General features: G+C 37.3%; 3 protein-coding genes across 3 annotated transcripts in view; 2 read left to right on the top strand and 1 right to left on the bottom strand.

The window, feature by feature from the left end:
• The window catches only part of LOC132543492 (uncharacterized), a 172206-nt gene extending 167426 nt beyond the window's left edge, over positions 1-4780 (top strand). Inside the window, exons 9-10 of the mRNA XM_060206998.1 lie at positions 2432-2674; positions 4682-4780. Of these exons, the coding sequence (XP_060062981.1) occupies positions 2432-2674; positions 4682-4710 (272 nt within the window). The 3' untranslated portion in view covers positions 4711-4780. The remainder of the gene's footprint in view (positions 1-2431; positions 2675-4681) is intronic.
• Positions 4781-25283: 20503 nt separating this feature from the next.
• On the top strand, positions 25284-29727 carry LOC132543578 (protein starmaker-like). The gene is made up of 4 exons (XM_060207093.1): positions 25284-25368; positions 26821-26964; positions 27938-28180; positions 28787-29727. The coding sequence occupies exons 1-4, from the start codon at positions 25284-25286 to the stop codon at positions 29725-29727; spliced, it is 1413 nt and encodes a 470-aa protein (XP_060063076.1).
• A 14532-nt stretch (positions 29728-44259) lies between these two features.
• On the bottom strand, positions 44260-52236 carry LOC132543501 (calmodulin). Its single transcript, XM_060207009.1, has 5 exons — positions 52006-52236; positions 49819-49849; positions 48087-48230; positions 46331-46573; positions 44260-45097 (listed from the first exon to the last, which is right to left on the bottom strand). Exons 1-5 carry the CDS (start codon positions 52006-52008, stop codon positions 45069-45071), a joined length of 450 nt encoding a protein of 149 aa, XP_060062992.1. The 5' UTR covers positions 52009-52236; the 3' UTR covers positions 44260-45068.
• Between the last annotated feature and the right edge of the window lie 19853 nt (positions 52237-72089).

Here is a 72089-nt window from a genome sequence, read left to right as displayed (position 1 = left end):
ATGGGATGAAAACACTCGAAGTTTTTCAGGAGAAGAACTTTGAACTGTAGACTTGACTTTCGTTTCCTAAAATTCCGAAAAATCTGCGTTAGAATGTCTATTTTGTAGGAAATCCACGCAAAGGCAAAAGTGCAATTTGCATGGCAACGCGATAGGTGTTTTCTCGCCAAAATTTGCACTTTTGACACGGTGTATGATTAACAGTCACTAGAGATATACCAGTACCGTGACAGACAGTGAAAATCAAATTAGTTAAACGTTTCCTCGTGTTATTTTGAACATAAGAGATCCTCAGAGATATGTACGATGTTGAATTTGCAATAACGACGGCGTCATGGCGGGAAATGGGAAATTTGATTAGACTCGGTTTTGTTCTTTTTTAATATAAATTTACAGGTGGCGCCAAAGGACCAATTCGCACATTGTATGGTAGCAACGAGTTTGGTTCCTTCCACAGAAAATTTATTTTTGTATAAAAAATATGTTGGGTTTTTTCCCGACAAATTGTTTTTCCCTCAAAGAATTAATTGATAATGATCGTTGTGTTTAAATCGACATCCCTAAAATTGCATTACATACAATGTTTAACGTACCCAAGCATAGTTCTTCTTTATCTTATGACTAATTCTTGCTTGTTTTTTTTTTTTTTTTTTTTCATGTGTTTGTTTTCCAGTGCCTTCAGGTCAGCATATTTCAACCAAACTAAATAAAGAAACTGGTTTATTTTATAGTTTAACTAGTTTAGACATATGTATTGCCAAAAATTCGACAAAGGATTTGGCACAAGATATTGCAACTTATCAACTCCTTCTCACAATATACAATTAAATGACATTACAATCATGACAATACAAATATATAATTATTGTTACACATTGGTATCAAAATCTCTAGCTGGATTTAATATAGTTTTGCACAGATTTAAAATTGTTTACATTATGGTCCAATAAAAATTGAGAATTGCCAAACAAACAAAAAATCTATATCTAACGCAACGTTCCCATTATTTAATTTTTTGTACTAAAATGCGTCTTTTGTTCGAGAAACATTGACATTCAACAAAATAGTGAAAGACATTCTCACAAAGATGATCACATTCACAAGATGCATTCTCGACGAGGTTAACTCTAAAAAGGTCATAATTAAGGGAACTGCAATGGTGTCGGATCTTTGTATGCAATAGATTAAGTTTGCGATTTCCAATTTTGTAGTAAATTTGTGGACTTGACTGATTATTTGATGTTAAACAAGATTTGAATGAATTAATAGTGGGTTGGAATCGAACCGAATTTTCTGAGTTATTCCAACAATAAAGGGTAGAGGGTAGAAAAGAAGAATGAGTTAAAGACAGCCTGAAAGGAGGAATCCTATATTTATTATTGTTACGTAATTCGTAACGATTATGTTCGCCAGATTAAGGCGGCAAAAGATGATTGAGGTATTCAGGAGTTAATTTATCATGCATCTTATACATTAGTTGATGTTTCCTAACTTTTCTATGGTTAGATGGGGTTTCAAGATCCGTTTCATGGTATACAGTATTAATACAGAATATGAAGGCATTCCTAATATAATGCGAGCCGTTTCACGTTGGGCTTTTCCTAACTTTTCTGATTCAAACATACTGCAACCGTCCCACAACTCACAAGCATGTTCTAAAACAGGTAAAATAAAAGCCTTATACATTTTTAAAAGAGCATCCCTTGTTAATAAGCGTTTCAATTTCCTTTAGACACTGCCTTCGAATTAAAGGTAACACTTAAATGTTTATGATAGTACTTTCCCATCAGATTCTAAGTCTTCTTCGATATCAATGGAATTTGAAATAAATGATAATTCTGGGGTTTTTTCCAGGATTAAAATTAGCCAATCAAGTTTTTGACCAAGTATTTATAGTCGATTCAAAAATACCTGCTATGTCATTGATCAAAATAAGAAATAAAAGTGGCCCTAGAATAGAGCCTTGTGGAACCCCTGCCTCAATGAACCCTTCAGAAGAATATGAAATGTTTAAAAAAATACCTTTTGATATCTGGAAGATAGATAATTTTCTAACCAAATAAACTATTCGCCTGAAATTCCGCACGCTTTCAATTTCGCCAGACCCTATCAAAGGCTTTGGATATGTCGCACAATACAATACATACATTTTTTTTCTTCATGTGCAATACTTTATATCAGACCAATTTCCGACAAGTAATCATTTTCTTCGACACTTATGAAACGGTCAACATCTCATTTTATGAGTATTGCTTTCACGTGACGTAGAGTGGCTCTTTAATTAAACATGCATTAATTTGATCTCTTTGACATGCTATTTTATTGCATTGTGATCCAAACAATATTTCATATCATTATTTCATCAAATCAATGTCCGTCTTTATACCTCTTATTATACCAATCTTGGACACATGTTTTCTTTCCATTCCAGGAAATGGGACTATTGAATTTAATGAATTTTTAGTGATGATGTCGAAGCGACTGACATCAGACCTTGAGAAAAAAGAGTATGTCGACGCCTTCAAAGCCATGGACCAAAATGGTGACGGCGTGATAAGTGCAGCCGAACTCCGTCAGGTACTTAAGTCCATGGGCGAACGAATCAACGATAAGGACATAGACGATATGATGAAGGCCGCCGACTTGGACGGCGACGGACAAATCAACTACGTCGGTATGTAGATATCTATCACGTGATATATAAGTAGCAAGCTATCACGTGATATATAAGTAGCTATCTATCACGTGATATATCAGTAGCAAGCTATCACGTGATATATAAGTAGCAAGCTATCACGTGATACATAAGAAGCTATCTATCACGTGATAGATCAGTAGCAAGCTATCACGTGATATATAAGTAGCAAGCTATCACGTGATATATAAGTAGCTATCTATCACGTGATATATCAGTAGCAAGCTATCACGTGATACATAAGAAGCTATCTATCGCGTGATAGATCAGTAGCAAGCTATCACGTGATATATAAGTAGCAAGCTATCACGTGATATATAAGTAGCTATCTATCACGTGATATATAAGTAACAAGCTATCACGTGATATATAAGTAGCAAGCTATCACGTGATATACAAGTAGCTAGCTATTACGTGATATTAGCCAACCATTGAACCTATAAGCCAATCCTGATAAATATTTTTTAAAAATCTTAATCGTGAATGTTTAATTTTTGAACTGAAAGACAAAGTCAATGTTTGTAAATTAAAAAATAGGATGATTTTTTCTAATTATATATCTTTCTCTCATAAGAATTTTAAATGGTCAAATGAAAAAAAACCAGGCGAAAATATACAGTATGATATACAGGAATCCCCTTGTCTGCGGGGTAGACGCCGGTTGTTGGAATAATGTTTTTCATGCCATGCAACACTTTGGCACATCACATACAAAGACCACTCTGTGTTTCCATTCAGGACTGAAAGGTTATGATCAGTGACAAGATAAATTGAAATAGAAAAAAATAATATAATAGTAAAAACCTCCTTTTTATCAAACAAAATAATCTTTTTTAAAAAAAATTATGTTTAGTCTGTCATCTAAAATTTCACCTGATCGACATTTGTGATTCTGATTTTAAAAATTGATACAAATCTTCGAGTAAAAAAAGACGTTCAATTTGTCACCATCTGTGATGTGTTTCGTTCTCGAGAGAAGATCATTTGAATTTGGCATTATGATGGGCCGCCATTTCTGAGCTGGTAAACCATCTGGTTTTGAAACCTCAGATGATAATGTGAGGTTGGTGGTTTGATCTCTATGATCGGGTGTTTTATTTTTCTCAAGAAGTTAAAATTATCAATTGTCTTGCATGGTCGTCATTATTGTTTCCTTTGCCAAAACACTTTAGCCCGATTGCTTGGAATAGGATATGGGCGGGCCTGCCTCATGTTGTCCATTGCTATAGCCAAAATAAAGTAACCTCGCCTTTAAATGACATTGGTTGACAACATGACTATTAAAACCACACACACCACCCCTCAGATCTCACAATATAGTGCTTTATTTAAATCAATTCATAACTTTGTTATCATACTAATTTAATAAACGGCAGAAATGTGAATGTGTTTCTGGAACGAAGGTAGAGTATGGCACGTGCTGACCATGTGAATGCTTCTGTATCTTAACCAACCCAGAGTAAATTTAAACCTGACACATGAGTCAGTTTTGACATTGTTCCTATAAGCAGTGTATTCGTAAATGCTTTGAAACTGTAGGGTTTGAAAATTCTTCTTTGCCAGTATGAACGCGAATTCGTCATAACTACAGTGAACGCCCATATTGGAATGAGTTTTTCAGTGATATTTATTTATGTTATGTATATTGTTATATATCAATTTGTATATCAACATGTTTTAAAATTTCATTTTGTGCGAGGGCATCCCTGAGTTACAATTAAAAACGTAACGTAAATGTTCGCCACGTGCAAACATTTCAATCTAAATAGATGCGAAAAACGTCAGAATGAAAATAAATTATTAAAATCTTGTGGCTTAACCAATCAGCCAGTGAGGTAGTAAAATATTGATATATGATTAGAATATTATTATTCGCTGATAATCTATTTTCTTGAACACAACAACTTTAAGAAATCCTAAACAAACCCTGTGCAACTGAGTACTAGCAATGCGGAGAAATCTAAAGTCTTGTAATTTTACTTTCAGAATTCATCCAGATGATGAAAAATCGGTAACACATCAAGCTGCTGCTGGATAATGATGTCACGTGACCTTCTGTTTAACCTGGTCCCGAGATTTCAAAGACTTGTCATCATATTGTTTTTTATCCATCGTTCTTTCTCTCTTCAATTGAATTTCTTGTAGCTTTAAAATCGCACAAAACAGTTTAGATATCTCTCTGGAAACTATTTATTGTTTTTTCTTATAATTAGTAATTAATTAATTAATCTGATCCTACCGGATGCTATGCAATAAGATAAATTCGGGAAAAACGAGGACATTTTTTCACCTTTATATCTACTTCATTATTAGTGCCATTTAAAGGGAAGTAACTCTAAACACCTCTCGTCTGTGGAAGCGTCCACGTTGTTTTTCATTTTAGATTTTACTTACTGAACTTTTAAAATCATCTTCATTTCAGATATTTTCAGAATTTTCAATCAATTTAGGTCCTCATAAAACGGGCTTAATATTATTATGTTTTATTCCACTTACTGAGCATTAAAATGTATATCTTTAGAGATAGCCGTTTTAAAGAATTTCATTAATAGCGGTATGTTGCTACATTGTACAGCCATTATGGTTTTCTCCCGATAGGTGGCGACAGTTACATCATATTTCGGGATAAACAGTGCAAATCTACTTTGAAATGTCGAGTTTGTGAAATTCTGGACACGGGTGTGTATTAAGCTTGTTTATGATTGATTGAAGGATAAAAGTTGTGTTTTGAATCATCATTTATCGATTTTTATTTTAACCATGGTGTGTTTTGTCTTCCCCGTGAAATAATTGCCTCGAAGGAACAACACAAAAAACAGTATTATCTTTATATCATGCGATATAAATATAAATCATGTTTAAATTGTGAAGAACAGTATAGTTTTTATTTTATCAAAAAATAATGTGAAACTGATCTGAAATTTTTAGAGAAATATTGAAGGAATACATCTTTATTTTCTCCAAGCCAGACTATGAATAACTGCGATAAAAGAATCACATCTGAACACATTAAGATTATAAGATTATTTAAGGTATAACAAAACTTCCAAAACTATAGAACTTTTTATTTCCCATCAAAACACACAGCGACTGTAAACGAATTAACATTCCAAGGGAGATAACTTCTACAATAATTTATACGAATTATTCTGCCAAAACCGTAAACAATATCTTGTAATTCGCAAAATTTATGATTCATAAATGGGTACGTATATGCAGAAAATAATTATTATGTTCAACATTTTTTGGATTTTTTTGTGAAGACGGATGGAGGTTTATGCGATTCCGAGAAGGTTTCTCCGGAAAGGAGTGTCCCGAGATTTTGTACACTTCCGTAGACTACTTACCAATAAAATGGCATTCCAGTTACTCTGAAAGGCTTGTTTTTGTTGTATGTTGATAGGAAAAAGTCAACCAATTATTTTGCAGCATCATATTGCAGGAATAATAATTCTTAAACAATATTCACTACGTCACACAATAAAATAAAGGATAGTGGTTATACAATACAACAGATATACCCCATGGGAAACAGCGACAACTCATAACATTCTTTCCAACGACTTTAAAACAAATTTTTCTCAAATACGTATGGAACGGTTACGAGTTCATTTGAATATACATTTTCCAAATTTCGCTTAAGAATTGTCAACAACGACCGAAACAAGAAAATATTTCCATAAGCAAATTAATCTGACCAATATACAACAACGACAGATATATCACAACGACAAATATACCACAACGACAGATATACCACAACGACAAATATAACACAACGACAGATATACCACAACGACAGATATACCACAACGATCAATATACCACAACGACAGATATACCATAACGACAGATATACAACAACGACAGATATACCACAACGATCAATATACCACAACGACAGATATACCATAACGACAGATATACAATAACGACAGATATACCACAACGACAGATATACCACAACGACAACTATACAACAACGACAGATATAACACAACGACAGATTTACCACAACGATCAATATACCACAACGACAGATATACCACAACGACAGATATACCAAAACGACCGATATACCACAACGATTAATATACCATAACGACAGATATACAATAACGACAGATATACCACAACGACAAACATACCACAACGACAGATATACCACAACGATCAATATACCACAACGACAGATATACCACAACGATCAATATATCACAACGAAAAGTATACCACAATGACAAATATACCACAACGACAGATATACCACAACGACAAATATACCACAACGACAGATATACCACAACGACAAATATATCACAACGACAGATATACCACAACGACAGATATACCACAACGACAAATATACCACAACGACAAATATACCACAACGACAACTATACCAAGACGACAAATATAACACAACGACAGATAAACCACAACGATCAATATACCTAAACAACAGATATACCACAACGACAGATATAACACAACGACAGATATACCACAACGACAGATATAACACAACGACAGATATACCACAACGACAAATATATCACAACGACAGATATACCACAACGACAGATATAACACAACGACAGATATACCACAACGACAAATATATCACAACGACAGATATACCACAACGACAAATGTACCACAACGACATATGTACCACAACGACAGATATACCACAACGACAGATACCACAACAACAGATATACCACAACGACAAATATATCACAACGACAGATATACCACAACGACAAATGTACCACAACGACATATGTACCACAACGACAGATATACCACAACGACAGATACCACAACAACAGATATACCACAACGACAGATATACCATGTGTAACACAACGGTTAATATACCACAGCAAAACCACACATCACCATACATCGATTTTCATTGTTAATTTTTATATTCCTGTAGATAGAAAAATGATGATGAAGGCGATACGCAATAACGATAACTGAAAAAGTCAAATATTGAACTTACTTGTCCCACGTAACCCACATAACGGTGTATGCATCCTTGTTAGAACGATTGAACAAAAGACGCACAAGCGGATAACACTTTTTAGACATAGTAGAGTCAAACCAATACGTTTACTGCTTCATACAACTGTTTCGTTCAATGACATGAGCCTGAGAAAGCAAACACGAGAAGCACCCCTCATAGTCGCACGTTGTAATAGACCAGTCTGTGCTGTTGTGGTTTTGTGCTTGGGCAAGACACTTTACTCGTATTGCTCTGAATGATACGCGATGTGCCTCCCGTATGTTATTCAGTAAGGTAGTCACCATCTACTACAAGGGGACGCCAGGCACCAGCTACTACAAGGGGACACCAGGCACCAGCTACTACAAGGAGACACTATCTGAAAATGGCACTGGCTGTATATGGAACAAACAATCCAGCAATCAAACAAACAACAGTGTGTACAAAATCCAAATTTAAGGTGAAAATGATCTGAAGTGAGTGTAGATTTAAGTTTTAAATGTTAATCACTATAAACTTGATTTAAATAGACATCAGCTGGAGACTGTTCTATAGACATTTGAATAACGGATGGCGTACTTTATCCAATTACCAAGTGTTTGATTAATTACTTTATAATTGCATATCTATTACATCATCAATCAAGTCAATTACTTCAATTATTTCCATGAAAAATCGTTAGATACAGCCTACTTAACACATCTGTCCAACACGTCTAACTCCCGTTAGGACGTTATAGTAACACATTCCTGTAATATACTGTACCGTGGGAGGAGTCACTCCCATTGTCCAACACTACAATAAAGACGATTGTCCAGTTAACGGTTAAGTCTAGAGGCTTTATGTTCGTAAATATATATATTCCAATGCACAGCTCTTAGAAAATTAGAAAAGCATGGCACCTGTTTGTAGTTAGGAGTTTCAACATCAGAGTTAATCTGAAATGTAACCATCAATTGATTTTTATTTAATAAAAATAAGACGACGTAAGTCATCAGAAAGTAACAAACAAACAAACAACGACCTCAGTTGATGAGTTTTGTGTATCTAAGTTAGTTATGTTAGTTCAACGTGTTTCACTGCAGCAAATGGTTCATTGGGATTGGTCACTAATCAAACGATATTTCCTTATATGGTTTTAATACATGACGTGGATTTTAGTGTCGTTAATATTGTTAAAACAGTTTATTAGTGAACCGGTAAAGAAATCTTTATATTTCCACTCATAATTTTATGTTAGAAACATAGTTTGTACATCTCCAGGTAAACAATTAGGAACAATATCTCTTTTTTATATATTTTACATCAATTTCAATATCTAAATGTCAAAAAGTAACAGCAATAGTGCGAACCTTATTTTATTTACTTCCTCTGTTATCAGATTAGGATCGAGAAACTTAATCGACTTTGTTTATAAAGGCTTCTGCCCTAGTCGTACATCTCGGGGTAAGTGAGTAGTCTGTGGCTGCTACCACAACAAATCGCTTGGTGAAATCAAAATGACAACAGTGTTAAAACATTATTCGGTTCGCCACGGATACAGTTATAATCCTTTGTGGGTTATTAATGCACAATCTGCAAGTTATACCCGGCAGTTAGGACAGCTTGTCCTAACCCTAGCCCTAAAACCTTTATCTGGCTGCGGTACATGATAATGTGCACGGGAAATAAAATAGATAACATCATTGATAGGAAAAATCATGTCGAGTTCCAACAATATCAGATGGATGAAAACTAGTATAAGATTCTGTTTATCATTGCCTCAGTAGATAGTATTACATATGTATAATAATGATGTATATAATGGATGTTGTTATACTAAAAACATAAGGAAGTTACACCATAAATTAAATTCCAAACTAGTAATTATTTAGAACAGTGTGACTCAATGTTTATTGTACATGTGAATTTGGATATAAAAATGAAAGAGGTTAATTTGCACGTTTAACCACGACTGCATTTTTAAAAATTGAAACGTCATTTTTCAAAATATGGTATGCATATAAAGCATCGACATATGTGCACGTGATAGAAATAATCTTCAATTAAGAAGCGTTTAAAGAATAAATAGTTTAAAATTCCTCCTATTTTCAAAAGTGTCAGAAGCATAGAAATAACTGTTGATAGTTATCAATATTTTTATGCAACACACGATTTACGTGAGTGCAGCTGGAAAACATCTTTAACATTGCCGACACCGCATATAAGTGAGGGCTGCATCGCCAACACATCATCATCGACTCTTCACCACCAGGAGGTCGATTTCCGACAAGACTCCAACAGAGGAGAATGGAGTACGTATTGAGTCGGTGTCCATGCATTTGATTAGTCTACTGTTGCTGTTCAATGTGCGCCACTGTTACAATTTAGGTCTGTCATAAATTGACCATTTAGGTTTCTTACAGCCGATTCAGAATTGAAAATTCGATAGCACTTACTGTAAAAATATAAAGATATTTTTGGTTGTGTGTTGATAGATATGAAATATATGATTTACATATCTATTGATCGACGTGTTAATAAAATGATCGTTTCCTCGCCTAACAACACACCAGGTCTTACAATATATACATTTATTATCCTGAATCTGCTCAATATTTCCAAACTATTTAATTTTTTAACAAATTGTAGTAACTTTTTTTTTCAAATTGTTATATTCCAGTTGTAAAATACGTCTGACACCAAGATTGTTTCTCTCTTTTAAAATGTTTCATGTCCTTCTCCTCTCTGTACCAGGTGGAGAGATCCGATGTACCCAGACAAATTCGACGAGAACTTTGTCTCAGAAAGACTGATACCGATGTGTACCCAAAATCCATGTTATTACAAACTGTTTTGTTCCAATTCGGTAAGCCACTGTCACTTATTTCTGTATTAAACTAAAGACTGAATCATAAACATCTGTAACTCAGAACTTAAATTCGATCATAAAAAACTTAAAATTTTGCACTAAACATTCGAATTCATTTAAATAGAATACTCTGTTAAAATTTTGCACTAAACATCCGAATTCATTTAAACAGAATACTCTGTTAACTCGAGGCTTTCCAACGATCTCGCTGAATCCGAGATAATGAAGCTCGAATGTATTTTAATCGGATACCTAATGACTGTGAGGTAAGAAAACGGTTTTGTTTATACGTATCGTCTTCTGTTACTTATCATCTCAATTTTTTCACATATGTAGACCACACTTTCGGTGATGTGTACGAAAATGATAGGTTGTGATAATTTACAAATGGAAAGAAAATCCGTGCACGCAGACTTCGGAGGACTGTCTTTACATGGATATCTACACCCCGATCAGCTCCTGCCGGACTCACCCGAAGGCTGTTGTAGTGTATAACCACGGTGGTCAGTTTGTCCAGACACAGGTCTAGCACCTGCCCAACTTGGCGATACCCTGGCGCAACAAAGGGGACGTTGTCGTTGTAACATTTAATTACCGTTTAGGTAAACATTTCAAAATTATTCTCAATATAAATGAATTAATAAATCCTATCCCAATTAGCAAGTCTTGTATTCCGTCTGTCGTGCATTGTTCTGTTGAATTCCGCAAAATGATATCCTTTACTGTAATGGTGCCTTTGTGAATAGAACTGACCATGCTCCTACAGCACTTCACCTGGTGACTTCCTATCCTCTTTCTCTTGGAAAAAGCTCGTTTTTGGCACCCGAGAAGATATGGCTCAGATTTCGACTGATTTTAGCTTTGCGTGTCCCACAAGTAAGGTAGCGAAAATATAGACCTGAAAGGAGGGAAGACATGACTGTATTTCTTCGGTCAAGCTCTCTCGTCAGATGAATTGCTCACGAATTCACCACAGTGTGTCGGCAGGGTATGTCACAGGGTTGAATTACCATTCCTCTTTTTAACATCTCCGGATCGCTTCACCTTAATTACACACCAGCGGAAGGTAGTAAACTAGCTGAAAAGATGGTTGGCTATTTTTCCAATTTCGTCAAATATGGTAGTCCAAATTGCTGAAATGACGGCCTTCCAACATGGCGTAGATTTCTTTTCTAAAAATCATATGATATTCAGAGCAAATGATCAGATCCTATGTAAAAGCAGTGACATCATGGGACGCCAATGTCGGCTCTGGGGTAAGATCGGCTACTATGATTACACACCAGTACAGAAAAAGACAGTACCTTACACTGGAGGGTACGGACGGTAGAGAGGATCATTTACAACTTATATCTAAATAAATCATCTCTTACATCGAGTTCTAATTTATGATTGATATGTTGTTGACTCGTCGGTATTTTCTTGGCGGTTTTGCTCTACGTACAGCTATTTCACTTTAATAAAAAATAGATTTAGAGATAGATACATTAGAGCCAAACACTGAACTAACCGCATACGGCTGTTTCATTCTTCTAGGACTCGTCACTGATGCTACATCATACGGCTGTTTCATCCTTCTAGGACTCGTCACTGATGCTACATCATACGGCTGTTTCATCCTACTAGGACTCGTCAGTGATGTTACATCATACAGCTGTTTCATCCTTCTAGGACTCGTCACTGATGCTACATCATACGGCTGTTTCATCCTTCTAGGACTCGTCACTGATGCTACATCATACGGCTGTTTCATCCTACTAGGACTCGTCAGTGATGTTACATCATACAGCTGTTTCATCCTTCTAGGACTCGTCACTGATGTTACATCATACGGCTGTTTCATCCTTCTAGGACTCGTCATTGATGCTACATCATACGGCTGTTTCACTCTTCTAGGACTCGTCAGTGATGTTACATCATACAGCTGTTTCATCCTTCTAGGACTCGTCACTGATGCTACATCATACGGCTGTTTAATCCTTCTAGGACTCGTCACTGATGCTACATCATACGGCTGTTTCATCCTTCTAGGACTCGTCACTGATGCTACATCATACGGCTGTTTCATCCTTCTAGGACTCGTCACTGATGTTACATCATACGGCTGTTTCATCCTTCTAGGACTCGTCACTGATGCTACATCATACGGCTGTTTCATCCTTCTAGGACTCGTCACTGATGCTACATCATACGGCTGTTTCACTCTTCTAGGACTCGTCACTGATGCTACATCATACGGCTGTTGCTAAGGGTCTAAATTTGAAGCCTAGAAAATGACAGAAGGAAATCCAGGATCGAAGGAAAAGTTAAAATCTAGACATGGAGGTGCACTAACCCTATCATTCAATTAACAGAGCATGTGTTCAGTATCTACTGCACAAACAGCATTTCTCGTTTTAATCATTGATAAATTGTTTGTATTCTGATCGTTTGTACTCGATGTGATCTGAAACATGCCACAGAATTAATGTATCTATACATCCGGTACATATGTTTGTCACATCACCCATCAATATTTTCCACTGATTCAGTAAATAACGAAGAAATTGATTTTTTATCATGCTGCTGTGGCGATCTGTGTAGATATTTTTTAACTGTCACACGCTTCAGTTAATATCAACAGAGAAATAACGAGCTCGGCGACTTGGACTATGACCGTCACAGTCGAACGAACTCATTTACAGCAACAAACAGGATATGGTCAGTTTTCATAATTACAACATAGCAACACCGACATTATGTGTTAATGTTCATTATATCACATACCAATGTTTGTATATATAAATATGTTTTCTTTCGTGCATCTTCTTTATAATGTTTCACGGTGCATCGAATACTTCTTATAAGTTTGGTTTTCAAACGAATTAATTATTATGTAATTTTAACTTGGTGTATTATTAAATATTCAAAGAGGTCTCCATCACGACATGTCTAGACACACATATGCATACTTGGGTGGGGGGTAGTAGACCGTCATTAACCTCCTACCAACATACCTGTCTGTCATCATTAACATGTAAACGGAACATATAGTGAACGACGAACTGCAAATTAACTCTCTCATCCTAAACCCCTACCTCGACTTCCTACCCCTCCTCCCAACCCCCACTCACTACCTTCACCACCATCCCAACTCCATACTCCCACTCTTTACCCCCACCCCCTACCATCCCCTACCCAACTCCCTACCTCCATTCCCTACCTTATCTCCTTACCCTACTCCCTACCTCCATTCCCTACCTTATCTCCTTACCCTACGCCCTACCTCCATTCCCTACCTTATCTCCTTACTCTACTCCCTACCTCCATTCCCTATCTTATCTCCTACCCCTACCCCGACTCCCTACCATCTCACCCTACCCCTACTCCCTACCTCGGCTTCCTACTCTCTCACCGTACCTCCTACACCACTCCCTACCTCGACTCCCTACCATCTCACCCTTCCCCTACTCCCTACCTCGGCTTCCTACTCTCTCACCGTACCTCCTACACCACTCCCTACCTCGACTCCCTACCATCTCACCCTTCCCCTACTCCCTACCTCGGCTTCCTACTCTCTCACCGTCCTCCAATCTCGACTCCTTACCCCGACTTCCTACCCCTACTCCCTACTCCCTACCCCCACTCCCTACTCCTACTCCCTACCCATACTCCCTACTCCTACTCCCTACCTCCATTCCCTACCTTACCGCCTTCCCCCACTCTCTTAATCGACTCCCTTCCCTCTCACTCTCCCCCCTGCCCACACTCCCTACCTCGACTCCCTTCCCTCTCACTCTCCCCCCGGCCCACATTCCCTACACCGTTACCCAACTCCAGTGTAAACAACAACGGAACCAACAAGTATTTTAAGGATCACTAAACATGTCCAATTTCATATCGCATAAAGAAACCAAATATTTCCCAATGAGGTCATTGTGACGACCTAAAACATACACGTTATTTGCATTTGTCTGCATCTGTCAGTTGCAAAACAATCGCGATATTGAGAACGAGCCCATCAATATCGAATCAACGGCGTCAGGTAAAGACCCTAGGATAAGGAAGCAGGAAGGTTACCCTAAAGAAATGGAAATTTTACAATAAAGCCATTGAAATCATCGCGTTTATCATACAGCTTGGTAAGAAACTGTCACTGTTAATAACATTGTAGGAGAAATTGAGGTAAGCAGCTGTTGTGTCCTTCATTTCCAGTTCAGGTGGATGAAGATATAGTCATTTTTTTATTTTTTAAGACATGACCTCATTAATACTTTATATCTGAAAGTGAAATTGACGGACTTTGCAAGGTATTATTAAGATTTTCGATAAGTTCAGCATCCTATGACAATAAATACATGTCATCCAAAAGAGGGGCACTGTTATTTCACATTGGTACTCCAAACGTTTGCTGGAAGATCTTACCACCAAACATGATAATGTCAACCAGAAATTTGATCTTTTCCACAGGTCCTTCTTTCGTATAGTTCTTTGATTTGGACGTCCTTTTCAAAAAACGCTTCAGTATAATTCTCGACAGTAAATTTGTGTCACCGTTCACTTTTCTTTGAAAAGAAAGCTTTCATAAGAAGAGAACGAAGGCTTTCATTCAGTTTGGAATGGGGTAAGGTAGTGTACAGAGTGTGAAAAATCAAGTAAAGATAGTGTTCAAGATTTGTTAAAATTATTCTTTAAAATTCACATACCATCAACTCCACTTCGTGATAAAAACAGTGCTACAATTAAACTGTTATCCTGATTTGATAGTGCTAAAATTTTGATAAGAAGCTTTAATAGAGGTTTGGTAGAGCAACTAGACGAACCAACAAAAATCATTGTTTGTATCGATTCTTGTGAAGATTAGGAATCCGATATAAACAAGGGAGGTCCATATCTTGATCATTAATCGACAATATGAATTATTGTTATACCAATCCAATATAAACAAGGGAGGTCCATATCTTGATCATTAATCGACTATATGAATTATTGTGATACCGAAGAGTGATTTGCCTTTATTTATTACTTGGAAAGGTTGTATATCGTTTATATGTAGGTAGGGTTTCATCCGTTATCAAACAAGCCTATAGTTCTTTTCTATAAATGAAATGTAATAATGTTTGCAGACAAGGATCAAATTATTGGATTCTTTATCTGCACGCACAATAACATACCTATCATGTAAATCTTGGAGTGTGGATCGAGTGATATAGACTGGTTATTCGTTTCCGTTTTAAATTTAAAGTTTTTTATACTCTTTTCAGAATGATAGAGAACGTGGATTTAAGCCATCATGATAGTGTATCGAACGTGGCAAGTTTTCGTTTCACTCTCTTTCCTATTTTCCAATGGAACCATCAAAGTTTTGAAATTCACTTTCCAGTTTATGGAAGAGTTTTTTTTTACGATATTTCAGGTCCCGAAGAAAAGCTTGTACCTTATCGGTTTGAAAAATGCATGTTTAAGTCTCCAATTTTGTGTGCCCAGATAAAAAATAACTATATGGAGAGGTAGAACAAGACAATGTCAAAGGAAATGTTGTACTTAGATGATCTTCAATCAGCTGTTTATAATTATGAAATTTAAACACGATAGGTTTGGAAAATAACTGTAGGAAATGACGGGAGTATTTTTGCATTGTGTGTATTGGGATGTTAGCTCTGACAGGTTGCTGGTGTAAAATATTACTGATGTTAACAAACTTCCTTATTTACAAACTCTGCTTTCATAAATTGTTGAGTTATTGGAGAATAGCGGATGGAATTGGGTATGATAGTGTACCGTGAGAGGTAGTTTCTGAAGATCTGTTTTTAGAATGCTAATAAATTTACATATCGTTAACACTCATCTATGTGTACTTAGAAACAAGGATATTTTAATCTTATGAAACTAACTTATCGATCTAAGATTCAATATAAAATTTCAACTAAATTTAAAGTTTTTATTCATTAAAATATCGCCTTTTGATATTTGATATTTTTATCGTAACGATGAACGACATTTCTTATTGATTGATAATTCGATTAGCATTATGGGAAAGGTCGAACCATGGTTAATTCCAGCGAGTAGTTACGATTGATGTTGCTATGTTAGGATATATACGCTTTTTATCAAGGTACATCAACCGTAGTTTTCCTAGCATCCATCTGTGCACTCACATAGCAGCCCATAATTTCATAGCAATAAATATCGATATTGTATTTAATTAAAATACATACATTTCATCACAGATCGACTACAAAGCCAATCTATAGTCGACATTGCTATATTGTGCGTCATACACCAAAACCAATCCTTTTGACAGCTGTAATTAACAGAAAATTGAAAAAATCCAACATGATAATGGACACTCTGAAATTCCAGCTCGGTTCTGTAGAGCTCTGTTATATAGTTATAAAGCAATGTTTTCCGCTCTTTGAGGAACATGTCTGCGCTTTTTGACAAGCGTATGCCAAGACAACAGATGACTTAAATTTATATAATGCATGTATGTAGCACACAATTGTATCTTGAGCAATGGACCAGGACGAAACAATTGGCAGTAAAAAAGTTACCAGTGAATAATTCATATCTTTTCATATTCGACTATGTATCGTATGGAAACCGAACGCTTGACAACCATTATTCACTCTCTCCGGGACACCGTCGATTGAAGAATTCAGGGATCCTCGGATAGGTTGAAATCACAAATGGCAGATCGGGCTCGGATATTTAACTGACAGGCTGAAACAGCAAGGTAAACACTGACGGCCGCATCCCAATTAGAACAGCAATGGTTTGGAAAATCAAATAATAGTTCGTCAGAGGTTTGCTTAATAGCCTGTCATACTAGCAATAACAGGACATCGGTCAGGAACGGACACAGGACAACGACTACCGAATGTCGTGAGCGGATATAAACAGGAAGTGAAATATCTCGTAACCAAGGCAACGGATTTTTCAACGGACGTCATTATAAATGGTAAGATATTAATGTCGTTTTAGTATAAAAACAATCATATATAGTTAGAATGGATTTTTTTCTCTTTTTATTCAAATTAGATCCTTTTTTCTTTTTCAATAAAAAATTCACGTGTTTCTTTTCTCACGTGACCATTTCAATGTTTCTTGAAATTTCTAGATGAGCGTTCGACTATAATGCTAGTATCGATTCTCGGCCAAACACGCTAAATCTTTTTCTTATTCTTGTGTCTGTTATTGATACCCTTGTAAGTTTTAAACCGACAGAATTTAATCAATGCCAAAGGTAAACACCGACAGCTTTGATACATAGTAAACAAACATTAAAACTCGAGGAAGACAAACAGAGCCATTAAGGAGTGCTTGGACCATCAGACTTGGATTATTGATCATCACCGTAAGTTGAGTGGGGCTGATGTGGTCAAACTCCCGATAGCCATTGTAAACTTGTAAAACGTTTCCTTCATTAAATCTGTAGCATGATATAGCGTACTTCGTACTCCATCTAATGAAACGTTGAACAAACATCATTACCTCAAGGAATGGAACTCTATTCACAACACTCTCCAAAGGGTCATTCCATTAATAGGTTATCTAATGACATACACTGACAAGCACAATTAGTAATTCGTTTATAATAATGTTACAAAGTACATTTTGAAATAGTACTATTCATAGAAATATCATTGGTTTTCTATCTTTTTGACAAAAAAATATCCAGCAATTCGATTTGAAAATTTACGGTTTACGGTTTCATTTGGAGAGTAATATAGTCGTACTCGATAGCTACCTCACTGAACAACATACGAGAGGCACGTAACAGGCTATCGTAATCCATTCGGTAATGAGACTTTCTCAAGTACAGCCACAATTATCAGCAGAAGGAGGGTGGAACCAGACGTCACCAGTCTTTACCTGATCTTTCCATGGAAGTCCGAGGCTCTTCCGAATGAACTATTGCGGCCCCTGTTATAGAAATGTATAATCTTGAATATCCGATTCTCATTAAGATTTGGTGTTCATCTGTAATTCCGTATGATCACACTAATTTATGTTGAGAGATTGTAAGTGAACAATAAAAAGTTTGCATAAGATACAATCGGGCCAAATAGTGAATTAAAACTACACCCAACTGCTGTAGCATACTTCTAGTACTCGTATGTGATGCTCTGGGCCTACATTTTCGTGTCTAACAACAAGCAGGTTGCAAAAAGGTATCACTGCTTTGACCAGTACAATCTTGAAATTTAGTGTGCAATAAATAGCTAAATGGGTATCACTTTCAGTACGGACAAATACAATGTTCTCTTGAGTTACAGTTTTATCAGCTGAGATCCGCGTTTACCAGTAAAGTATATCAGTAACCGAGGTGGAAACTGGCAAAGTATTGGATGATTTTAATAAGCAAGCTGCACGATGTACTTAAAACGTTATCGTTAAACATTTGGCGTAAGGATCACACTATGTTAAGTTCGTCTGAGGAGTAAGGATCACACTATGCTAAGTTCGTCTGAGGAGTAAGGATCAGCTATGTTTTCTTATAATTTGCAGCCATAGCAAGATATGAAACGCATCATAGTTTTGAAGTACAGAGCAAGTACAATGAAGGCCCCTAGACACTATGGGATAACTACATATGGTAGCCATGGAATTTTATTGGTCTATATTTTCCGGAATTGTAAGTGCCCCTAAGGACCCAGTTCACGCCATAGTTGCATATACTGACGATATGAAAGTATATACGTCAAACGAATTTGACATTCCCTATCAGTTACACCTCTGGTCTATCTCGCTATTGCTATATGTGTTAAATATGCATGTGTATATAGATCTATCGATTTTTTCCGTGCCTTTATCCAAGCCTATAAAATATGTTACCGTAACGTTCGATCCTACGTGTCATGAATTATTAACAGAAAATATTGTCATTTGTTCTGGAATTCTATCTCATTTTCGAACACATACCACCGTCCGCCATTTTGTCGCTTTCGTGAAAGCTTTCACATGCGAGTCCGTATTGATTGGCGTTCTAGTAAAAGTCTAAATCATTTAGAAGCCTAAATTTTAACGCCCATTATCAAATTTGTGTTTAAAATACTAATATCCGTTGTTATTTCAGTCAATAAAGCTTTCTGATTCAACAATCAACAATATTGATATGTAAAAATGTTGACATTAATTTTTAAAATTCCGGAACCGGTTTCGTGCTTATGTTTAGACTTAACAAATATTGGATCCATCACAGAATGACAAAGCTATCTGTGATGACATATGATGCCACTCCCATCAACATACGTTGATCATGTACTTCATGATTCTGATCAGCGGTGCTGAGAGTAAATCAAACAAATAAATTCAATTTCATTGTTGAAATATAATAAGACCACTGGGAAATATTCTATCAACATTCAAATATTGGCTATCATCAGAAATCTGTCGTGTGAAACACGGTAAAAAAGACACGCAAGTGAATAGCACCTTTCGATACAAATTTATAAATAGATACAGTTTCACTAGATATTGAGTTAAAGTTCATCAAACAGTTGATTCGTCATTCCAAAACGCGACAGTGATCCTAAGGGATGTAATTTTGAAACCTAGAAGACGACTCAGAAAAATCTGAAATGGTCAAAAAAATGTCAAAATCTAGATGAGCGAATATCAATTTGATACTGAGAGCATTCCATTCTAGTAAAGGATGGGGTGACGAAGGGAGGGGGAGGTGACGAAGGGGGAGGGCGGACGAAGGGGAGGGGGTGACGAAGGAGGGGCGGGTAAACGATATCATTACTATACATTTTATTGATTTCGTCAGAAACCAGATGACGTCATGAATTCTTTTTACTGAAACTAAGCATCTAAATATGAAATGAAATATAACATTTCGCTGTGGAGTAAGTTTCATTCTCATTGTCTACAAACAAAAACCAAATACGATATTTCCATCGGACTTAATTTCAGTCGTGTTGTGAGAGGGTGGGGGAGGGGCTCGAATTGACATCTATATAGATGAGTTCTGTATTTGGAATAGGAATCTTGTTTTATCAGTTGTCAATGTTCGATCCTGTAATCAGACATGGGGTATAGAGTTATCTGCTCGACTATGTGAACTTTTCCCAAGAATTTCAGGTTTTCTCTTTTTTAACTAATGAAGTTTCATTTTAAAGATTTCAGTAGCAAACCAATTAGTTTGGCCTTAACTTTTTAATCCTTTCATATTCAAACGAACTTCTTCTGGTGATTAAAATTCTATAAGAATTAACAAAACCCCGTCCAACAGTTTTTCAAAGATCTTAGGCTTTTAGAAGTACATTTTAACATAATGGCATTTTAAAACTTTTTGGTTTTGACGTCTTTCAGAACAAAAGTTTGAATCCATAATTGTCATCTCTGTTTAATATTAAAAGAAATGAAGAAATTAGGGGCTTAAGGGATATGACAAGATTCTAAATTCTCAAGACTTAAAATATTTAAACATTTCCCAAAGAAAATTCATGAAGTCACTCTCGAGCCATAATTTCTGTCAGAGAAAGTGCCGTGTTCATAATGTATACGCTGTTCGATTCGGCGGAAACACCAAAGTGCAGGTGTGCATTACATCTCAGACTACAACACAGCCAACTGGAATCGAGGCAGAAGTTGGGCTATAGCTATTTAATAAAAACTTAATGAAGTAGAGACATATCGAAATGTAATTGAACCGTTAGTTTCGGAAACTAATCGGGTGAACTAACGTATGACATTTTTTGTAGTTTTGCTGAAATTACAATATCAATCGAATGATCAGTGGCTTCATCCCTAACCATCTAAGTTTTACACAACGTATGATATTGTACTGTCTGGAATTACTCAAACGTCATAGCTTAATTTGTGACGTCATCCCGCCGACGTCATTCCTCAATAGTCCTCACACGATCTCATTTACGTCATCCTTCGGTAGTTCTCACAAAATGTTTACACAGACGTCATCACCCAATTGTCCTCAAACGTCATATCTCTCAAGGCCATCACACATCGATTTCACTGACATCAATCCTCAGCATTTCTCACAAAACGTTTACACTGACGTCATCTGTCAGTGGTTCTCCATACAATGTTCATACCGACGTCATCATCCAGTTGTTCTCACACAACGTTTACACTGACGTCATCTGTCAGTGGTTCTCCATACAATGTTCATACCGACGTCATCATCCAGTTGTTCTCACAAAACGTTTACACTGACGTCATCTGTCAGTGGTTCTCCATACAATGTTCATACCGACGTCATCATCCAGTTGTTCTCACACAACGTTTACACTGACGTCATCTGTCAGTGGTTCTCCATACAATGTTCATACCGACGTCATCATCCAGTTGTTCTCACAAAACGTTTACACTGACGTCATCTGTCAGTGGTTCTCCATACAATGTTCATACCGACGTCATCATCCAGTTGTTCTCACACAACGTTTACACTGACGTCATCTGTCAGTGGTTCTCCATACAATGTTCATACCGACGTCATCATCCAGTTGTTCTCACACAACGTTTACACTGACGTCATCTGTCAGTGGTTCTCCATACAATGTTCATACCGACGTCATCATCCAGTTGTTCTCACACAACGTTTACACTGACATCATCTGTCAGTGGTTCTCCATACAATGTTCATACCGACGTCATCATCCAGTTGTTCTCACACAACGTTTACACTGACGTCTTTCCTCTCAAGGCCATTACAGATCCATTACACTGACATCAATACTCACTGTTTCTCATATAACTTTACACTGATTTTAATCGTCATTAGCCCAACGAAAATGTTTACTCTGAGGTAATTCCGAAGTGACTCTCACAAAACATTTGCTCTCACGTCATCCAAAAAATGTTTTTGCGTTGTTGCTTTTAATCAAGTAATGAATGTTCAGTCCATTTCGTTGCAACGTTTGGATCGTTTCACTCACGCTCTTGAATATTATTCCGAATGCTTCCGGACTTCGCCGATTTGTATTTATCGCCAAGGGATTTATGATTTCAGGTACATTCTCATTGTATGATGCTCATTAAGCCACAACACAAAACTTATTGCTTTTCTGTGACGTGATATAAATCCGTATCTGTTGTCAGATTCAATAATGTTACGTAATTATTTCACAGCAATCCTCAGAAATGAAATAAACATTATATGCACCGTTTTCTTTTTTAATTATTATTTTCATTGAGTGTGAACCATTGGATCAATAATTACGTTATTCTCAATGGGTTTGAATGAAGCGATATTTCCATCAAATGCTGTGATAAAATCCAAATTACGATTTTTAATCTGATATATACTGCTGAGTTATCTTGTCAGTCTTATGTTTTGCTAATTTTGCATGCTAGTCTGCTTTCTGTGATATATGTCTCTAATTCTTATGTCCCCTTTGTTCACTTGTTATGTTCTGTTTTTTATGTTGTTTGTCGCAGAAATAGCGCTACAGCGCTAATGTTGTCTCTGTTATATATATGCGACACTAAATAAAGTTTCTTGAATCTTGAAAATATATATATGTGTGTGTGTGTGTGTGTGTGTGTGTGTGTGTGTGTGTGTGTGTGTGTGTGTGTGTGTGTGTGTGTGTGTGTGTGTGTGTGTGTGTGTGTGTGTGTGTGTGTGTGTGTGTGTGTGTGTGTGTGTGTGTGTGTGTGTGTGTGTGTGTGTGTGTGTGTGTGTGTGTGTGTGTGTGTGTGTGTGTGTGTGTGTGTGTGTGTGTGTGTGTGTGTGTGTGTGTGTGCTGCGTGCGTGCGTGCGTGCGTGTGTGTGTGTGAGCGTGTGTGTGTGTGTGTGTCTGGTACCAATACTACATTATCAAATTCATTTACCGTCTTGCGATCAGAAAAAAATGTAGTGTTGTGAACATTCTTTGTATTGTAAATCTGCCATTGATCTGCAATGTCACGGGCCGAAGCCCATAGTGGTATCTAGCGACTTGCTCGAATAAGCACGCGCGGACATAGAACAAAATGGTGTCTCCTGTAAATAAATTGCCCAATATTAGATAGTTTATCGACTTTGTTGTGATTGTCGACGTTAATCCAATTTTAAATGGAAACGCCGACCATTTATTCAAGTGGAAGGGTCAGAAGTATCTCTTTGTAATGTTATATCACAGATTTATAAGTCTATATTGTGTAACACAAGACCAAATTTATACACGTAACTCTCTATTGCGGATAAAGTATGACTCCTCAAGGTCCGTACAACTTTAAAGTGTTATTTGTATCGTAAATATTCTTGAATTCTACTCACTACGACAATGTCAACGCGCAAATACTTTTAATTGCAAAGCGAAAATTATAACAGCGCGAATAGCTTTGGAAGTTTGATAAGAATCCTATGATTTAACTGATTTTTTTGTGGGGGGGGGGATGGTGGTGGAGGGATCCTATAAATAGAATTTTTGTCATTGACTTGTATGTAAGGTAGTAATATACCATCGATAAAATATAAGAAAAACCGTGTCATATTTACGAAAATCAATTTATATTGTATTACAATTCAACTGCGATGTAGTATATATTCTAACGACCATCAACACAATTAATTATTTTTACTATGTAAAAGTAAAGTGTGTTTTCTATCAAAAATGATGTGTAAAATCAGCGTGGCTGTATAGGATTTCCATTCATTCATCTTTCTTAGGGCATTTTGATACAGATAGTGTATAGAAGGAGAGGAAGGAAGAGAGGGGGAAAGATGAGGGAGAGAAGGGAAGGGGGGAAAGAGGGGGAGGAAGGGAGGGAGAGAAACAGACAGACAGAGGGGGAAGGGAGAGGGAAAGGCAGAGAGAGAGGGGCAGAGAGAGGGGGAGAGAGAGAAGGGGAGTAAGGGAGAGAGGTAGAGAGAGAGAGAGAAGGAAGGGAGAGAAAGGGAAGAGAGAGTCTGTTAAGCCAGTAATTGCTCCGCCGGATATATGCCTGGTGATTCTGAAATTAATCACCGATCGATTTATTTTAAATCATGGCTCATTAATTCATATAGCAAACCACATTACCACGGCAGAATGAGAGTACATGTGTACTAAACAGTTCGACCACCATTCATAGTCAGCTGTCTTTAGACAAGATAGTGTCTGAAATATGACAACCACGAGACAAAACATTACGTTTTATTTGGGTCAAATGTTGACATTCAAACACACACCCAAAAATACTGGCACTGTCTAAGAACTATAAAAAGGAACTTGGAGTATCGATATCCGTGTCCTTTTGACGATTTTTGTAAAGCTGAATGTATGGGATAAACTGGGTCACGGGTAATTTGATTCGTTTGCATTTTGATGTTTACGCAACCAAAATACAATATTTAATATAATCTAATATTTGATAAGGATGCTGAAAAGTATTTTATCTGTCTTGAAATATTTCATTTGTTGTATAATTTATCTTATTCTTATCGATGTACGAAATAAAAAAAACTTAAGAATATCGATAAGAATATATTTATTTCATTTGTAAATACGAATCAGAAATATATTCAGATACCCTATATAGACATCAATTTCATGACAAGTTTCTATAGTCAGCAGATGAGCTTTAAACAAATTGCCCAAGGAACGCGAGATACCGTTGTAATGACCATTCAGGATTTTTTTAATCGCTTGACCAGACGGATTGTAACTTATACACAAAAGAAACGCACAGATTTACGTGATATTGCCGTTAGTTACAAGAGACCCCCGACAAACTAGGGTCTAGTCTAGTGACGACTAAAATCAGAGGCGGGCGTTACTTTGTAATCAACAGCAGATTCTGATTTCACGAATATGTTTTCTTTATTTTGGCAGGCGTCCAACAAGTATGTACGCTACAAGAAGGTTTTTTCGTCTCTACAGAAGGCGGAAATCGACAGTAAGTACAAATCTGTTTTATTTATTTTCAAATCTTTTTTTAGTTCGAGAGTAAGAGTTAGGGGGCATTAGCTGTTTTCCCAGCACTGTATTTTATAGATTACTAAACATTTTAATTCTGATAGAAATAGGTCTTTTTAAACTTTAGTTTTAAAAAGTGTCTCTTGTGAAAACTATAAAGCATGGCCATTATGTTAGATAGAGTGTTAACCTAACTATTAAGTCGCATGATTGTTTCTACGTGTGCTTAATTAGGATGTATTATGTGTATACATTCAATGCATTATTTGCTAAAAACGAAAAATTAAAATAGCTCACGTAGCTTCAATTATAAACATCGGAATTTAACGGTTACACAAAGCCGGACAAAGATAATGCTATTATCTGATAAGTAGTATTCGATAAATTCGGATTCCGTGTGCAAGAGTTACCATTTTAAACCGAACACGAGGTTGTAGTAAAACACTGTCTTGTAATGATAGCGGTGGAATTTGTAAGAGTTATCTCGCTTAGTTCAGTTCATGGCAGAGCTGGACCTCAAAACTGTAAGCAAATAGCAAAAAAATGGAAATAACATATACAATTAATGATGTGCAATATATTATATAACTGTACTGTACAGCGTCAAATTTCCAATCACACGAGTCTCTCCAGTGATATAAAAACTATCAAAATACTGAAATCATAATCAATATCGTTTGTTACGAATACATAGGCCGATAAAAGATCATGATATCTGGAATTACCCAGGAACCCACCCGTTTACTCCGAGCTCTAGTTCCAACACATAATCGATCATTGATCACGTGATATACAATTATAATTACACAATAAGGTCAATCGAATACTATTAAATTGACACGTGACACTTTAACTCTCATTTGTGACTGGAACTAGTACATTATAAGCTAATTAGTCTGCGTCTGGCGTCTGACACGGTATGATCGTTTAATCTCGTTACGTAAGAGTATTGCATTAACAAGTTTTATTATGTAAAATGGGCAATGTCCTGGCAAAACTAATCTGGAGATTTATCATGATTTAAACAAGAAGTTTAAGTGAAATGGCAATTTAAAATGTAACGATATGTAAACGGCTCCGGCGTTTTTATAATGTTACTAAACGTACAAGAAAAGTTGGTAATAACACAGAGGCAATGAACAAAATGAAATTAAAAAGAGTTATTGTTCAAATCAAGGGTTGTTTTAATTCCTTATGAAAATAGCTGGGAGAAGGCCCATAGGAGTATGTCGTCGGAGTACTTGTAACTTTTAACTTCCGTTAGGGGAATCGAACCGCGAACGTCTAAAGTGACAGACGAGCGCATTTACCACAACATCACCATATCATACTTGTATTAAGATTAAATTAAAGTTGTTTTCTTTATTTTCATAATTTATATTCAAAAGTTTGTCAAAATATTTCTATTACCGAGAAGTTGGGTTTTTTTCAGTGTACCGTGACGTATTCAAGTTTTTCGACAAGACCAACAGAGGTTATCTGATAGCGGAGGACTTTGCTAAAGCTCTGAAATGTATCAACCAAGTCCCTGCTGAGGGCGAGGCCGAAGCTCTCCTTAAACTTCATGACGTTAACGGTGAGTTTGCCGTGCTGGGAGGTAGGGACGCGACTTATCTGACTAAATAAAATTTACACAAGGGGCGAATTCTATAACTTCTATAATGAAAGAATCAAACAGAAGTCTAATGATAAAGGTGCATTGCCTACCGGTAGCGACCACCGTGAAAAGGATTATCGCACCACAGGACAGGGGTGGAGATACCTACACCATTCATAGTGAAACGGGCGGTGTTTACATTTGTATCACACTACCGGACAAGATAACTTACATCAGGGACGGAGTTACATACAGTGAAAGGGTTGAGTTTATCATACCACAAGCCAAGATGATAATCATTAGGGGCGGGGCTATCTTACTATCCGTAGTGAAAGGGGATGGACTTACAGAGGAATCATATTACATAGTACAAGGGAAAGGTCCTTGACACCAGAGGCGGAGCTACCTACAGTAAAAGGGGCGTGGTTTATCGTGCTACAAGATAATTTACACCAGGATTATCGTGTTTCACCGTGACAATAGTGACAAGGGACGGAGTTTCGTGTTTCACAGTGACAATAGTGACAAGGGACGGAGTTTTCGTGTTTCACAGTGACAATAGTGACAAGGGACGGAGTTTTCGTGTTTCACAGTGACAACAGTGAGATGGGGTGGGGTTATTATGTTGAACTATGATACACTAACGTTCAGATCGAAACTGAGAGTTGCAGGCTGGGGTTTTTCCTGGTACTGGTGTCTATATATGGTATATATAGTTTTTAAACCATCAAAGGGATTGAAGTGTTATTCATGATGTCGGCAGTGGTTGACAGAGTTCGGGTTGAGTGGACGTCTCCAACATTGTCGTTTTAAGACCAATTTTCGATTTCAAACTAAACTTTACATCCGAATTATTTCTTGTTCCTAAAGCGACAATGCTTCTATTTTGCCACAATCACATTTGTCTTGTCCTCCTTCGATTCAAAGACATACGGTAATGTTTTGTCTGTAGGTGACGGCAAGGTGACGTTCGAGGAGATGGTCGTTATCACCGTGAAAAGGAAAAAGATCACAGACGATGAGTCGGAGATTCGGAAGGCCTTCCGAAAGTTCGACAAGAACGGGGATGGATTCCTGACACGTGAAGAGCTCGCTGTGGTCTTGACTTCAATGGGTGATAAACTTGGAGTATCTAGCGTAGAGGAAGTTATGGAGCAATTCGACAAAAACCATGATAACGTCATACAATATGAAGGTACTTATGACGTCATTTCCTGTAAATGTTTGTATATCGAATAGAAGTAGTGACGTCAAATGTCGTTGCTATCTCGTCAAAATGATCAATAAGTTCAGACCAAAATGAGTTTGTTCGGTATAATTTTTTCGAATATAAATTTCTAATACCAGTAAAATTGTCTAATGAATAAATCTGTTTTAACTAGAGTTACTTCGTGATTACATAGTGTTACTTTCAATGACATTGTAACGCTGACGTCACAAGTCGTTAACGTCACGTCAGAATTGTTCATATTCATATTCTCAAACTTTCATTATGAAAAAGATTTATTCAAGTAGGTCTGAATGAAGGAAATTTTGTGAAATTCGAATTTCTATTTTTACCAGGAATTGTTATGTATACTATACCCATTTGACTGAATTTTCACCCGAAATCCAAATCACTGCAAATAGCACGTGTTCCACTTTTAATCACAAGAAAACGAGTGACAGTTTATCATAGAATGTAATAAATTCTTGGACAAATAAATTTGTACTTTAAAGAAAAAATAAAACGGGGGATATATTTTACTAAATAGTTGTTAAACTTCACTCTCCGTTTAAATGTCCTGCTTTTCTATCGCAGAGTTCGCCAAGATGATGGAAGGCGGAAATGATGCTGATGAGGAGGCGAAAGAGGAACCAGACGAAACGAAGGCTGAAACTGATGCTGAAGCTCCCGTGGAGGGTAATGTCACCGAAAAATCAGACCACAAAACGGAAGAAAAGGTTGAGGAAAAAACAGAAGTCAGACCCGGTCAGAAAGGCAGTAAATCAGAAGGGAAAGCAAAAACAAAAGTGAACAAGACTGGCGGGAAACCAGGAAACAAATCCGAAAATAAAACCAACATGAAAAGTGACGTAAAGCAAGGTGGAAAAAGTGATGGAAAAGGTGACTCTAAAGCAGATGCGAAGGGGAACGCGAAGCAAGCCAGTAAATCTGTCGTAAAAACCGACGCGAAGAGCGACGCAAATTCAGAAGTAGCGTCCAGTAAAAGTGACACTAAATCGGAAAATAAAACAAATGAAAATAACGCAAAGGGTAATGTAAAAAGTGAAACGAAATTACAAGGAAAATCAAATGCGAAAAGTGTTAAAGAAAAGGAAAGTAAACTGAGCACAAAAAATGACACCGGAAGTGATACAAAATCCGACGGGAAGTCAAGTCCGAAAGTTGAATCGAAACAGAACTCCAAATTGCCCACCGGGAAGTCGAGGGGTGACCTGAAGTCACACGCTAGAACTGACTCAAAAGGAAGTATAAAGAGCGAGACAAAAATACACACAAGAACCGACTCAAAAGGAAGTATAAAGAGCGACACAAAAACACACACAAGAACCGACTCAAAAGGAAGTATAAAGAGCGACACAAAAACACACACAAGAACCGACTCAAAAGGAAGTATAAAGAGCGACACAAAAACACACACAAGAACCGACTCAAAAGGAAGTATAAAAAGTGACACTAGATCTAATACTAGTTCGACGGACGAACAGATGTCCTCTAATCCCAACAACAAAAGTTGAAGATGGCAGACATAATTCATTCGGCGCCCTGAACAAAACTTGAGGACAGTCAAACCAATCGATGGTGAGCTCTTCTGTGATAAAAACATGGTTTCAGAGTCATGTCAACCAACGGATTTAAAAGTATATATTATATTACGCCGTTGCCTGTGTAGATAATTGTCGATTGCCATCGTATAATCAAACGATTAACATGTCTTAGTGTAACGAAGAGCTCACATGTCGGGTTCGGTTTGTATAGTTGATAGTAATCGAGATAGGAACTGAGATTTTCCGATGTAGATTCTTTATAATTTCATACTTCTGAACAACGAAAGTCTCTACACAAATAGTTTGAGACTGACTAACTATGTTATCATTTCAATTAAAATCATATTTCTACATACAGCAAATTGTTTTGTTTTGTTTTTGTGTTTTGAATGGTTTGTAAGAAACAAATCGAGAAAAGATGAGGAACAAAATGTGGTCTAAAACTAGACAATGAAATTACTACCCTGTCAGATACGTTTTCGAAACCAAAGTTCTCTTTTTCTAGAGTTATATTTTTCCATATGTGTCAATAAATCATTGCACAAGAAGAAGAAATCAGCACAAGTTTACCCGTTTGGAGCGGTTTTGACAGAGCGCGGACATTTCAACTCGATTTACTTCCCTTGGAACTAGAAATTGATATTTGACAATGTCAGAAATTTCGGATTAGTGTGGATGATTATAATACGGAATACTTTTGGTCGTTCGATTTGAAATTCCAAGGAATGCATCTAGATGATACAGGGTGTCTGTTTTCCTAAGACATAAATACACGTGTTTCCTGTTTCTCGACTGTCATTTTTTTTCGCGACCGACCCCAGTTTTCTTTTGTCATTTTGTCCTAAAAAACCCTCTAAATTGTTGTATTCTCTGGTCCCTAGACGTACTAGTACCATGAAACAAATTCACTTAGACGCTTGACATATATTTTTACAGACCGATGTCAAACATTCTCTCGACACCTTTCTGGAAAGGTGGTGGTCGCTAGACCATCAAAAGTAATCGAAACGTGTTGTCAACTACGGCATTTTGATTTAAACATATTTTATTTGTACAAAGTATACAAGCAGGATTGGGCACAAGTTTTCTAACTTATATAAAGCCCTTTCCTATAAAATTTTACAAAATACATATTAACAAGACAAGACGACATGTTTAAATACAATTATAATACACAAAAAAAAACGAGAGAGAGAGTTTAAATAACTTCATGTAGAGCGGTCTCTCCTGATACAAACAACACAAGTAAAAATACAAAACGCTTTTCATAACTTTCAAACTTTTCTACAGTTCATCACATCCCGTGCGAATATCGCTTTCTCCTGGCATCCGGGTCCTTCAGAAAAAAAAACGTCACTACTTGTGTCGGAGCAAGGAGAGACCAAATATTTTTACATTTATCACGGAAGGAGATAGAGGGAGGTAGATAGAGAGATAAAGATCAAAATCTGTTTGAATTAAGTATATATTGCTGAGTGATTTGACATATTTTTACATTATCTTCATATGAGTAGATAATACTACCATGTAGGAGTAACTGCAGGTCTAGAGGGATAAAATTATTTAGTTCTCGGTACAGAATGGCTCTCTGGTCCGAATAAATATTACAAACAAAATAATAGTGGTAAGTATCTTCAACAGGGTGTCCACATTGACAGAAACGATAATCTATTAGATTGGATCTGAAAAGCTCATTATTTAAGGTATTGGATTTATTTCTTAACCTAGTGTGTAGTATATTAGCCTTACGACTACCAAGCAAATAATAATATGGAACTAGTGTAGTGGGTCGAAGAGAATGTTTAAAGATAGAGTAAGAAACACTTTGTCTAAACTACGGCATTAAATTCATACCTTGTGTCAGAAATACAGGAAAGACTATCATTTTCAAATATCAAACAGGATAGTTCATCTAACAGACTGTGATACTCAGCATGATAAATATTAGTCTGAAGGGCGATTTTATTTTTGTCATGGTCGCAGTTGATAGTCAGAATTCATAAAGTGGTAGCCATTGTAAATATGGTGAAAAGTTTGTTTGTTTGGGGGATGAGTGGAAATAGAAATTCTCCCTCCTCGGGAGTTACAACCCTTGTCACTATAATACATATTTATGGACCGCGCGTGTTCGTGCCAAGTCCCTAAGAGGACAACTAGGGCCATTTTGAGGTTCTATTCGCCGCATGCTATCTTCAGACAACCCTGTGTTATTAACATGTGACGTTTCTATTTTTAAATGTTGTGTATTTTTAAATCGTACTTTTACATTAAGTTACTTTACATTCTGTTAAATTAAAATGCCAAATGGGTATCATGTTTTTACAATTTATCATTGGATCCGAAAATTAATTTCTCGTCTGTATTTCAGTGCAAAAAAAAATGTCTTAGGCTTCCGGATATTGTGTTTATTGCCATGGATAAATACTTGCCCTGACATGCCCCTATAATGAATTTATCCCTGCAATCGATTTTGAAAAACAAAATTAGTCTGAACGGAAAAGTAAGTTTAAAAGTATTTTCAGAACAGCATTCCTAACAATTTCTTTCTTTTCATGTTCACACGCTGTGTTCTTCTGTCGGACGAGGCAGCACAACAGGTTTCTACGGATCCAGCCTTTCTTGTTGTTTGCTGCCTTGGATGGACGTGACGTCTGCTTGCCGACTGAGGCGCCACTGCTGCCACCTATTGGACATAGAATGCACGATTTCAGAAAACAAGAGGATTATCAAAACGACACATATAACATTAAAACATGACATATCAAATAAATTGCCTGTGGAAATAAGACTATTGGAAAAACAAGTTAGCACAAACTTCTCCATCTCGCTTTCCTTAAATTGGATATCGTGAGTGACCTTCTTGTATGCTTTGGGGTGGGAATGGATTTTTTTTCGGAACATATCATCGACAGAGTTCTAGACAGAAAGACATACAAAGTAGATACTGTTCTCACCTTCTGTACCAGTGACTGCTTTCTGTACTTCTTTATTGTCTCTCTATTAAAAAATAGAAACAGTGTAATGTAGTAACCAGGTAATGACAATGCTGAATATAACTATCTTTATTATCATCGTTCTCATTTTTTTCAGAGGTATAATGAAGAATTCGGTTGAAATTGGTGATCATATATGTATATCCGTTTTCCATTCCTGTTTTTACATATGAAAGAACTTCTTCTTTTCACTGAAGTTATCATGTGTAGCTTTGACAGTACAAGATTGTGTGGTAATGTTTCAGCCACAGATTCCAGAATGGTCTTACACGTGTTCACAATGGTGATGGTAAGCTTACCTTCAGTAGTCTGTGTAACAGTCGTCCCAATATGTTCTTTTTGTCGGAAGTCTCTCTCAACTGATGTGTTGTCACGGGTTCGTTAACTGTTTTACAACAAGAATACGAATTAGATATCTGGTAAAGTTATTCGTATACATTTATTAAGATAAATTCAGACAATACAGTTACGATTAGATGATCCAGGATTCATTCCGTGAAAGTATATGGTAGTTCTAGGACGATTTATTTATTCAATTAATTGTTCATTATGAGAGAGTGGCTAGTAATGCCGTATACGAAATAATGATAGGTGTTTCTGAAATACCTTGGACGATGTCAGGGGCTGCAATTCGAACCTGATTGTCACTTCCGCTTCCTGTCACTTCTTGCTTGCTTCCTGCGTCACTAAATGCCGATGAATTACTTCCTAATGTGACAGTTGTTACTTCCGGTGTTGTTTTGAGCAGTTCTTCTATCTTATTATCAGTAGGCGATGTTTGACCTTCGCGGATGGCGGTCACCGATTGTCCAATGGTCATCTCTGCAACATCATTTCCTTCCTTATCAAAATGTTCTGACCAGTCCTTCATCTTATTATCGGTTTGGGAAGTTCTACCATCGCGTATGGCGCTAATTGGCCGATCGACAGCTTTAGATTGTCAGCGCGGTTTAGCCAATCAGATCGCGGGTAGTATTTGCCTCTTTGTTTACGTTTCGTTACTCCGACATACTGCGACAATGGTGAAACGCTGCTGCTGGGGAACTTGCAACACCGATTCTCGCTACCCAGAGCGATTGGAAGGAGGTGTTGTGTTCATATCGTTTCCCAAACCACAGACGAAGCCTGAGAATTGAAAATCTTGGCTCCAATTGTGCGGATGGCCTAAGTATCAACTTAACGTGGAGATCCTGCGGTGTCCTTCTAGACTAAAGCATTTTTATGTCTGCTCAAAAGTACATAAATATTCACAGATTCACGTGTACAATATTTCAATGAACATCAGTATTTCTTTTTTTTTCACTCAAAATTTTGCTAGCATAAGTTTTATAATCCTCTCTCATGTGTTAATAGGCCGCATGTTAATGTGTGTACTTATCAACAAGCTTGATTTCGGACTGACCATTTTCGGATATTTATTGACTGAAGGGAAATGAAATTATCTGGACGTGTTTCTGCTCTTTTACAAAGTTTTACTTTGTGAATGGTCTGTGATAATATGAGTGTTTACTGTTATGGTTTAACAGTTGAAATAAAATTTTAAAGTCTTCCAATAAGGTATTAATATTCTTGATGAAAAAAAACATTAACATGATATACATAAAAAAAATATTTTTAAGAATTTAATGCCAGTTTAGGAAGTAACCATTATATCAGTGATGTATCTTGGTGGCCATTTTATAAAGACTTTATATGACTGTAAAAGCAAACTTGTTTTGTTTGTTTCTTTGGGGTTTACCACTTCATTCCCACTTGAAACAGTGGCGAGAGGTGAATTTTCACGGGAAAGAAATTGCTGCTGCCGGGATTCGAACCCACTCTGGTCGTGGAGTCTATGCTCTACCAACTGAGCTAACCCTGCATGGCGACTGTTTTTATTTTTATTTCATTAATTCTGCTCCATAGAAAACTATCACACCACTTGAACTTTGTTTTTTTTTTTATATATATATATATATATCTTTTTAATTATTAGCAAAAATGTAAAGAGGAAAAAAAACATAAACGGATTCAACATTGTAGAACAAAAGCCCACTAGGAAAAAAGCCCACTAGGACAAAAGCCCATAGGACAAAAGCCCATGGGGACAAAAGCCCACTGTTGATGTGAATTAAGTAATTTTTTAGTACTAAAAGATATTGCCTCAGCCAAGATCAGGTGCAAATTTGTGTAACATTTTACTCAAAATTTCAAAGACCTTATATGGCCATATTCTTTTTATTTTTCACTTATATATAGTTCAAGGTATCAGAATTTACACACTTGATACATATACTATGATTTATTGACAAATAATCTTCAAAAACGATTTATTATTAAAAATATAATTCATTCATCCTAATTGCCTTTGATAATGAAATAGTTGTCACATACCATTAAACACAAATGCTCCTAAAATGAGGATGGTGATGATACGTTGTTGACAAATTTATTATGTATATATAGCGTAATAAATAGTAAAAAGACCTAATAACAATAATAGACCTTTTTTAAGCATTACAACAGGCTAACTCGGGTCGGTAAAATTATTATTATCATGTACGACAAAACTCCAGAATGGGTGTTGTATAATAGTGTTGTTATCTAGTTATATTTATTATTGTGATTATTATTCAACCAAAAGATGGTACAGAACAAATACAACATACACATAATATTGCAGAACAAAAGCATACCCTATCTGACATGTACAGTGGGATTCCTCGACCCGTTTAGATGTTGTGTTGACAGACAACACCGGTATATGAGGTTTGTCATTCTTCCGCTGACTTGGGAAACATGGGTACTAATTTCAACTGTATAATCGTCTCTTGTTTGGAAGGACACTCGTGGAAAGTACGACCACGACACGAAACCGTTCGCTTTTATTTTTTGCGTTGTCGATCGGCCAATTGACTTTCCAATGGTCAGTTTCACAACATCATCTACCCCTTGGTCAAGATCTCCGTCCATTTCCTTTGTAAAGATTTTGTCGATTGCAGTATTCGTCAAATTCCGCGCTATACTGTGCAATTGTTCATCATCCATGGTGTAATCTGAAGTAACAGTTCGTGATGTCGAAGTTTGGTCTGTACAAATTCTGTAATTATTCCACAAATGTCAAGACATAGATATTGATTAATAAACGACGACTACACTGTTAAATGTAACAGTCCAAACTGATTCATAATTCCAGGAAGAAAAGACAAATGTTGAAAGACGTACCGATATCAGACAGTCGATCTATGCAATATCTGTTTTAAATCTCATTAGTGCGAACAGATTGGTTAAAATCCCAACTTTTAAATGAAATGTAAATAGTTTAATGCAACAGTATTTTGTAACAGAAAAGAATTTATTCCAAATTTTATTTATTGTGTCAAGTTTGTAAACGATATCACCGACGTAATCATAAAATAATTCCCTCGAAAGCTTTTTCATGTTGTTAACCTTATTTACACGTCTTTTTTATATTTTGTTACATTGTAAACGAACTTAACATTATCAAATTTGTTTGTGGAGTCAACATGTGGTTTTAAGATAACTTTTTGGGGTTTGGGTGCGGGGGCGGGGGTGGGGGCGGAAGGATTCTGCGACAATAATTAAACACTGTCGACATCGACAGAATCAGAATTTCAATAAAATGCAATTCAATCAAAATTATCGATAAAAAATGTACTACTTTTAATGATGTGTAATAGGTGGCCTGTCTGTTATTTGGCTTCAATCGGAAATTTCCACAACAGTTTATGGACCAACTCTTTAAACTCGAACGTATAATATACAGGGATTGAATTAAATTTTATGTTAACCATGCTGATATGGAACAATTCTTCTATGAATATATTCTGTGGGGCGCAAATGTTTTGATCATATTTCGATATTAATTTTATTGATATTGATCATAGAGGTAGCCACAAATCTCGGCCCCTCAGATAATGCACTGACTATATTTCATTTAAATACCAGGAATTTTCTAAATAATGTAATAAATTGGAACATATTGAAAAACATCACAAATTAATTAAATATTTTGTGTTTTAATGAAACGCACCTAGATACTTCATCTGTACCAAATTTTATGGTGTTATTTAGGAAAGATAGAACCTTTCGTGGCAGAAGAGAATTAGTTTTTTGAGTTCGAAGTGAGGATCTTTAATTTTTGGACGGAGAATTTCTAATATTATCATTGTATAGGGACAGGAATGTTCAAATCTAGCAAAAGATAAAAGATATGTTGAATCAAATTGAGAATAAATGCATTTCTGTTGTAAGATATTGTTATAATAAAGTTATTTACATTCATTTTAAAGTTGGGTTTTAACCAGTCTGTTCGCACCAATGAGATTTAAAACAGATATTGCATAGATCGACTGTCTGATATCGGTACGTCTTTCAACATTTGTCTTTTCTTCCTGGAATTATGAATCTGTTTGGACTGTTACATTTAACAGCGTAGTCGTCGTTTATTAATCAATATCTATGTCTCGACATTTGTGGAATAATTACAAAATTTGTACAGACCAAACTTCGACATCACGAACTGTTACTTCAGATTACACCATGGATGATGAACAACTGCACAGTATAGCGCGGAATTTGACTAATACTGCAATAGACAATGCAATGGACTAAAATCTTTACAGAGGTAATGGCCGAAGATCTTGACCAAGGGGTGGATGATATTGTGAAACTGACCATTGGAAAGTCAATTACCGCAATACGCGATGGTAGATCTTCCCCAACAGATGATAAGATGAAGGAATGGTCAGGACACGTTGATAAGGAAGGAAATGATGTTGTAGAGTTGACCATTGGAAAGTCAATTACCGCCATACGCGATGGTAGAACTTCCCCAACAGATGATAAGATGAAGTAATGGTCAGGACACGTTGATAAGGAAGGAAATGATGTTGTAGAGTTGACCATTGGACAATCGGTGACCGCCATCCGCGAAGGTCAAACATCGCCTACTGATAATAAGATGGAAGAACTGCTCAAAACAACACCGGAAGTAACAACTGTCACATTAGGAAGTAATTCACCGGCATTTAGTGACGCAGGAAGCAAGCAAGAAGTGACAGGAAGCGGAAGTGACAATCAGGTTCGAATTGCAGCCCCTGACATCGTCCAAGGTATTTCAGAAACACCTATCATTATTTCGTATACGGCATTACTAGCCAGACTCTCTCATAATGAACAATTAATTGAGATGAATAAATAAATCGTCCTAGAACTACCATATACTTTCACGGAATGAATCCTGGATCATCTAATCGTAACTGTATTGTCTGAATTTATCTTAATAAATGTATACGAATAACTTTATCAGATACCTAATTCGTATTCTTGTTAAACAGCTAACGAGCCCGTGACTACACGGCAGTTGAGCCAGACTTCCGACAAAAAGAATATATTGGGAGGACTGTTAGACAGACTACTGAAGGTAAGCTTACCATCACCTTTGTGAACACGTGTTAGAACATTATCGAATCTGTGGCTGAAACATGACCATATATTGGCTTATTATTTGATATACTCAATCGAGTACTGTCAAAGTTACACATGATCATTTCAATGAAAATAAGATGTTCTTTCACGGGAAAAAAAGTAGGAATGGAAAATGGATGAAACGATAATAACAAGCATATTGACCAATGAAATCAAAGGATACTTTATTAGTATGCATAATTATTAACAGATGACACTGATAGTCAAACTCAGTCTTAATGACCCCAAGATGCATCTGCTGACCACGTTTCACCCAAATTGTATAATATTTGGGGAAGTGAAAACACGGAAACGAAAGTGTGACAGACAGACGGACGAACCCAATTCAATATCCCCCGTTTCGGTGAAAGCGGGGATATTAAAAATGGTTATGTTTTAGCATTGTCATTACCTGGTTACTACATTACACTGTTTCTATTTTTTAATAGAGAGACAATAAAGAAGTAAAGAAAGCAGTCACTGGTACAGAAGGTGAGAATATATCTAGTTTTAATGGCTTTAAGTTTAGAACTCTGAGTTTATGAAGTGTTTCGAAAAACAAAACAAAAGCAGACGAAAGCATAACTGAAAGTTTTTCCATCAATTTAAGTCGCTTATAGACAATAACTGTGCGGGAAAATCAGAAATACAGAGGAAAAAACAGACAATTTCTGACCTGATAGCTTCTGATTCGAATTGAAATAAAAAAAAGAACAAGAACAAAAACAAAAATTTCCAACTGTTCGCAGTAGTAATACAGGAAGGTCAATCGCGACATCCAATTTAAGAAAAACGAAAAACACAAGTTTGTGCTAACTTGATTTTCGAAAAATCTTTTTTAAATAGTCAGTTTATTTGATATATAATGTTTAGTGTTAAATGTGTCGTTTTATTCATCCTCTTGTTTTCTGATATCGTTCATTCTATGTCCAATAGGTGGCAGCAGTGGCGCCTCAGTCGGCGAGCAGACGACACGTTCATCCAAGGTCAACAACAGGAAAGACTGGATCCGTAGAAACCTGTTGTGCTGCTTCGTCCGACAGAATAACACAGCGGAGTAATTTTGTTAATAAATAAACGAAAATTCATGTTAACACCAAAGAAGGAAATTGTTGGGAATGCTGTCCCGAAAATATTCTTAAACTCAATTTTCCGTTCAGACAAATTTGATTTTCTCAAAAATCTACTGCAGGGATACATATAAAATTGCATTAGAGAGTCATGTCAGGGCCGAGTATATTGTATTCATAGCAATAAACACAATAGCACGAAGCCTACAGCATTTTCATTTGTATTAAAATATAGGCGAGAATTTAAGATTCGGATCCAATGATAAATTGTAAAAACATGATACCCATCTGGCATTTTAATTTGACAGAATGTAAAGTAAATTAATGTGAAAAAGACGATTTAAAAATACACAACAACATATTAAAATAGAAACGCCACATGTTAATAACACAGGCCTACTTGAAGATATGTCAGTCTTTGGTAACACCAGTGTTTTCTCTAGTTTTTTTTCCGACATAAAGTAATACGGATAAGCAGAATCAAACTCGAGATATATATTTGATATAAGATGACAACTCCACAAATATATACATACATTCAAAACTCGACTAACATCCCAGTTAATTTTGATGGTCTGGTGACCGCCATCTTTGAAATCGTTCTGTGATATATGCAGTAAATGATAGGCGTCCCAATAAGCTTCTGGCTCCGGTGTCACAAACGTACATGAGACCGACTCAGTGCTGAGATTTGAAAAAAAAAACATTAAAAAAAAATTACAGACCATCAGGAAAACCATTAATATGGCGATTTCAGTGTATTTTTTCTTTACGGCCGAGAAACCGGAAACACGTATGAAGTTTCAGAGGGAAAAAATGTAAAATTTTTTTCATCTCAACTTGCAATTCAGACGGATATTTGCTTTTAAAAAGAGAACGTGCGCAACACCAGACATAAAGGTTCTTGGAGAGATGAACAAAGTTTCTTCCCCTGTTGAAATCCTTTCTTGAATGTCGCAAACGGTTTTAAAAAGAATACTGAGATATCTTACAAGACCATGTTGGATATGAATTCTTTCTACAGAATTTCAGATTTTCATATCAGTCCGCTTCCGAGGTAAATGGTGAGTAAATTGTTTCCTTCAAATTATTTGGCCATCACAATGTTTCGTTTTGGATGTAGAATATCTGTTCTTCCCATTCAGGCTATTAATAAATAGTTCTCTACAATGTATTGGTTGTAATTCTAGCTGCTGAACGAAATACGTGTTTTTGACTCTTTTTTTCCTTTAATGGTAAATAATACAATATGACACTTTCAGTCAGTATTGCAAACAGAAAATTATACACAAATATACACAAGCACATAATATTACTTGAGTATCAATATACTAATGTATCAAGTTATCTTCGTGGTATGTTAATGGAAACCTACGAATTTCCTTTTTAATTTGCAAACTAAGTGTACGACAAGAAATGGTATGCTGTTTTCTCTTTCTTTTCTTTTCTCTAAAAACGATTGAGTTGTTAAGATCTCGTCCACTACAATTTATAAAAAGGAACCACGAAAAATGTTATCGTTGTGCAGTACAGGAATATTTAAAAATGAAATTTGAGATATTCAATTATTTAGATTGAAAAATTCAAATATTTCATGGACACCAGAAGAACTGATAACATCAGTGTACCAGTTCTGGTCGTACACTTGGTTTCGCCGATACCACATTGATGGACACCAAATTTAAACAGGTGTTCATGAGCTACCCATGTTATCATTTAAAAAAAAGTAGATATGCATTGATGCGGAAGAACGATTATGTATACCTGTATTAAACCTACTGTTTGTAATACTGACTACGACTGAAAGAAAGATAATAAATATGTAGGTCTGTGTAAAACCTTCACGAGTGTATTTCGTTCAACGGCTACAATTACAAGCATTGTTGTAAAATATTTGTCGCATAACTGAGAATAGATATTTCAAATCAGAAAGGGAATATTGTCATGACCACATGACCAATCGCCATGAGTAATCGGAGGTCTTTTACTTTCTGCTTGTGAACTGCCTCCGTATGTACATAGCGGACATAACTCAAAACTCCACTGGCTATGAAATCCGATTATCTCCCTTTGACCATACTCTTCATAAGACGGTTTGATCCCGAGACACGAAACCAAGGGTTCAATTCGTCTAATACCGTCTGGATGCAAGTTCTGATCAGATCGAGTGCCTCCGACTGTTAATGGTAGTTAACTTTGAGCAAAGCTACATCAAATGTTTACGTTGTTTCCTCCGTTTTGTTCCAAGTAGTTCGGTTTAGTCATAAGATTTTATTCATTATGCGTTTAGATGAAAAACAAGCCGTAATATTTGACCTATGGGCGACTGCTGCAAGTCTTTGAAAACTGTCGCAGCACGATAAATGTTCATTTGAAACAGTCGGATTAACAAATGTATTTTTATTGGGCTATTCGAGGGAAGTACAGTGGGCTGTAATGATATCTTTCAAAAAAATGGATCGTTGTGCAAAAAAATTCCATCTTGTGAACCCATGTTGGAGTATTGAAGCAATTAATAACGACCATCACCTAGTGCTCGGTTTCAAACACGTTGGCGAAAGAAAAGGTTCAACGGGCTAATATTACTCACTTGTTCTGCAGCTTACAAGTGTAAGTAGTTACATTGTTGGAAGAGTTCGAACACCATAGAACTTGACAGAATACTAGTGTATGTTGCAAATACCTCCCGAAAATTAAGGGACACTTGGTTTGTAGAAAGAGGTCGTTTTAACACATGAACTTATTCGACTTTTGTGAACTTTTAATGTTGATCAAGACCATTCATTTAGACAAAACAGGTAACCGTTATCCAATCTAGATCCAAACCCGATCAGATGTTGCAATTAAATAGTATTCAATAATACATGTAATTCAAAGAGAGTTTATCCGTAACCTTGAAATTCGACCAATGTTGGCAGAAAGCTACGAACTCTCCATGTCACGACGCTTGGTTCCATACAGATCTAGTAAATAAACGCGTCTTCTTAACGAGGTCTTTTCATACCCCAATTCAAATTTTCAATGAGTTGAAAAAAGACAATTTACATAAAAATGGCGTTTCAGACTTTCCCTACAAAAATCCACTGCTGATCCGTCAGTTTTGAAAGAAATCTATCAGTTACACACAAAATTCACTTCAATAATCACCGTTGAACTTTAGATCCAAATACTGGAATGATTTCAAGTACATTCGCCCGTAATTTATGCCCAGAGTGCGACAAGAAAACCTGAATTGTTCGGCATACAAGGACCAGATTCAATGCTTTTTGAGGTCAGAAACCAAAGTAAGACTTCAGGACTAAGCATCCTGAAGTAGTTGCAATATGAACGAAAAGACCAGATACTTTGAATACAGACCATGGTCATTCATCTTAAGCTCGAAAACCTCTCGCACAGTATGCCATAGACCCAACCCGAGCCTCCTGGTAGATTCGACATTTGAAGATTCAACACGTTTTATACACGACCTTGTAACACTTGGCTAGATTCCAGCATGATCACGGTCCCATAGTATGACCTTACGCCTCTTGGCTGTCTGGACGAAATGTCCAAAGGAAATTATTGATGGATGTCGTGCAACAACACAAGCTTGCTTCCCCGTAGGTCAGGTGTGGTAATAAATCTACATTTTGTTCAACTTCAATAACAATCATCGTTAGTCTTTGGTTTTGCATCCCTGGTAATTTATAGTTTCATTAAAAGATGAAATGTACGGCCATTTCGTTCAGGCCTCTTCGCTAATTGCTGTATTTGCAGACTTATTTTCGTTCTGTAGGTCAATTGCTTGATCGCCTACATAAATTTGTCAGTGTAACTAAATGTGTAGTCAATTTATATTGGTGTAGGAAGTGTATATTTTCATAACAGGACATCTATTGACCTCTCTTAAGTATGAAGTGCCGCTCTCGCAAGCATAAAACATTTAGTACAATACTTGTCATTGCATTTTATACCTCACAGGTATAGACAGTACTAAATTAACATTCATACTAAATTGACACCAAAGTGTGGTATGTAGCAATAATAACACTTGGTAACTAGGATATTTAAACGGACACCATCAACTCAGGTATCTCCCAGTACAACACTAAACTCTGTTCATGGTTTACAGCAGTACAACACTAGACTATGCTAGAGGTTTACAGCAGTAAAACACTAGACTGCTGGAGGTTTACAGCAGTACAACACTAGACTATGCTAGAGGTTTACAGCAGTAAAACACTAGACTATGCTGGAGGTTTACAGCAATACAACACTAGACTATGCTGGAGGTTTACAGCAGTACAACACTAGACTATGCTCGAGGTTTACAGCAGTAAAACACTGGACTATGCTAGTGGTTTACAGCAGTAAAACACTAGACTATGCTGGAGGTTTACAGCAATACAACACTAGACTATGCTGGAGGTTTACAGCAATACAACACTAGACTATGCTGGAGGTTTACAGCAGTACAACACTAGACTATGCTCGAGGTTTACAGCAGTAAAACACTGGACTATGCTCGTTGTTTACACCATGTATCGGTTGCCATGATAATAATTAATACCTGCTACAGATCAATCATTAAAGCGAAATGAGATCCAATTCAACATTGCTATCTTATCAACTAGTGATGGGAAACCTGATCCCTGCAGAACTATCCCATAAAGAATACTTGCATACCATATATTTTAGAGGAAATGTCAGGCTGTCAGGACAAGCCATCAAAGAGATGTAATAGATATAACTTTTGAATAAAATCTTGATTTAGTTGTAACACTAATAGCTCAGTTGATAAATTCCAGCCATTCAAACTAAAACATGGCCAATGCTGATTTCTGTGCCAACTTTTAAATTTGATCGCAGTATTGTGCAGTTAATTTAAATGCATACATCTCTCTTGTCATCTAATATGTAAAACATTCTCCCCAGTTAAGCAGTGCATATGAATATATAACACACGGAGAAAGGAACTTTTGGAAATCAACTGATCTTGACATATATTCAATTTTATTAACTATATATATATATCATATATACATATCTCCTGAAAGTAAACAGTTTTGAAATATAAATAAACATCTTTAAATACTATCCACCAGACATACATGTATAATTCTGTGCAGCTACACGCTCCCAACCCAGATTGAAAAGAATTTAGCAACAACTTTGAAGAAGGGATGACAAAATAGAACTCTGAAAAATTACAATAATATTTATTTTGGAGACAATCATGATTATCTTTTTATCGATATTATCTCACGGTGAAAAGTGAATTTACCAATTTGTACACCCTTAAATGTTTTTTTTTCCTGAAGAATGTATAATGAAGAGAAATGCACAGGATGTAACAACAAATGTCAACAGGTAATGAGAGAAATGTTGATGAATGAAACGTCTGTCAACAATAATGGACACCAGTAACATACAACTTTTTCCCTCTTTTTTTTTATCTTTTTTACAAAAATCTGAAGTGCCTAAGCTAGCTACACTAACAACTATAAATCTCCCTGCCTGATAATCCGTAGCATCTGTAGAACGAAATAGCAGCTCTACATCATAACTGGGACATGGTTTCCATTGGAAGGAATCCCTGTCAATCCCTTGGCCTGGAAATACAGCGTTGCTGTCGAATGGTTCCTATATCAGATGGCCATCCAGTCTGGCTTCCATCAGCAACATACGGACTGCATTTATTCCCCAGTATGGTCACAAAAGTGTACCAACAACGTACATTCCACGTGATTTTAATGACAACAAATTTAATGAAAAAATCTACTATGTCCATTGTCAATAATTACTTTGAGGTCATCATCGTCACAAACTCTGCAAAACAAAAACAAAACATTTTTCAATACATGAAAATCAAGATCAAAGGCAGCTTCAGAGAAATTTGACTTGTCACTAGATTGTTAACAGTATTCTGACTAGGAACATATTTACGATCTGCTTTTCTGTTACCCTATGATTTAGCTTCAATAGATTTTTATATACAAAACTGTATCAGGAAATAGGATCAACAAACAAAATCTCTGAGAAACATATCTTCAATGCTTTAAAGAGTCTATTTCTAGTAATACTGAATGCAAGACCGATGTTAATTATGAATGAAATCAAAGACACTCAACCAGTATACATTATTACACAACACATAAATAATTAGTTAGTTTTTTCAGTTTCAATCTTCTGCTCAAATCCCAAGAGTCTCAATACGTTAATGCTAGTGATGGGGTATCAATTGAATGAAGTTGCACCAAATGTATTCAATATATCAGAAATCTAAACTCAAAAGTGGAATGTGTTGGCTCAAAATACATGTAGTTTTTTTTTTAAATCAATCAGTTGCCCACCACTAGTCTTACCTCTAGTTGTTAAAATCACAATTTTTAAAACAAATATCTCAAATTAGATAGGTTAAATCTAAAATCATTAGGTGTTATGCACAACTTGACTAATTCATTAACCCCAATATTAGTTTATGTGATATGTACACTCAATTTTACTTCTTACAAATGTTTGCACCAATTTAAATTGATGGGGATCTCATTATACATGCAGCCACATGGAAACATGGAAGATTTCAGATCTATTTTGTATTTTCATTGATCATTGTCTTAAATTCTGGAAGAAAAATGCATAAATTTACTGAACAAGCCTTCACAAGCACACATTGTTGCATGCTGCTATCAGAAGATATGTTGCTGTAGAACATCATTTGTTTGTTTCAGAATCATTCCTTCAGTGAAAAGAAAGAGCACATTGCTGTAATGTAAGCAACTCGTCTTTCCATTATTTGATTACATCCCTCAACTTCCGTAAACCACTGTACGAGATTAAATCAATAACTTGAACACCATTAAAAAGTTTTACTGAAAACAGAAGTGTCCACCATTTAACAAGGCTTTAACAATAGTTTCAGGCTATAAGAAAGAGTATATATTTACAACTATTGGACCACTTTTATGGAGGACGATATCAAATAACCTCTCTTTATATCGTAATACATCCATAGAACAATATAATTTTTTGTTAAAAGCAATTTTGGTCATACAGACATACCTTCGTAATTCACTTGTCCATCACCATCGATGTCAGCCTCTCGGATCATTTCATCCACTTCCTCATCTGTTAGTTTTTCTCCTAGATTTGTCATAACGTGTCGTAATTCAGCTGCACTGATAAAGCCATTTCCATCTTTATCAAATACACGGAATGCCTCACGGATTTCTTCTTCACTGTCAGTATCCTTCATTTTCCGTGCCATCATGGTCAGGAATTCTGGGAAGTCTATCGTGCCGTTGCCTGTATATGGAAATGGTTTCACATAAATTGACACATCACCAAAGTTTAAATTTTTCATCTATCAGGTTTCAGTATTTTAAAGATGTGGAGTGGAAAAACCGACAGAACATCAGATACTTAAACAAGTAATTATCAGGTTCCTCGATTAGATACTGCATTTGCTCATTTTATCTTACTCTAATCACTTACATTTTACTTGATGCTTTCATTGATTCAGACAGCAATTTCAAGATTTAGAAAAGTAGTATCAAAAAGATCTTCTGGTCAAGTATTTCATAACAGGTTCTAAATCCCATGCATTTGAACATCAAGCAACATCTTCATAATTAGTTTCAAAACAAATCATGTGTACGATTGTCAAATTTGCTTAGCAAGTCTAAATGGATATGGTGTAGTCACAACCAATATAATTTAAAGTGTCAATGTATCATTCTACTCCTGACAATTGCTATAGTAGAAAATGAAATGGGAAAACAGGTGAAAAACACATCTGGAATTTACCAAATGCTTGAATTTTCTGCCACTGATCTTAAAATAATGTTACAGTAAACATCAACACTTTCAGTCACACTTCGGAAAGGATGTACTGCTTCTTAAACTATTTGATGTTTTTCTTATACAAATTTGTTGTCGATACAAAGTTCCAAAATCATGTAATGTCCAACAATGATAGGTCATGAGGAAAGTATTGTGAATTCCTGGTATAGAAAACTTGCTTTAGCATGCTGCTTTATACTTCATTTCTTCTTGACCCTTTCCTCAGAAAATTCAGTTGGATTTGTGCTAAATTTCTGAAGAATGTACCAAATTTCTTCTAATCCTTCAAAAGTTTACAAATTCTAAAGTTAGTTGACAAATATCAAAGGGTAAACACGCAAGAATTTTGTTGGCTCTGGTCAATATTTTCACAAAGGAAATTATCTAAACGATATTCCATCATCAACAAAGGCCAAAGTCAGAACAGTCACGGTTTACACAGCTACAAGCTTAATTTTCACCATGTGTCCCGTTTGAAACGGACTTTGACCATTATTCAAATTATTGTGGTGGTGTTGTGCGATTTTCCTTTCTCTTAAATAGCATGGCCATTATCTTCCTCAAGGATTTGGGATCATTTCTTTTGCTTTGAAACTAAATTTGATATGATTGGACATCAGACATCAACACTAAATCTCTTTCTTGGAAATCAATTAACATATTTCAGCTGATTTTATCAGTGTTCCCCCTTGTATTTTGAAACTATTCGAAAAGGGGAGTCCTTAAAACTGAGGATACAAGTCCTGAATTTTACAAAATTTAGGGGGTTTTGTATCATCATTAAGAGGTAATGCGGCAGAACACTGCTACATGATGATAAACTGAATAATTTTAGTGACTTCAGTCATAGATAAATTACCTACGAGGCTGTTCACCACCTGCTTATCACTTGACAAATATTTCACAAGCTTTTCAGTAATAAATCTTTGAAATTCTTTCCATTCACAAAAATGATGCTTTGCAAAGTTTCAATTACCATCTGCATCAACCTCGTTGATCATGTCCTGCAGTTCAGCTTCTGTTGGGTTTTGGCCTAGAGACCTCATTACTGTTCCCAACTCTTTCGTTGTGATGGTACCATCTCCGTCTTTATCAAACAAGCTGAAAGCTTCTTTGAATTCTGAATTGAAGAAAATGAAATAAATTTACAATTAGTTTTAAAATTATGGTCATAACTTCATGACAAGATGTATCTTTGTTAAAATACAGATTACAAGACAGGTTTGTGGTAATAAGTATTTCCTTCACTCTATTTTTCAAAACCTAAACCCCAACCCCACCTCCAAAAAACAAACAAAAAACAGCTGTCAGAGAATGTTTTTGAATTTTAAGAAAATAACTAATGAGAGTGAAAGAAACATCCGATAAAAAAAAAACACATCTTCAAGTTCGTGTGATTCGTCTATAAAAAGCTTCTCAAAAGTTGTATTGACCAGTTCTGTACCCATGCAGCATTTGTTTACATCATTAGTTGGGGAGTACCGATATAACATTCATTGAAATGCTGCAAATTATGGCAAGAAATAAATTGCTTTATCTCCAAAGCAAAAATAAGATGGAAAACTAAACAATGTACTTGAAATTCAAATTTCTCGCTCATATTACTTCCAAGAACCCAGAGGGCTGAAGTATTCTACTCCTTTATTTCAGACCAAGGAATGTTTTGGCATTTCAGACTAACAAATATCCATAGTCACTTTGCAGTATACAGGGAATCACCGATACATAAACCACAAAAATGCATTGGCTACAATTTCGTTAAGTAAAAGACATCGTCACTACAGGTCAAATGTATGATTCACATTCCAACATGTGGCTGCATCAAAAGCAAAATTCAAGAAGTGGCAAACACTCCCCTTGGCTGATCATGAAAAAAAGAGGATGAAAATCAGCAGAAGTTAGAATTCATGATAAACCAAGGGAACTAACTTGACCATTTCTTAAACTTTGCCTTCAATACAACTTTTCTGTTATGAAAATCATGAAGTGACTATCTTAGTGCAGTTATAATAGCATCATCATTTCTCTCCATTTCAGTAACCAAGGGCAGAACACTTCTATAATGGCATAATTTTCCCTTTTTTCTGGATTGACACGCAAAATACCATGAAAACTTAATTGCTACAACATGACAATGTAAATGAAATGCTTGTAATTGGTGTAATTTTCCTGTAAAGTGTTCCAATATTTGAACCAGACTGGCACAATTGATACGACTTGCATCAGTTATAAAATTGTTGGTGTAAAGAGGGCATTTCACAAGATTTGAGGTCATTTTCCAAACATTTGAAGTTATTTGTACAAGATCTCGTACATGACATTTCTTAAACTAAACTTAATTGACATTTTTGCATCTTTCAATCTCTAGAAATTAAAATAATGGTAACTCTATAATTTTCAAATTCATAGCTGCATATTGCTATCCTATCGCTACCAATATCTACAATTAGAACTCCTCATAAATACTGATTCTGTGATGGTCACAATACACTATTGCACATTGGCTATGCCCTTATAATCGCTTGCTTGGCACTTCAGCATAGAAGTTGAGAAGTCTTACAAAATCTGGGACAATATTCAACTTTTCATTTTGTTTGTTACATTACAATCCATGAATAGACCTCTGGGTTTGCAGTGTAGAAAGCGATCTTCCCGAAATAGCAAAAACTAAGATTTTCTTCGATTCTTCCAGTTGCGCTCCGACATACCTGCTATTTGTTCTTCTGTTAGTTGATCTGCCTGAAAAAATAAAAACAATAAAATTTTGAGAAAGATGTTCCGAGTAAAAACTAGTTCACTTGTAGTCAACTTGTGTTCATTACTTAAGATTATAATAATAAAATGTTAACTTGATATTGCATGTTTAAAGCTATACATTAACACAACATGAAAAAGGGTAGCAACTGCGCACACAAATTATAACCAAATTATGAAATTTATGATGTACCTTTCAAAAGTCACAAGTTGAAAATATCCATCAAACTCCTTGTTGTTGTGATATAACATATCTCTAAAATTCTACAAGAATCACTAGAAAGAATGACGACAGAAATGGTTCTGAAGTGAAATAGAACTTTTTTCATCAATTGCTAAATTCATACTTGAAAACACCTACTTGGGAAAGTGCGACTACAATGTCTGCTACAAATTGTACCAAATTCATGACCAGTGTACAGTGTATGTAATCACCGATTTCATTCCTGTTTTCTTTTTTTTTAAATTCTAAATTCTTGTTCGAGTTACAGAGTACTCCTTTTGCTTCAAAGTGACTTCCAAGTTTTCTACTCTAACCTAATATTGTTCAGACATGCTATTCTAGTGTCAAATGCAAGTGCAGGAAAAGGATACAATTCTATTGTATTTGTGACAATACAATGTTTTACCATGAAAGTGACTTTCAAAAAAAATTGGCGTTCCTTTCCAGTGGAAAAATTTGTCATGGATGCGATAGCAATTAAGCAACTTAATAGCAAGTTATTTCTAAAATACAAGGGAAACAACTTCATGATCAACTATTTATGAACAGCAGTGTTCTTGCTTAAAGCAGTTCTCCAACCATAGTATTATTTTCAGAAATGTTTCAAATGATACTACAGGCAATTATGATATTTAACCAACTACTTTTTAAAGCCAACCAAACCCGTTTCAAAACTTGCCGACAACAAAGTTTTATTTATATATTTATAGTTTCATAGATTCTACATCTACTTTTTTTTTACTTGCACAAATTTCTACAGAAACTGGATAATATACATCTGATCTAGTTTTCATTTTTGAAATATTTTCAACATCTTAAAAAGTGTACAACAAACCTGTTTTGATCATTTTTTATACAGTAACCAAAAGTGCAAGAAAAGTGCAGATAACAAAATAAAGTAAACAAATTTTTCATTTTCAAATGGAGCAAACCAAGTCATAGAATGAATAAAAACAAGAGATTTTCGAAAAGAGTTTCCAAACTTGTCAAAAACAAGAGGCTCAAAAGCTACAGAATACTACTGCAACCTAACAAAATGTTACACATATTTGTCATGTATGACAATGATAAAGCACAGTGCAGTTAGGAGGGAGGGGAACTTCCTGACCTTACACAGAAAGTCGCACCAAATCATGTATTTTTTTTAAACTTAATTTTTTTTTCATAATCACGAATATAGCCGTATAATGTATAACGAACTCGACACATGTCAAAACAACTGTCAATTTTACGTCATTTCAACTCTCCATATTCCTATATTCAATTACTGATGAAAGAAAATTGGCGAATAAAGCTTGCATACTTTCTAAAGCAAGAAACTCGTTTTCACCCATGCGACTAGCGACACATCGAGATACAACGGAGCTGCAATTAACCTGTCAATGCGTCATTTACATGTCTACCAGAAAAAAAAGATAGGATCTATTTAATGATGGATGTAAATGTATGAAAAAAAGTATATTAATATTGCTTTCCAAGCCTCGTTATCTTTCATCCTTTAAATAAAGATGTTTGTAAAGTTTACTTTAAAAACATTTTCTGGTCAAACGAACACTACAACAAATGCAAAAACTGTTGTTCCTTTCCTTGTTTGAATTATCACAAGGCGAGTTTAATCTAAAACGAGCATTAATTATATTGAAAAGGTCCAAAATAACTATTGAAAGCATCTTTAACCAAATTTCTACAACACGGATCTTAATCGCTCACATAAAAGCGAATGAAAAATGCCGCGCCAATAACTGTCACTTCAAAATCTATTTAACTCTGTACAACCAGTGATGTTACGGTTGACAGCTAGATTAATATCGATAATAACACCACAAAATGAAAATACTCATATAACATGGATTAAAGTAATGTTGTCTTCAATCTAAACATGAATTTTTGATTTGATGTTTCACAAAAACACACTTACCATTGTGGATTTTAAACTAAGCTGTCGGCTGTGTTCAGATGCTCTATATTCCCCGTGTTTAGTTTACACCGGTAGTCCTGTCAGTAAGATTAGTCCGCTGTGTTCTATTTGTAGATAAATCCAAATGGCGTGCTTCGTTCTTATATAAACCAAGTATATTCACAAATAACGTATAATTCCAGAGCAGAAAAAGTACGTTTAAACTAGAAATCGTAGAATTAAGAATGGACTATTTTCAGTTCAGCTTCCATCAACATCGCGGAAATGGCTCGTATCTCGCCCTAAATTACCACGGAAACGTTTGTAACGGTAACGCTCATTGGTTCGGTTACACCTGCAATGCGACAACGCGCACTGCGGCAGATGGATGTTTATTTTGTGAGGAGAGTTCCGGAGAGGCAGTATACTCACATGTCGCACGGGAAAATTCATAATTTCACATTCTTTGAGGATCAAATTTAGACTAGACGACATCAATTATGTAAAACTAGCATTGTTTTCTTTAGAATTATTCAGAAGTTGATCGAAGTCCGATTCGATTGGGAAACAAAGGCATTTAAATGTGGCTGTACGTGGTCACCTATGTATATTTAGATATATACGGACACCTGTTTGCGGTGAGGTAGACTCATAACGATAAAGGAGTAGTATACAGCTACCTTTTAGAAAATGTAAACCATGGACGGTTTTTATTTCCCATAACATTTTTGTACTGAAATTGTTTTGATTTAAAACTAGTTATTTTTAGTGATATGTCAAGGTCTGTTAAAATTAACATTTTTCTGAATTTGATTCAACTTTGTCAAATGATTAAATTTTTTGTGCTATACATTGGTGTTAAGTTTGATTACATTTATTAAAATCCCTTTTACCCCATGATAACAAGTTCTATATAAATACGAACACAATATGGCGTATTTTATACAAATATTGTTAACTGGGGCGGGGGGGGGGGGGGGGGGGTGGGGGGGAGGAATGGTGCTTGTCCAGAGACATGAGAAAACCTTAATAGCCGGCGATTTCTAACGCCGAGAAGTGATGAAAAAATATCAGAATGACCAGAAATCTATATTTAACAAATGTATCCGATAGAATGATGGAGCTACGTGGAAGCCAAATATGAATGAAATGAAAGGATTGGTTTTTTTGGGGTTTTTTTTTATGATATAGATCTAAAAGCTGATACATACTAAAGGGAAAAGTCAACGAAAAGTCTTTGACTCGCATGAATAATACATATCTATATGACTGGATGATGAAGCTGTAACATAGTGTTTATGAGTATTTTATTTGAAATATTTCATTTATCAATACGCATTGATATTGATGTATATACAGAACGACAGAAAGTCCATGAGACACATCAGAAAGAATAAATCCGTATATATAAATATGTTGACTCTCAAGGCCTTTTTGTTGTTTGATAGATCTTCACAGCCGACATGCCTTTTTATAAAATTAAGGATAACTAGATGTATATGCATCGTGACCGATTTTTATTCTATTATGGTGACCACAGGAACTCTCTCGATGGAGAGCCACTATGACGTATATAAAATAATGACAATAATTTACAGAATAGATTTTTTTTACGAAATACGTCAAACTGTTTCATAGGACGTTTTCCCGCCATAGGGATCTGTGTCCCGACGTTTAGGATATCGTGATTTACAGGCTGGCGATCTCCCACAGAACATTCAGACATGATGGGATGAATGAGCTGATCGGCCTTGGTGCTTGTATCCGTAGAGTACTCCCTCATACAGCACGGTGTGCATAACAAGAATCTCAAGTGCATCGCTGCAAAGTGCATTCGGTTTGTACCCGACGAAACATGTCTCCACGAACCGACAGGCAATTAAAAATAGGACAATCTACCTGGAGACTTGCACAATAGTAACTATGTTCTTCCGTATGTATAATTTTGGTGCAACATTGCATAGCAAGTTTCAATTGTGTGATAAATTCGTACTCGGGAAGGTATTTTGCTAGAGCGGGAGTTGTCCTATAAAGATGTGTGATCTCTCCGATAACTTGCAGTATTTAATGTGTGTTATCAGCATGTCGCTACTGATAAATTTGTATTCTAATGTATGGACAGGTATGTAACACTAAATAGCGACGTCTACACGTAGGGCGCAATTATGTATAGTAATTAACAGGATGTGAAATCTTAAAACAATTTTTTTTTATTACCAAATGTCCCAATTTAACTCTTAAAACTGAAATTTGTAAATAAGGATTTTTAAAAAAAGCTAATTATATATTATCTACACACACACAAAATATGGCTCATGAAATATTTGGTAGCTATGTCACATTTTCACTCATGATGTAGCTTACATGGCGCGTGAACTGATCTGTCAGCGGAATGTCGCAATCACGTGTCACTACCTGGGATTGGTATTTTGTAACATAAACACTGACAACAGAATCATAGCGACAAGACATCAAACGCTAGCTCGCTGTACAACAACGAAGGAACTTCAAGCATGCATGTTCACTGGACTGACGGTATATAATTATAAAATGTTAGGTCTACTTTGCCCAAGATTTAACACTGCTTAGTCTGAAAATTTATCACAATTAAACTGAACACTGCCAACACAAATTCTGATATACCACAAAAAGCAATATCAACTTTTATAATAATAATTCTTCATATCAATCATCACTAGTGTCAGTCCTTAGTCATCCTCTGTGGTCCCACCTCTCAATCATACCAACCCACAGTCATACCCAACATCCTAATCATACCAACCCACAGTCATACCCAACATCCTAATCATACCAACCCACAGTCATACCCAACATCTTAATCATACCAACCCACAGTCATATCCCACCTCCTAATCATACCAACCCACAGTCATACCCAACATCCTAATCATACCAACCCACAGTCATACCCCACCTCCTAATCATACCAACCCACACCCAACATCCTAATCACCAACCCACAGTCATACCCAACATCCTAATCATACAAACCCACAGTCATACCCAACATCCTAATCATACCAACCCACAGTCATACCCACATCCTAATCATACCAACCCACAGTCATACCCCACCTCCTAATCATACCAACCCACAGTCATACCCCACCTCCTAATCATACCAACCCACAGTCATACCCAACATCTTAATCATACCAACCCACATTCATACCCCACCTCCTAATCATACCAACCCACAGTCATACCCCACCTCCTAATCATACCAACCCACAGTCATACCCCACCTCCTAATCATACCAACCCACAGTCATACCCCACCTCCTAATCATACCAACCCACAGTCATACCCCACCTCCTAATCATACCAACCCACAGTCATACCCAACATCCTAATCATACCAACCCACAGTCATACCCAACATCCTAATCATACCAACCCACAGTCATACCCCACCTCCTAATCATACCAACCCACAGTCATACCCCACCTCCTAATCATACCAACCCACAGTCATACCCAACATCCTAATCATACCAACCCACAGTCATACCCAACATCCTAATCATACCAACCCACAGTCATACCCCACCTCCTAATCATACCAACCCACAGTCATACCCAACATCTCCTAATCATACCAACCCACAGTCATACCCAAATCATCCTCAACCCATCCTACATACAACCCACAGTCATACCCCATCCTCCTAATCATACCAACCCACAGTCATACCCCACCTCCTAATCCTACCAACCCACAGTCATACCCCACATCCTCAACCCCACCTCCTATCATACCAACCCACAGTCATACCTCACCTCCTAATCATACCAACCCACAGTCATACCCCCCTGTCATACTAATCATACCAACCCACAGTCATAGCTCACCTCCTAAACCCTCAGTCATACCAACCCACAGTCATACCCCACCTCCTAATCATACCAATCCTCAGTCATACCAACCCTCAGTCATACCAACCCACACATCAACCCTCAGTCATACACATCCCCTCATCAACCCTAATCATACCAACCCACAGTCATACCCAACATCAATCATACCCAACCCAGTCATACCAACCCTCAGTCATACCCAACACCCTAGTCATCATACATCAACCCACAGTCATACCCAACATCCTAATCATACCAACCCACAGTCATACATCACCTCCTAATCATACCAACCCACAGTCATACCCCACCTCCTAATCATACCAACCCACAGTCATACCCAACATCCTAATCATACCAACCCACAGTCATACCCCACCTCCTAATCATACCAACCCACAGTCATACCCAACATCCTAATCATACCAACCCACAGTCATACCCCACCTCCTAATCATACCAACCCACAGTCATACCCCACCTCCTAATCATACCAACCCACAGTCATACCCAACATCCTAATCATACCAACCCACAGTCATACCCAACATCCTAATCATACCAACCCACAGTCATACCCAACATCCTAATCATACCAACCCACAGTCATACCCAACATCCTAATCATACCAACCCACAGTCATACCCAACATCCTAATCATGCCAACCCACAGTCATACCCCACCTCCTAATCATACCAACCCACAGTCATACCCAACATCCTACTCATACCAACCCACAGTCATACCCCACCTCCTAATCGTACCAACCCACGGTCATACCTCACCTCCTAATCGTACCAACCCACAGTCATACCCCACCTCCTAATCGTACCAACCCACAGTCATACCCCACCTCCTAATCGTACCAACCCACAGTCATACCCCACCTCCTAATCGTACCAACCCACAGTCATACCCCACCTCCTAATCGTACCAACCCACAGTCATTCCCCACCTCCATCATACCAACCCAGTCATACCCTACCTCCTAATCATACCAACCCACAGTCATACCCCACCTCCTAATCATGCTAACCCACAGTCATACCCCACCTCCTAATCATACCAACCCACAGTCATACCCCACCTCCTAATCATACCAACCCACAGTCATACCCCACCTCCTAATCTTACCAACCCACAGTCATATCCCACCTCTTAATCGTACCAACCCACAGTCATACCCCACCTCCTAATCATACCAACCCACAGTCATACTCCACCTCCTAATCGTACCAACCCACAATCATACCCAACCTCAGTCACATCAACCCTGTCATACAAACCCTCAGTCACATCAACCCTCAGTCACATCAACCCTCGGTCACATCAACCCTCAGTCATACAAACCCTCAGTCACATCAACCCTCAGTCACATCAACCCTCAGTCACATCGACCCTCAGTCATACCAATCCTCAGTCATACCAACCCTCAGTCATACCAACCCTCAGTCACACCAACCCTCAGTCATACAAACCCTCGGTCACATCAACCCTCAGTCACATCAACCATCAGTCACATCAACCCTCAGTCATAAAAACCCTCAGTCACATCAACCCTCAGTCACATCGACCCTCAGTCATACCAATCTTCAGTCATACCAACCCTCAGTCACACCAACCCTCAGTCACACCAACGCTCAGTCACATCAAACCTCAGTCACATCAACCCTCATTCACACCAACCCTCAGTCATACCAACCCTCAGTCACATCAAACCTCAGTCACATCAACCTTCAGTCATACCAACCCTCAGTCATACAAACCCTCAGTCACATCAACCCTCAGTCACATCAACCCTCAGTCATACCAACCCTCAGTCATACCAACCCTCGGTCATATCAACCCTCAGTCATACAAACCCTCAGTCATATCAACCCTCAGTCATACAAACCCTCAGTCATACCAACCCTCAGTCATACCAACCCTAGGTTATAACAACCTTCAGTCATACCAACCCTCAGTCACATCAACCCTCAGTCATACAAACCCTCAGTCATATCAAACCTCAGTCACATCGACCCTCAGTCATACCAACCCTCAGTCATACCAACCCTAGGTTATAACAACCTTCAGTCATACCAACCCTCAGTCACATCAACCCTCAGTCATACAAACCCTCAGTCATATCAAACCTCAGTCACATCGACCCTCAGTCATACCAACACTCAGTCATACCAACCCTAGGTTATAACAACCCTCAGTCATATCAAACCTCAGTCACATCGACCCTCAGTCATACCAACCCTCAGTCATATCAAACCTCAGTCACATCGACCCTCAGTCATACCAACCCTCAGTCATACAAACCCTCAGTCATATCAACCCTCAGTCATATCAACCCTCAGTCACATCAACCCTCAGTCATACCAACCCTCAGTCATACCAACCCTAGGTTATAACAACCCTCAGTCATACCAACCCTCAGTCACATCGACCCTCAGTCATACAAACCCTCAGTCATATCAAACCTCAGTCACATCGACCCTCAGTCATACCAACCCTCAGTCATACCAACCCTCGGTTATAACAACCCTCAGTCATACCAACCCTCAGTCATATCAACAATCAGTCATATCAATTCTCAGTCACACCAACCCTCAGTTATAACAATCCTCAGTGATATCAACCCTCAGTGATATCAACCCCCAGTCATAGCAACAGTATGTCTATGTCTTTCATGTCAAGATTTGAGAACATCTCCCTGTCCGCTCCACTAGCTGTGCTACCCTCACCCCTCACCCCCAACCCATCCCCCAACTTGGCCGGTGTTTTTAAAGAGAGGGAGGCGACCACGTCTTTCTTCTTATTAGTCACTCCAACAATTTCTATATAAAAATCTGGTTTGCATTTTCATGTTTAAGAAATACTTATAACCAATAAAAGCTAGCACGAATAGTTCTTTGTGTTCTAAGCCCGAACACAGGTACAAAGTTTGTTGTTATCAGGGTCCTAAGTGCAGATGCGCATCATAGAACGATTTATTTGAAAATGACTCTAGCATATCCCGCCAGTTAGTCTCAAGATTTTGGTACAGTTGATGTATATCTCTGTGCTGAAGTATGCTGAAACAAACCCCGGGGAAAAAAACCAAGACGTTCTGTTTTATGTTTGAACGGTTGTATTTTTACTTTTTTTCTTGTTGAAACATGCATTCAAAGGGGATCAAAACAAATGACGATTTGACATGAAAACAACCGTAAAGTCCTTATTTGGTTATTTGTCAACGCCGACTCACTAAAATGCAATCCATGTTCTGTTAAGACGGAGTTATTGTGTATTGTGTTGAAAGGACCGATGACGGTACACAGGAATATAAGCCCTGTTCAGACGTTATATGATATACATTGATTTTACTCAAACACCCATTACTCTTCTATCAATAAACGCTACCCAAACCTACTTATTTTTAAAACATTTATTTGAACTGTCGCAGAGAAAACAATAGTTGGTTTAAAGTTCTATACACGCGAACGATATTCTCGGATAATTTTTATTGAGTTCTGAAGTACAATGCGGCAGACGACAAAAGTGTCATTACTGTTTAGATGTCGAAGACGGAAAATATCTCGGTTTCTTTGTATACGTTATTTAAACTGATTCTTCTCAGTACATACAATGTCTTAAAAAATATAATTAGGTTTCACATTAGCCTAAAGGACAAATGAGTGAATGACTTCTCCAAACCAAAACGCCCGGCGTCATAATTTCGTGTCTATGAAGGGCTATATCATATTTATCCAAATTTCAGTCATGGTCATACAAATCAAGTGTGTTGAGTGAGAAAAAAACAGGATTTTCCTCCAATTTTTGTGGGAATATTCGCTCCATTGTCACTAGATTTAGTCGCTCGGAATTCAGTTGTATTGCTTGTTAGTTTTAGATATGGTGCAACACATACGGATATTTGTTTTTAATTTATTTTTGTTTCTTTTTGCCCTGGCCCCATACACAATGCAGATGGTTCACAGACTTGCCAACTACAAGTGTCGTGTAGCCAATCAGAGAGACCGTTCTTCACGCCTTTAGTAAACGAATCAGTTAAAAACTTCCTAGCAACAAACGCAACGAGTTTGACACAGGAACGAGTTCGAAATTTAAAGTTACACAACCTAATATATCAAACGATGACAGGCTTATAAAAGATGCTTTTAAGTTTCGCTTCGTCAATTGTTTTAGAACTTTCGAGAAATTATACAAATAAAGTCGCAGGGCATTAGTATTATCGACAACCATATCATATATTTACATAGAACAATTAGTATCAGCATATACTCAAGTACAATACTGGTTATGACAACAGTAAAATAGAGACCTTGTTCAAACGCCCATCCAGACGACCCGAATGTGTACTTTTTGATGCATGTATCATGGACCATAGGGTTGGGAATTTGAGTTTTCTGTGAATTTATCGAATGCCAGAGAACAAATTATCTCGGCACTTAATTGCAGTCATAAGAACTGTTCTCGAATCAAAGTTATTTTTTATCTTTTGTAATCATTGCCACGATCCGACTTCTTTACGTAATCATTGCCACGATCCGACTTCTTTCCGTAATCATTGCCACGATCCGACTTCTTTCCGTATCAATGACAATATTTTTTCGTATGATTATTTTGCACTTGGAGCAGACATTGGGGATTGTAATTACTAAGGTACATCTCTTACATATATCTTTGGCAGCTTTTACACCGGCAGATGTCAATTCAACTTCGCGCGGGATAAACAAAACACATTGGCATACTCCAAGGGTCTGTGAATATTGTTTCCGGCGGGGCGAGAATGGACGTATCGTGTCTCAAGCGAAGGGAGGTGCTCCAAATTTCTCGTTCTGTCCGTTACTACTGCCAGTCAAATACAACGATGGCATTGTTCACGGGTCGCCATGCTGGATAGCTGATTGATCAATAGCACACGGAGAAACAGACGTGAAATCACGACCGGGCTCGCTCTGACGCATTGCGACAGTACGGCCAACTGTTCCCCTAGCACTGGCGGGAAACATCTCGCGCTGTCTCTGTCTCATCATTCTAGGCAGACGACATACGTCACAATCCACCCGTGACGTAAATCAACTAAACTGAGGCATCGTTTTAACTGAAATCAATTCAGTCGTTCCAATTCTCAGTTCTATTTCAAACCCAAGTATCTTGGATTTACGTGTTGGTTTTTTTTTATATCCAATTTATTTCAGCACCGACACTTTTGAGTGACGCTTATTGTATTAGCATCAAATCAGATCGATTTTCTATTCAAGCTAAAGCACAATGTAATTATAATGCGACGCTATCTCAGTGGCGGTTTGTCCTCTTTTTTTTTTTAAGATTACAACATTTTCTAATAACTCAACTCTTTGTGATTATTTTTCATCGTTGAAATACGTCATTGCTACAAAGTTGTGTGACACTTTTTCTGCACTTGTGTTCAATATAATTTCTGATACACATCTACAAGCATCCAACTTCAAAACAAAACGTTTTAAGCTCATCGATTTCCCCGGGGAAATTAGTTTTTATCGATTGTAATATCAAGCACCATTCGGTAGAGTGGTTGGCCTGGTTCCCTAGTACTAAGCAGGTTAGTATACTAGGTAAACTGTGTACGTGAATTGCTACTGACATCAAGGCCAGTAGCTGTACTCGAGCTGTATCTTACCAGCACGCTTGTCTAAGTAAGTGTAGATTGTGCGAATGTGGTACTTTACACACCACAAAAGCGATTACGCCACAAAACTGGCCGGATCTGTTGTATCCGTGATCTGGTGTTCCTAGCAAGAAAAAAATATGCTTTTCAAATACTACAACTATATTTATAAATGAATGTTACACCCGAGAACCTGCTCAAACCGGATCTGTTTTGTAATTAACCGCCCATATTAAATGTCAGCTTTATATTTTCATTTCTTAAAATCATTACTCTAAAAAAATAAATGGTTTAAATATTCATGGAAAACTTAAACAATGTTTTTGAAAACATGAAAACATTTTGGAATTAAGTTCTCAAGCTAACAATGCGTTGTAATACTGGTCGGTGTAATACACCTACAGCAAGTAGGCTTATCCAACAGTTGTAGTGAAAGGCATACCACGTACTCCCGGCTACAGAGTGCGAACTTGTTCGGGCAAATATTAAGAACATGTGGAATTAGCTTACAGTAGTAGTGGTTCAATCCTTGCTACTTTTTTATACTTTGTAGATCTTACATAAACATCCTAGTTAGCATATAAACTTAGCCATTCATCATTAAAATTCCTGTTAGGTTGAAAATTGACGTGAAAACATTGCACTTTCGTCGTGTACATATGACACGATATCCAAATAAGTTATCGCACATGCGATCTATCACCGGAAGTGCATTACGCCTGTAGTCCTAATACCCCTGAATTCTAGCTCTGACTTAAAAATATATGGTGGACTCTGACTGCTTTCACTAGAATTTGTAACTAAGGTTAAATTTTATACGGCTTTCTGAACTGTCCCCAGCGGAACACTGAGGTGACATGACTTTCACTCTCGGAGGAATAATCCGACTCACACTCGCGTTGCGTTGTGTGTCGCTCTGCGCGCGAAAGATTTAAACGCATGCGCACATACATTTGAACAGTGACACAATAACGGCAAATGCATTGCTCTCTTTTAGAGAATGAAATCTTGGTTTTGTCATATTTTTATAATTTTTTGTTCTCTCCTCCATTCCCACATGATTGCACAAGAAACCGATGTTATTCGACCTTTTCAATATTACACTAAATTGGAGGTAAAAACAAAATTTCAGTATTCAAATATCTTTCTGATGAAACATTGCCGTGATGACGAGGAACCAAATAAACACGACCTTGAACACCCTTAGTGTAACGACCACAGCATGAGATTTCTAAAAGTGTGTAAAAGGTGTTCATTTCTATAGGAGAGCGATAGAATTCCCCCACGAACAGAGATTTTTGTCTCGATTGCTTATCTCCGATAACAGATAAATCTCAATTAATGCTGTGTCGTGGCGACATCAATAAATGATCACCCTGTCCCGGTCGCACATTGATTTTCGGGTTGTCCTTGTCAATCCAACGCGGGAATTCTGACGACAATTTATAATTAACAGGAACTGAACTTTCGGCTGTCCTCGGGATTTGATCAGGGGAGATTAAACTTTCGGCTGTCATCCTCGGGATCGGAGCGAACGATAATTCCATAGTGATTGACCATCCAACTTTCCTCGGAATCGGATCGGATTTAATCTCGTTGCCCTTGTGCCTCCATATCTGGAACATTAAACCAACTTCGTTATTATGGGTGTTACCACATTAGTCGCCTCACACAGCGTGTACTAACCTAAAGGGGGCTGCGATAGTTCAGCCATTTGAGTGCATGTATTCGCAAGCTCAGATGGAGAAGCCGAGGTGCCTGGTTCGACATTCCTGAATCATTGCGGTTTGTATTTCTCAGGGAAGTCATGCTGTCGTGGTTATCTTTGGGCAAGGCAACTATAGCGATACTCTGGACGGCATGTGACGGGCCTTCCTTTTGTTGTTCAGTAATGTAGCCACCAGTTACTACAAGAAAACCCCACCTCAAAGGGACCCTGGCTGTTCAACGAACGATAAACCCAGCATAAACCACAAACAGCAAACAAGTATGGTAATTAGCCGAAGTAAGCTCTACGTTGTGTGGCGAAACACTTGATATTCTAACTTGAAATCAAACCCCGGCCAATTGCCCTCGCAGACTTGTTGCTTTGTCCTCCCAGTTTCAATAGTGTATAAGTAACACTGTTAAAGGTTCCCTATTTGGACTTGTGATCAGAGCGATCTAGATACACACGTGTCGTGCGATTCTGTTGAAAATATCTTCATCTAAAATTACATCCCATGTTTACATATCATAAAATCTAGATATTACCAGGTGTTAATTGTAACATTAGGCGTGAAATAATTAAAAAAAAAAAAAAAAAAATACAAGCTACGCTCCATATATATACATTTTCGATGTGAGCGAATAAGCTGTGACGGGGACCGTGTTCAAATGACTTTTCACGGTAAAGACGATTTCTGTTACGATAACAGATAGAAAACAAATTATCAGATAGTTTATGTTCTCTTTTAATAAATATCATCATTATACTGTAGTTATTTTAATATTCTCTGTTTCAAGAACCCCTTTCTCGTATGTTTTGAACGACGCATTTCAAGAGGCCATTTCCTGCTACTCAAGTACTCCGGACACTACACCAGACGTCCAACTTCCCCACTTTCTTGTAAATTGGACTACGATTTTAGAGAGTATTACAGCTTTGTTCTTTAGTGTTTTGGTTAAATGTTTAGAAACATGGTTCTCGTTATGACCTGCACAGTGCATACAGTCGTTACTCGACTGACTCTTCTGTTGGTTCGTATGTTCGTCTGTTATGGATTTAAATATCATCCATGCAATAGCAAAAATCATATAAGAACCAGTGTTTGCCGTGTTACCTATAGAAAAAGGGCTGGAATGAGCACCTAGGGGAAAAATCGAATATCATGGTTTTAAGTCTCTTGATGTTCCTTAGTAGAACGTGACCCAAATTAAACTGATACAGAAAGAGGTCCACATAAGTCGCCTCCTGCTATCACGTGTATTGGAATACAGCAATTGTTATTTAGAACTACGTCAGTCCTGTGGTACAGTGACATACTCTGACGTATATGCTAGGCACTACGGTCATAGGGGAGATATTGTCTGGTAAGGTGTTAAGAAAGAACAAAAATGCAGCAATGATGCATAGAGCAGGGAATGTGATATTTTTGTCGGTCCCTGCAACTGATTCGTGAAATCATGCATATATAATCATTCTCGACAAATTTGTAAATAAGTTAATCAGAATGACCCTGTCTGATGAGAAAGGAAGGTTGCCTGACTGACCTTAATAGACATGAAGCTAATGGTGACATTTTCAATTCTCTCTCTTTTATCAATTATCAACGACGGAAAAATTGTAAACACATTCACGGCAAACATATCCAATTCATAATGTCAATCAAAAACAGTACTCAACCTACCACGAACGTTATTAAACCTACCACAAGCAATATTTCACCTACCACAAGCAATATTTCACCTACCACAAGCAATATTTCACCTACCACAAACAGTATTACACCTACCACAAGCAATATTTCACTTACTACAAACATTATTAAACCTACCACAAACATTATTTAACCTAACACAAACAATATTTCACCTACCACACCATTATTTACCTACCACAAGCAATATTTCACCTACCACAAACATTATTTAACCTACCACAAACATTATTTAACCTAACACAAACAATATTTCACCTACCACACCATTATTTACCTACCACAAGCAATATTTCACCTACCACAAACATTATTTAACCTACCACATGCAATATTTCACCTACCACACCATTATTTAACCTACCACAAACATTATTCAACCTGTCACAAACAATATTTCACCTACCAGAAACTTTATTACACCTACCACAAGCAATATTTCACCTACCATAAACATTATTACACCTACCACAACATAATTTACCCTACCACAAACATTATTTCACCTACCACAAGCAATATTTCACCTACCATAAACTTTATTACACCTACCACAAACATAATTTAACCTACCACAAACACTATTTAACCTACCACAAGCATTATTTAACATTCCACAAACATAATTTACCCTACCACAAACATTATTTCACCTACCACAAGCAATATTTCACCTACCATAAACTTTATTACACCTACCACAAACATAATTTACTCTACCACAAACACTATTTAACCTACCACAAGCATTATTTCACCTACAATAAACTTTATTACACCTACCACAAACATAATTTACTCTACCACAAACATTATTTCACCTACCACAAGCAATATTTCACCTACAATAAACTTTATTACACCTACCACAAACATAATTTAACCTACCACAACATAATTTGCCCTACCACAAGCAATATTTCACCTACAATAAACTTTATTACACCTACCACAAACATAATTTAACCTACCACAACATAATTTGCCCTACCACAAGCAATATTTCACCTACCATAAACTTTATTACACCTACCACAAACATAATTTTACCTACCACAAACATTATTTCACCTACCACAAGCAATATTTCACCTACCACAAGCAATATTTCACCGAATTTTTGTTATAACGGAATATATATATGTAGCATCTGCTTGTTTTAAAACTTTGTTTTTATGTTAAGTACCACCAACGTAAAAATACAAACATATGAGCTCAATACGATACCGGATAGACTGTTTACCTGTCTTTGATCGCCTGCCGTCCGCTAGGCTGCGCTGTTTCGTATCAATATACTTTTGAAACAAAGTCTCGCGGACTCAAAAGCACTGCGGAATGCAATCAGTACTTAAAAAGACAGAAAATAGTTTGGAAACGTATCAATGGTTCTTATAAATAATGATTGTATTCAAACGTAATTTTATTCGCTTAAGATCAATTTTAATGTACTTATATTACTACGATCCTGTATTTCTATTTAGCACCTTTGGTAGTATCCGAGTGTCATTTGAACGTCTGAAAAACAAACATATCTTACAATGTAACTGTTTTCGTTTACATGTACGGGAAAATTGTTGGAAACTTGGTAGGAAGTTCACCTAGCAAAAATGTCCACATCTCACTAAGCATCCAATATCAATTCATGGAACCATGAAGAAATATTAATCATTATTTCTCTATTTCATGTAAAAATGCTTAATTGTCTCTAAATGTCGTTTTACAAGGCTGGGACATGAAGTCCTGCAAACAAACAGCCCTTGACATACATACATGTAGTTATTATAAGTGGATATTACTATAGAATAGCCCTCTTGCCTTTACTGCAGATCATGACTCATTCTCAGTGATGCGGCACATCAGATCTGCTTTATATATTGAACCGTTACGTCTGTGTATGATGTGATGGGATGAATGGCGACTAGGAATAGTAATGTTAAAAAAACAACAAAGGATAGAATCATCTACATCGACATTCGCCTGGGGTGGATTGTTCACACAATGAGGGGAGGGTAAGGATATCTAAATCTCATCTGGGGTGGATCGTTTACACAATGAGGGGAGGGCAGGGATATCTAAATCTCCGCTGGAGTGGATCGTTTACACAATGAAGGGAGGGGAGGGATATCTAAATCTCCCCTGGGGTGGATCGTTTACGCAATGAGGGGAGGGCAGGGATATCTAAATCTCCCCTGGAGTGGATCGTTTACACAATGAGGGGAGCGATATCTAAATTTCCCCTGGAGTGGATCGTTTACACAATGAGGGCAGGAATATCTAAATCTCCCCTGGAGTGGATCGTTTACACCATGAGGGGAGGGGAGCGATATCTAAATCTCACCAGGAGTGGATCAATGACATAGTAAGAGGGAGGGGAGGGGTATCTAAATCTCCCCTGGAGTGGATCGTTTATACAATGAGGGGAGGGGAGCGATATCTAAATCTCCCCAGGAGTGGATCGTTGACATAGTGAGGGGAGGGGAGGGGAGGGGAGGGATATCTCCCCTGGAATGGATCGTTTACACAATGAGGGGAGAGGGCAGGGGTATCTAAATCTCCCCTGGAGTGGATAGTTGACACAATGAGGGGAGGGGAGGGGTATCTAAATCTCCCCTGCAGTGGATCGTTTACACAATGATGGGAGGGGAGCGATATCTAAATCTGCCCTGGAGTGGATCGTTTACACAATGATGGGAGGGGAGCGATATCTAAATCTCCCCTGGAGTGGATCGTTTACACAATGATGGGAGGGGAGGGGTATCTAAATCTCCCCTGGAGTGGATCGTTTACACAATGAGGGGAGGGATATCTAAATCTCCCCTGGAGTGGATCGTTTACACAATGAGGGTAGCGATATCTAAATCTCCCCTGGAGTGGATCGTTTACACAATGAGGGGAGCGATATCTAAATCTCCCCAGGAGTGGATACGTTTACACAATGAGGGGAGGGGAGGGATATCTAAATGTCTCCAGGAGTGGATCGTTGACAGAGTGAGGGGAGGGAATGGATATCTATTTCTCACCAGGAGTGGATCGTCGCCATAGTGAGGGGAGGGGATGGATATCTAAATCTCCCCAGGAGTGGATCGTTGACATAGTCAGTGGGAGGGGAGGGGAGGGATATCTAAATTTCCCCATGAGTTTGTCGTTGACATAGTGAAGGGGAGGGAAACAAATGTCACATTGAGTGGGTAATTGACATAGAACTAGGTGTAAGGATGTGTTGAAAGGAGAGGGTAACAGATGTCACAGAGTATAACATTAAGTGAGAAGGTGTAGTGAGGGAAAAGGGTAGCATAACGTTTCCCAGAGATGACGATTGACATAGAATTAAGTGGAAGGGTTTGCAAAGGACCGGGTCACCAATATCAAGAAAGACATGACAAGAAAGTATGAGTATGGGTGGTTTATCTAGTAATAGAGAGAAAGGATCTCCCAGGGAGGAAAAAGAGTACAATAAATATGCAAATACGACGGTTTTAACATCGGGAGAGGAGAAGGGGTAGGTAACAGTGAGCTCAGAGTGTTCATCATCTGGTAATTAGACAACAGGAAACCGGTAAGATGACTCGTTATTGGCAGAGAAATAAGGACAACGAAAGGACAAGGGGGTGGGTACAGCATTGACAGCAGGGAAAGGACAACTAAAGGACAAGGGGGTGGGTACAGCATTGACAGCAGGGAAAGGACAACGAAAGGACAAGGGGGTGGGTACAGCATTGACAGCAGGGAAAGGACAACTAAAGGACAAGGGGGTGGGTAGAGCATTGACAGCGGGGAAAGGACAACTAATGGACAAGGGGTGGGTACAGCATTGACAGCGGGGAAAGGACAACACATTGACAAGGGGTGGGTACAGCATTGACAGCGGAGAAAGGACAACTAAAGGACAAGGGGTGGGTACAGCATTGACAGCGGAGAAAGGGCAACAAAAAGACGAGGGGATGGGTACAGCATTGACAGCGGGGAAAGGGCAACAAAAAGACGAGGGGATGGGTACAGCATTGACAGTGGGGAAAGGAAAACTAAAGGACAAGGGGTAGGTACAGCATTGACAGCGGGGAACGGACAACAAAAGGACAAGGGGTGGGTACAGCATTGACAGCTACAGCGTGGGTACAGCATTGACAGTGGGGAAAGGACAACTAAAGGACAAGGGATAGGTACAGCATTGACAGTGGGGAAAGGACAACTAAAGGACAAGGGGTGGGTACAGCATTGACAGCGGGGAAAGGGCAACAAAAAGACGAGGGGATGGGTACAGCATTGACAGCGTGGAAAGGACAACTAAAGGACAAGGGGTGGGTACAGCATTGACAGCGGGGAAAGGACAACGCAATTAAAGAAAGTAAAGGTCATCATCGAGAGAGGAGAAAGGGCAAGGTACTGCCAAAGGAGGGCTAATTACCTGGATTGGAGAAAGGTCAATGCATGTACTAAAGGTCAGAACGGTAAAGGTCAAGAATATTTAGTGATATCGACATATCATCTATACCCAAAGTTAATCTGATATCGTAAAGATAGAGATGATAAATATTCCTGACAATGTTTCGATCAAAATGGACTCTAAAAACAACAGAAAAGGTTCTCGTGCGTATATATTGTAAGTGCATTGATCTATTGTCATCACAAATATCCACTCGGAAATTCACTTTGATTAAAAAAATAGATTTTACGATCTAGTTTCTTTGTCTCGTGGATAAAAAGTATATATCAGATATTTACGATCGTGACTTCCTAGCAAACCTTCGGCGCACCTCCTATAGTGTCGATATCGACCGGACTCGATAGAGTATGGACGGAGCATTTGATATCATTCTTTCGGTAGCTCTCTGCATTCTGATCCCCTCTGGACATTTCATTCTCTCCAAGTGTCAGCCATGATTAGCACTAACAGATAATGGTCCGCGCCAATTTCGATTTGTTCTGTCTTTGCAAACGACCCGGTTCCCGAGTGATGGCGATAATGTCCATCTCCAGATTTTTATCTGTCCTAAGAGCCTTTAATTTGTGGTCTAGATGGGTTTGTTTAATGTTCATTACCAATATCACCAGATTAGAGTACATCCCCCTGCACTGAGTATTGTGTTTCATAGAAAAGATATTTCTTTTTTATGACTAATTCCTCGTACGGTTTAACAAAGCGTTATTCCAACCCTGTTGCCTTCGATATGTATTGAATACAACAAAGCACTTCTGTGCCGTAGGAGTGTTGCTTGCCCATTCATAAATTTAATTGTAACCCCCCGATGAGATGTAATGCTTCGACTGTTCTCTCGTGCCAGCTCGCACGCGCTGAGGGCAGATCATAGTTAGGGATGTGCATTCATTTGATGTTGCATCACAAACTATGGAGAAGTCGTTATTTCTTGCCAGACTTTGGCTTATGTAATTCATAACCACTTTTTCGTGACTGCATCGTTATCTATCAGAAATGTCAAATACATGCATTTTCTCCGCCCACAATTCGTGTGCAATCCCTAACCTCCCCCCACCCCCCATCCCCCGCACGCAACCCCCATCCCCCATTCGTCATTCATCATCACCTCCTCGTGCAGATCTGTATGGTAATGATTTTATAGTATGTAATCCTGTCATGTACTGATGCACGTGTCAGATGCTGTCAGTTAAGAGAACATCTACTGCTGTATACATGAATCATTAAGATATACAATGCAACGGAGTTACTGCTTCAAATCATCTTTTTTTCTTGAATTGTTTTAGTGTTTGAGAGGTCATAACCCGACAATTGGAGGTCGGGTGGGGGGCATAGTATTATTTTTTTTACTGGAATGTGACATCGTGCAAGGTACAAATTATAAAGTTATTATTTGTTTATTTATTTTTATTAAAACTATACATTTATCTTGGAGAATTTCAGAGTGCAAATGACTCTTCTGTAATCGTTTACTTTTGTTGTTTTACTTGTCTGTCGAGAATAAAAAAACCACGCTTAGCCGTTCGACTTTCGCTTTCGATTTATCATCCCGATCTAAGGCGGAATTTGCCGAGTTACTACGATTATGTTACCTCAATTTACGCTCCCGTCCTCAAAACACTTAACCTTATTACGTATTTGTAACTCTTAAGTGTGCACTAACGCTTTCCTAGTTGTATACTCTATATAGAACGTGACATGTTATAGAGAATAGCTCCCCCGTCGTCGATATGTTTCGACTTCCGACTGCAAAGTTTGGTGGACAGGAAACACTTAATGAAAACTGCTATTTCAGGCTAATTTTTTTTATTATCATGATGCTTTTCGTGGGAACACTATGCATACACCATGAATAGATCATTTGTTTTAAAAATAATCAACCAAATATAAAGAATCCGGTTATTCAACCAAAACCTCGTTTTTTTCAGACCCTACGTGATATGTTTGTGTTAATATGGCCGAGGACCCAAGGGGATCCTACCGTCGTTTGAAATCATTTTCTCTCACGAGATGATTAATTTGAGTTTAAACTTCCAATTTCATTTCAGCAAGAGTTAAGCTTCTGCAATCCCCTGAACAACCGTTCACCTGACGGCGCCTGCCGGAAAACGGGGTCACGCAGGACATGCAGGCACGTCATGTCCGGTGGGACATCCGCTTTGTTCTGTTTTGAAAACATGTGTATGACAATGTGTTCGGGTGTATTCCAAGCTAATTTACCAAACTTGTGATGTATAATTGATACGCAGTCTGATGAATTTTTCACACGTTCCAGGAATACTTAATTGCTAGAAGCATTGTACTAGGTAGATTTTACGGCTAAAGCTTTCCTGCAGTATCTGGTTGTCATAGTAACAATGCACCACCAGAAATGACAGCGCGCCATAAGGATACAGCGAACTGTATCTGAATTGCTAGCTCGTTCTACCGATGTTGTTCTGGCCTCCATTTGTCATCATTTCCTGGTTGTCCATATAACTGATTTTAACCTACATTCTTAGTGATTATTTAGATTTCATTGAAATATTCCAACATTTTCCCAAAATCGCCAGTTTCAATTTATCAAAAGAATACAAATATATCAAATATGGGATGCTAAGAGGGTGTCGGAATTTTCCAGATTTCTTTTCTGTCGCAGAATACAATTTCAACTGACCAATCGAATTCGTTGTTTCAAGATTTGACACCACACCCGACGCGTAGGGGTGTTGAGAAGTACTCAATA

This window comes from Ylistrum balloti, unplaced genomic scaffold (genome assembly GCF_031769215.1).
Source record: "Ylistrum balloti isolate Yb309-2 unplaced genomic scaffold, AGI_CSIRO_Ybal_v1 Utg369758, whole genome shotgun sequence".
In the NCBI taxonomy this organism is placed as follows: Eukaryota; Metazoa; Mollusca; class Bivalvia; order Pectinida; family Pectinidae; genus Ylistrum; species Ylistrum balloti.
The sequence above is the reverse complement of the archived record's forward strand: the minus strand, read 5'-3'. Positions and strand labels throughout refer to the sequence as shown.

Bases quoted from the DNA above. Each gene is read 5' to 3' on its own strand.
- LOC132543578 (XM_060207093.1), top strand. From the start codon at position 25,284: ATGTTTTCTTTATTTTGGCAGGCGTCCAACAAGTATGTACGCTACAAG. The intron at 26,965-27,937 runs GTGAGTTTGCCG...TTTTGTCTGTAG, and splicing joins TAAACTTCATGACGTTAACG to GTGACGGCAAGGTGACGTTC. The intron at 28,181-28,786 runs GTACTTATGACG...TTTCTATCGCAG, and splicing joins TAACGTCATACAATATGAAG to AGTTCGCCAAGATGATGGAA.
- LOC132543501 (XM_060207009.1), bottom strand. The intron at 46,574-48,086 runs GTAATTGAAACT...TTCCATATACAG, and splicing joins CAACGAGGTTGATGCAGATG to GCAACGGCACGATAGACTTC. The intron at 45,098-46,330 runs GTATGTCTGTAT...TTTGTTTTGCAG, and splicing joins TGGACAAGTGAATTACGAAG to AGTTTGTGACGATGATGACC.